This window comes from Apium graveolens, chromosome 11 (genome assembly GCF_009905375.1).
Source record: "Apium graveolens cultivar Ventura chromosome 11, ASM990537v1, whole genome shotgun sequence".
Taxonomy (NCBI): Eukaryota; Viridiplantae; Streptophyta; class Magnoliopsida; order Apiales; family Apiaceae; genus Apium; species Apium graveolens.
In genome coordinates, this window is record NC_133657.1 from 98,456,908 (window position 1) to 98,528,996 (window position 72,089).

The window sequence follows — 72,089 nt, forward strand, 5'->3', positions numbered from 1 at the left end:
CCCACATTCTATACTCCGCTTTAGGTATCTGCATTCATCTTGTTAAATAATTTATTGAATTTTTGTATATGCTAAACAAATCTATACAATATCTTATCACGGTTGCAAAAATATCCACACTCTGGCTATAATTATGATTATGAAAGTTAAAAATAGGCATGATTACTTTGTGAAAAAAAAACTGGAATGGATCAATATATATTATATATGCCTTCACCTCATACAGATCTCCATTAGACATTGTATCGAGTGATACAACCTCTTTCTTGTCCAAATTTAACACTTCAAGCATGACATCTGTGGTCTTGACGCCAACTTTATATGGTGTTGGAACTTTAACAGTACCTAATTGATGATATCCAGAATCTTATAAGTCAATTTATTTCTTTATCTACTAAATAAGAATGTGTAATAAAGTGTTACAAGAGTTACATGCATACCTACAACCTTGACGAGTCTGTACATATCACGTTTCTACCCACCCCCCACTATTTTTATTCTTACCACCGAGCCAACTACCTTTTCACGGAACATCTTATCCTCAATAAAATTCTCCATCAAGTTATGCCAGGTAAATCATATTAATATTATGTATATCAATTGCAGCATGATCATACAGATTAGTGTGTGGTACCAGAGTGCTATCAATAGTCGCGCTTTGGATATAGTTGGTATCCATAATTAAACAAGGTACTTGTCCCTTACCTATAACGGTACAAGATTCTTTCTGAAGATTCATGACTTGACAAAACTTTGCGAAATTTAGTGAAAGCTTTTCTTTCAAGTGCAACCAATATACTTTAAACAGATACCCCCAGCAACTCTTGTCATCAAAATCCACATAAGCCTAAAAAAGATCCACATGGGGAAATACATGTAAAAGCATGACTAATATCTAATTACAAGTCAACAAATATATATTTTCGATAAATGGACTCTGAAATTATACTAAACCCGAGTAGTGGAAGCTTAAAATTGAATGATAATGCAATAACACTCTAATCAATAATTTTTTCACGAGACAACACCAAAAGTATCTTGATTATGATCAATTGGCTTCTACGTATAATCAATTTTGTCTTTTTTATTGTCATTATTCTTTCATTTTCCCTTTTTTAACAAAGTAGTGAGGCAGAAATGTACACTTTGAGAAATCCAGAACAATTTTGGGAAAGAGTTAATTTCTAAGTTGTTCTTGATAAACATTACCATTTCATTGTCCCCTTCCTCTTTTTTCTCAATCAACATGATAGTACGCATGCAAGTCACACAAAATCCTTTATCTCCTCTGACAAACAAGTAATCAGCATCGCTTGTTCATCCCTTGCATTATGAATAGGTACATGTGTAACACATATAATGAGCAGGCTTGAGACAAACATCACATATGTGTCAACCTGAGTTTTAAAACACAGCTAAGTTAACATAAACAACTTGAATGATATATACAAAATATGTTAAGTGCAAACTTGAATGGTACACACACTTGTAGTGTATGCTTACATTAAATATAAAAACGTATTCTTCAAATTTAGAACCATAAATTGACTTGCTACAATTTGTTTATAATATATATAGTTATAAGCAGCTCACAAGTAAAAGGTCGTCCATCAAAAATAACATATAAGGAAGATTGCATAAAAAGGAGAACAAATAAGAGGTGGGGTAGTGTTTTACTATAACCCAAGACATTGCAAACAATTTCACAAGTTTTAAAATATTATAAAATTTCACCATATGTCATCAACCTTTCTTTGATATACAATGCAATATTATAAAATTTTAAATATATTCCAGTCCACACTAGTACACCATACGTTGAAACACACATATAAAATCACTAAGACAAACATGTAATATTCTAAACAAATACATGATACATTGCTACATGATATACATATATAATGATTTACAACAACATACCACAAGGCCACCAAGCCTTGGCTTGAATAAATGACTCGTCTCGCTTAATACAAGACAGATGAGAAGCCTTGGGACAACCCCTGCACCACAACGTCATAATCCTCATTAATCAATTTCCATTTCACTTTTCTGTAGCAAAATTTCCTAATATTTTATATATTTTTTTTATAAATAAATAATAATACAAAATTAAAAGATGATGATTATTAAAGAAAATTAAAAAAACCAGGATTAAAACATGTATAGAAATAGAAATGATAACCGTTGATCACATAGAACAAGACTTCCACCATCTAAACAAATGAAACAAACAGCCTCCTTATCTTCCTTGTTTGGCCATTCACTAAGCGGTGGTCTTCCTCTTTTCCGTGGATTGTCATCTCCTGTTGCCCAAAGTCCAATCATCACAGAATTGTTCACTCTAGAAGCTTCTGAATTTGGTTTCTTTATAATTATTGCTAGACTTTTTTCCTACATTTCAAGATGCATCAACTCCATAATATTTTAATTACTTAATACATAAAATTTAAAAAAGAGAATAAAATATTTGAAATGAGAAAAAAATATAGGTAGTTAAGTACCAACTAAAGTAATAAACATCCTTCAAATAAAAAGTTTCCTTCCACTAATTTCATGTGTGTGTTAAGGGTGGCTAGGTGGGGTCGACAATTTAATCCATTTAAGATCTACAAGTATTACTTATTTCATTCATTTTGAAATATAAAATTTAATTAGGAAAAAAATTATCTGAAATTATCGGTTTTATTCGTCTTAACAAAAATTAAATTAATATTATTTTGGAGTAGATGGAATATCAAGTAAGGAAAATCAAGTTTTCTCCTCGGATGGAAGGTTTTTAATATATTAAATGTAGATTTCAGAAAAGTTAATCTTTGATTACTAAATCTTATACATATATTTAGAATCTTTATTAAATTAATCTTAATTATTAAAGTATATCCGATGGTAAAAAAATTCTTTAACTAAAAGTCCATAGGGCCCTGTCATAATCTTAATTATAGAGATTATATAAAATCATTAGGTAAAATCATTAGCTAAAATCATTATGCTACAAAATCATTAGCTAAAATTTTAGTTAATTTTAAGATGAAGACATATTTGTTGAACCTCAAGAGATGTAGCAATATTCCAAATCATTTTTAACATATAGATATAAAATATTAACTTTATAATAAATTAAATAATAAGAATATATTATTTTTAAAATATAGTTAACCATTATAGCCAACTCCGCAGAAGTACAATCTGTGACGGCCCCTCAACCCTGGTGTCAGGAGTTGACGTCATCAACAATAAAAATAACAAACATAATATAATCCACTTCAATGATTGAACATAAACATGACCCCTTTACCAAGATCTTTGTCAGGTTTAAGTATGATTTAGCTTACAACTATTATAAAATCAACTTATGACGAACAATCCTGACGCAACTAACTTAATACAGCAACTCAACAAACCATCTTTGGTCCAACACAACTACCTTAGAGGAGCATGATACAAAAGGAGCTGGAACTCTGCCTTGACTACACAAAAAGGTCTCCTATACATCTACAATACATATGTACAAAACATTCTCCAAGGGTGAGCAATCAATTGCTCAACAGTACCATTATATGAATTACAAGTAAAAATAATTTACAATAAAACAGTTATAGGAACAGAATTCACAACTTGCCAGAAAATAATTAAAACATATACAAACTGGATATCAACACTAGCATGCTCTGTATAAAACAAATGTAGTCGTGTGTTGTGTAAGTACCAGAGTCCAATTTTAGCATGCTATTTTCATTTCCAAAACCATTATTTCATTACAGGAACCAAAAAACCATTTATCTCGTTACGGGGACCACAAAACTATAATCAGATTTGTAATGGATATATGAAGATAGCTGATCAGGCTAATAATATCAGACGGCTCCATCTGCCATCCCATAAACCTGTTCCGGAACTCAGAGACTAGCTAGGTCTCTTACCTGCTGGACTAATCGGTTATGTAATGCGCGCAACCGAATTAGCCTCTTACGCCACCTCAATAGGCCACTCTGGCCCCTATGTATCCAATATTTGATCTTTTTATCCAGTTTTTAAAATCACTTTTACCTATCTCTTGTTAAAAATAATCCTGTCACAGCACACTACTCAAAACCTCTTTCCATTTTTAATCACATTTTAGATAGATACTTTCAGAAGTTACTTCTCCCCAAAAACATATTTTAAACAACATTTTCAAATACATTGGATGCGTAACTTAAAATGTGTTTATTCCTGTTCGAAAAAATAAATAACATTTCATTCATATATACTGAACCATAAGAGTATGGTCAGGGGTACTTGCCTTTCAGTGCTTTACAATTATCACTGATTGACCTTGAACCAATTTGGACGCTCGGCTTAATCGTCTAACTATCAGACTATCCTGGATCCGACTTAACACTTAGGTTCTTCGCTTGGAACTTTGCGGAGTTTGTCAAATGATCACTAGGCTATCTTTGGTCCAACGTCAACTTTCGGGTCTTATGACCAGAACCTACAGAATCGAACTACCCTATGTTAGACAACCAGTTATGCTTGACACGTCATCGTTATTAATTCTACCCAAACGATATCTAAATCTGACTCGTAATTATACGTAAGAACTCAATATACAAAACAGGTATGACTCATGTACTTGAAATTCGGTCCAGTAACTAGTTTTATAGAGTACATATGTATAACTCTTGATACAGAGAGTAGGGTCTTAGAATTCCTTATTACAACATATATCACTAACTGAATTACATATCACTAGTTGTTTGAAATCTTGGTCCCAAATTTTAACTTAGATTAGCGGACCCGAATTCACACTTAATTAATCGTTAATAAGATAAATCGACCAATTTATATTAGTAAGTTTATCTGAGTCACGCTTAATCAAATAAAACTCAGGGTCACACTAATCCGGGTTAGTTATCATATCAAGATTTAAATTTGTAAAGCGATTCGTATATAAGAATACAAGTAAATAAATCGATTAGCAATTCCGGTAATTATAGGATATGTTTCAGAATTTATGAAATAGTAATTTTTCAAAATTTGGCCAGCACCTCCTTTATTTATCAGACTGCCAGTCGATATCATATCGACACAAATTTCCAACCACAACACAACCAACACAGTGCGAAATAACTAATCCAACGATACTTAATTACTATTTACCGAAATGACTACTAAACTTCAAAAATTATAAAAAAAATAAAATTTATAAACTTATTATCGGCTCAAATCATCATTGCCAATAATCCTTCGGCTCAACGAGATCATTGTCGGCGGTGGCATAATTTCGACGGTGCCCATACGGGTTTCCAGTCGGAATTTTGCCCAAATTTTTCAAACCCGAATAATTTAATCAAACGTATATTTCGTAATAATCATAAGAATCATTCGAGTTATACATTTGTCATAACCAATTACTCGGAAGATTTCAGAATAATCATTCGATTTAATTGAAATAAAAAACATACAATCCGACTACATGCAACAACAAGGCAACAATACGAACACAGCCACACGCGTATACACGTGCATGACAATGGCGGCAGAGTCGCCGGAGACGAAAACAACAGGAATCCGGCCAGGAAAAATAGCAAAGTCAGGCGGCCCAACACACATATACATATATATACGCGCGATACATGCATGTACAGTACACACGATCGAGTAACACACAACCACCATTACCTCGCAGGAAAACCGGCGGCAACAGGGCGACCAGAAGAAAGAAAAAACAGCAGCGCACTTACCGGCAACAGAGAACAGATTGGGGGAGGGGAAAATGAAAGAGAGAAGGAGGAGAGGGGGAGATTAGAGGGAGAGAATTGAAGAAATTAGGGCCTACAGAGAGAGACATGAATTTGGGGGAGAAAAGGGATAAACACAATTGTGTTTATCGGACTTTTTGTCACATTCAATTTATTACCCCCGAGCCTGAATTTTACTCTGCCATACACGATTAAATGATATATTTACGGATAAAACATTTCAAAATAATTCCCAAATAATTCTTAAAATTTCCTAAATATTTAAAACTAATAGCATACAATTTTTTTATAACTTTTAAATTATTTTTAAAATGCAACTCGAACCCGTATTTAACGATTAAATGAACCAACATGCAATGAATTAAATCCCAAAATTTTCCAAAATTTTAAAATTCTAGAAATAATCCAAACTTAGTAAAATATGAGTTTCGTAATTTTTGAGGCATTTCTGAATTTAATACTGAAATTACACTTTAATGAAATCAGGAAATCATTTTGGAATAAATAATTAATAAAATATTGATTTCTAAATTTTATAAATTCACAAAAATAATTATTGAAATTATGAAACCATAAAAATAATTTTAGAGACAATCCAAATATTTATGAAAATAAATCTTCCATATAATCACTTCTAAAAGTGAAAATAAGCAATACTGCTCAACAAATCACTTTACAAATAATTTTTGTACACCAATAACCACACATGATTAATAATAAAACAACACACGGCTGACATAATCGATACACATATTATTTGTTTAATAATTCTAAAATTTACACTTAAAATAATACGAAAATACGAGTCGTTATACAATCTCTTACGGGTTCAGTAAATTTTAGATAAATTATATTTTATATTATTTAGCCGACAATTTTAGCTCACAATTATTGAAATGCTCTTAGAAATTTTACTGGGCAGATATATGGAAAGTAAGAGAAATATGGAATAAAATATTCCACTTCTAAGAGCTGGTGGAATGCACCTCAAAATATTAGGATTAAAATTTACTGTTTAGAATTTTAATTAATTCATCTCAAAAATATAATTGGGCATTTTGTATACTAGCATGTACTTGCGATACCCACTATTATAATTCGAAAAGGAGAAATTTAATAGACCAATTTTTATTTTATACTTTGTTGTATTTGGTTAGTTTGAGTTACGGCTATTGGTCAATTTGTGTACATTCATACTCGACGGGTAATCACTTAAAATATTGTTGTTTAAGAGACTTAACTTGCGAAATTAAATCCATTTTTTGATATAATTTTTATACATCTATTAATTTTGTTCAAATCCGCTATTTTATCAATATAAAATTTTGAGTATATTTTATATTGTAATTATTATTTGATAATTTAATTGGTTGAAATCACTGATTAAAGGTCATGGTGCCAAATATTCGACTTATCGACTACACTCTATCTTCACAATCTCATACATTTATTTTAATATCTTTGTAATGTATAGTGTAACATAATATGGAATAGAAATAACTATAACTCAAAACAAGAAAAAAGACATATAATGGTATTAATATGAAGGAATTCAGTGAATAAAATACCTAATAAACACAAAAAATTAAATTATAATTTTAAAGTTGAAGTCTACGTAAGAGTTGTGGAAAGACTGTTAGTGTTTGTGCCCTAGAGACAACACCATTATGTTTATATTATGAAATATTTGGATTATTAATTAAGATTATATGGATTATTCTTTAGTAATTTATTATATTTTTATTTTTTGCGATAAGATGTTAGATTAATAAATGTCCTTGGAATATGATATGTAAATCTATATGTCTAAGTACGTGACTTAGAAATGAGATTATGAGAATAGTATTGTTATTCCTAAAGATCCCTAGTCAAGTATTATTGTTAAGGGACGATAATAAATACATTGAGACTAGAGTGTTTGTTGGCTGATGATCATATCTCATTGATCATAGGTATGGTGATACTAAAGTCAAAACAAAGGCACATGTATTAAATACATGCTGCTGGATTGACCCATTGTGAGATACTACATGTTTATAGTGTCATAAGTTAATCTCACAATGATAATGATGTATTGGTCCTTTGACTTGAAATCATTATATTTCTATACGAGAATTAATATACTTTGATACTATTGAAAGTTATCCTTGACCGGGTAAGAATCAAAGTGGACATTGGGTACATTATGAATCGTATGAGAAATATGAATAATCTAGATGAGATTTAGCCCTCCTTTATTAAAGGAGTTATATTAGTGGCCTCTTGATTGAGTAAGACTATAAAATGCATGGCCGTGCTCAAATACTGATTTATTTAATAGTTTACTCATTGATCAAGGAAAGAAGGATTGAACGTTAATAGAGGATGACACAATGCATGCCTCGAGTTTGATCTATAATATAAGGCTAAAGCGATTATATTATATTGTACATTATTCATGAAATGTTTAATTGATCACCGATTTAATTATTATTACTTGGGTAACAATGATGTATTACTAGATGCCGCTCATTGTTTATGATTTTAAATTAGATTTAAAATTGTTGCTAACGTAATAATATCCTAAAGGGTCGCACAAAGAATGATTGGAGGATTATTTAATTTAAATTCGGATTTAAATTAAATGTAAGTAATTCGAATTATTTGTTATTAATTAAGTGTGACTTAATTAATTAAATAAATAGGGTGTTAGGTCACACAACAATGTAGAAGGGGATTGAATACAGTGTAAAATACAATCAAATTGATTTCGAACACAAGTAACAGTAAAAAGATATATCCGATATAATAAACTCTGTTACAATGGAACTGTTCTCTCTCAGTGATGAACAAATATCACGAGAGCTGCTAGGTTACAATGTATGATCTTCTCGATAATGATAACACATATAGTGTAAACCTATGTCTGTGTTTATATAGTACACAGTTACAAGATAACTTCTAATTGATATGGAATATAATTTTGTCTCCTAAAATATATCAATCAGATATCTTATATAATTCTTTCAGTCCTCTAACTCTTTCCATGCATATCTTCTTTTGTATTAGTCTCGATCTTCTTTCCGGTAAATTAGGTTCCTTCCTTAACTGTAAGTCCTCCCGTACTTAAGTTCCGATATCCATCTTCTGATGTTTATCTTCTGATAATCTAAGTTCTGATATCCTTAAGTTCTGACTTCCAGTAAGTACTGATATTTCCTGTTTGTTAAGATCTGAAACCTAAACATGAAACATATCAGACATGACATCTCAAATATATCTAACAATCTCCCCCAACTTGTAAATTGTGCAAAAATATACAAGTTAATAAATTTGATGATGTCAAAAACATTTAAGTTCAAATGAAATGAGAGTTTAACAAGACTATTAACTACAACTTACAGTCCTTGTAGCTTTACCAACTTCACTGGATCAATCTGAATCCATAATGATTCTTAACAAAATCTCTTACCAGCTTATCTTCAGCTTTCCTCATAACTTCAACTAACTATGCTTTGACCTGCATCAATTCTTCATCTTTACTATCACCAATCTGATAAATGGCTGTTCTAAGAACTTGAATTGATGTTCTTTCAAGTCCATCACCAAGTCTGATAACTCTAGGATGCTTGGATCTCAACCCAAATTTTGTGAGTTGATTCATCATAAGATTGGATTTTGGTTCAACTGGAGTAGCTTTCTTCCATAACAACTTCTTCTTATCAGCAATTGTCATCTTTTCCAAATCAACTTGATCAGAATTTGTTGTTTCTTCTGTAGCTTGCTATTCTTCATTCTGAATAACTTGAGCAGTGTCAGAGGTTGTTTTAGATTCTTCAATTATCTTTCTTCTTTTCAAAATTTGAACAGTTTCATCTATCAAATCATCATCATACATTGTAGTTTGATAGACTGGAATGGAAGAACTTTTCTTTTTCTCAATCTTTAAAGGTTCACCAACCTTTTCTTTTCCTTTTAACTTATGATCAATCTCAGTTTGTGATCTAGTCTTGGACTTTGAAGTCTTAGAATTTGACTTTTCCCTGATCACATTGCCTTTTTCCTTAGTCCTTGGAGGTTTCTTTGCATCAGAAGCTGTAGACTTAAGATTTGTCTTCTCAGCTGCAAATCTAGCTTCTTCCTCCTTGAGAGTTTCCAAATCCATTCCTGGATTTTGTTTCAGAAATAATCTTCTAGCTATCTCCTCATCAAGTATCTGGATTTTAGGATTTTTGTAATAAATAGTAGTCTGCTTCCCTTTTAGCTTCAGAGTTTGTAAAAACTTCTGAGAGTCTTTAGATCCTGACTGAATCAGAATATCAGAACTTGACATCAGACTTTGCTTATCAGAACTTGACTTCAGACTTTTAGCATTCATAGCATCAGAACTTGACTTGTTCTGTGTAGAAGATTTTCCTTGAACTTTTCCTTGACCTCTGCTCTTATCAGAGTTTCCCTGGTCATCACCTTTATCATCCTTCTTCTTCAGTATTTGAGTAGGTGAGCATTTGGACTTAATTACCTTCTCCCCCTTTTTGGCATCATCAGGAAGTAAGAGAGAAAGAAGAAATTTAACTGAAGATTGGTCTTCCAATTGAGCTTTCGAAGAAACTTGGTTAGCCAGAACCTCATCAATTTGGGCCTGTTACTTCTCTTGAATCTTCTCAATGGCTTCAACTTTCTCAAGTGTAGGTCTGATATATCTGTTCTTGTCAAGCTTGATCTGTAGATCTAGCTTATCAGCATGGTCCTTTAGTGTATCAACCTTTTCATGAGTAGAAGAATGTAGACCGTGAAGATGTTTGGTAGATAGAGCAGTGATCTTGAGTTGTGTCTTTAAATCAGCATTTGTGAGCAACTCATCAGCTTTAGAAACATGCTCTGTCAAAATGTTAGAACTTGGAATGAAATCAGTGTCATTCCACTTCTTGGTCCACTCCACACCTCTGTGAGTATCTTCCTAAGGAATAGGTGCTTCCTGTTCAACAAATTTCTTCACCAATTCTTCCTTGCCTAGAATGAGAACTGGAGTCTCAACAGAAACACTGTCTTCAGAACTTGAGGAAGACTCATTATGCTCTGACAGCACAAGAGTGTGTGAAGCAACTGGAGATTCAGGAATAACATTATCTAAATTCTGAGCATCAGAATTTATCTCCAGAGCTGGTGTGGTTGATCTAGATGGTATCTCAGCATTTAAAATTGGAGAATGAGTTGGAGATTGCTAAGCTTCTGTAGATGGAGCTTCCAGATAAAGAACATTTGGTATATTCAAATTATGAATATCTATTTCAGAAGTTGTAGTTTGTTCTTCAGCATCATCTGTAGCTTTAATAGGAGAGACAGGAGGTGTTGACATAGTATCATGAGCTTGAGTAGGGAATGGCAGAGCTTCAATTACCACATGTTTTGATGAGATCAGAGATTCCTGATCCCCTTCCTCAGCTTCAGTGGACTCCTCAGATACAGGCTTGGCCTTGTACCTTTCTGCCCTCACTTTCTTTAGTCTCCTTTCCAGTGAAGGATTTGCTTTTGCAGCTTCAAAACTTACAGATTTCCTCTTCAAAGTATCAGAACTTTCAGCTGCAGTTTCTTTCTGAGAAGTAACATTCCCAGCTCCAACTGTCACAGGTTCTGATGCATGAACCCGTGCTTCAAATGTTTCTCAAATCATCACAATTTATTATTGACCATAATTTTAATCAAAATATTCATCAAAGGATAAAGTTCAAATAGATGGAGTAAAGATTAATAAATTATAATTAGAACATTCACAGTCACATAATATGAGAGAAACGGAGACTAAATCTTGCAATTAAGGAAAATTTCATTAATATATCAAACGAGTACATTTCATGAAATTTATAGATTACATGCAAAAATTACAAGATAGTCCTAGTCTAAGAAGCTTAACATCAATATCCTTAGTCCCAGTCTAAGAAAACCTATCGCCTAGTTCCTCCTGCTGCTGACAAAGAGCACTGCAAGACGGATTATCCGTTCTTGCTAAAGGAGAGCCTCTCTCCTTTCTTCTTCCAATCAATCAAGATGGAGTTGGTAGTCCATCGAAAAGAACAAGAGGTCTGTGTGAACCTCTTGTGGAACAGAGTTCCAGAGCTCTTCAGGAATGGCGGTGACATGCCACTCCTGTTGCCAGTCATCACGACTCAACTCTATATTAAAAGTTTCATAGTTCATGAACAAGTTAAAAAGAACCATTTTTTTATGAAGAAGAAAAATGATGAGAATTAAAAGAGAGAGAGAGTTTGTGAGAAAATGGAAGATGATTTGGCTGAGATGAATTGTCGATTTAAATAGCCAATAGAATTGTAACATCCCGATTTTTTTATAATTATTTTTAGTTGAATTATTTGATTTAATTATTTATTAATGTCAGTGTGCTGTAGTTAAAATAGTTTTTATAAGTTTATTTTTATTCTTATATTCAGAATATTGTTTTAAGGGTTTTAGTTTAAAAAAATAGTAAGGCTATTATAAAAAAAGAGTGAGGGTTTTAATAAAAAAAAGAGGAAGAAAGAGGTAGGGTTTGAAAAAAAACAACAGGGAGAACAAAAAGAGATTACTTACGTTTTATGAAAAAGGAGAAGAGAGAAAGAGATGGAGAGAAGAGGAGAGAGTAAAATAGATAGAAAAAGAGGAAAAGAGAAGACAAAACAAGGAGAAATAGATGAACAACAAAGTCAAATCGGAGATTATGGATTTGGAGTTTAAGAAATTAGGGTTCTTGTGATTGGGGTTCTTAATTTATTGATTTTCATTCTCGGTTACTAAGATCTCGAGGTACGGATATCTTCTTTGTTCTCTTGTTTTTCGTTTCGGTATTCTTCATTGTATACGATCTGATTTTTTGTTAAATTCATATCTGATTTATTATCTGTTATAATTTGTTGATTTTGATCATTTCAGAAAGGTCTTTTAATTATCTACAACTTTCGTTCCTTGCCGTTTGTGAAATTCGGTCTCTAAATATGAGTTTTTCTGCAATTTGTATGACCTGCCTGTTTGACTTCGGGATTTGAATATCCAACCTTTGAAAAATCATATTAAATTGAATATTTATTCAAATATTATGAGCAATACCATTATGGAAAGCTCTTTTCGATATCTGCAATTTACGTTTACATTCTGCCGCTAAATTCTGTGATTTTGATGTCTTAAACATCAAAATACAATTGTAATCAGGGGCTGATTCTGTACTGCAGTCCGCATTTCTTTGTTTTCTGAATTCGTTACTTGTTCGTTTTTGACGAGCCTTACCATTCTGCAAAGGTCTCGGAATTTACTACGACTTTCGTGTTTCATACTTTTTCAGTTGACTTCATTTTTATGCAGTAATTTGACATTCTTTGAAACTGATCAGATTTGAGCTTATCAATAATTAGTGGTTTGTAATGTTATTTTGTTTCGTGATGTTGGGTTATAGTGTTTTGAGGTTATTTGATAAATTTATATATGATTTTGGAGATGTAAGATATTTGAGTGTGTGATCTTTGAGTATTTATTTTGAGTTATTTATGTTATTTGTATGACTTGGGAGTTTGTAAGACATCCGTCGCGAGTGGATAATCTCGTGCTTGGCACCTCCTATGCGGTGTACTTAAATTGTATGGGCATGTCGCCGAAGTTATGGGACACGTATAGCCGTGGCTAGTATGTGTATGATTTGGCCTTTTGGATAGCACGTGCTTATTGTCGTGCAAGCCCCTGTAAGATATTGGGTAGTATTTGTTTTGTGATGTGCAAGCCCCTGTAAGTTTTGATGACTACATAGTTCTGGATTACCGAAAATGTAGGACATCCTGTAAGTGTAAGATTATCTCTCATGTTCGTATGTAAGCTATTTTATGTATTATTTTGTAAGTGTGAGAATATGTGTAAGAGTATGATAAGTTTTGGGTGGTAAGCATTTAGTTTTGTTTTGTGAGTTGAGTATTCATTTTTTTATATTGTCTCGTTCACTATTATTATTGTGCTTCATTCAGATATTCAGTTGTGTTCTTAGCCTCGTCATCTTTTAATCTTTGTTCAGTTATGCTTTATTTTATATCCGTATATGAAATAATAATAATAGAACACAACTGAATATCTGAATGAAGCACAATAATAATAGTGAATGAGACAATATAAAATAAAGCTGAACAAAGATTAAAAGATGACGAGGCTAAGAACACAACTGAATATCTGAATGAAGCACAATAATTTTATATCCGTATATGAGCCTTTCAGTGCAGCCCCTGATTATAATTGTATTTTGATGTTTAAGACATCAAAATCACAGAATTTAGCAGCAGAATGTAAACGCAAATTGCAGATATTGAAAAGAGCTTTCCATAATGGTATTGCTCATAATATTTAAATAAATATTCAATTTAATATGATTTTTCAAAGGTTGGATATTCAAATCCCGAAGTCAAACAGGCAGGTCATACAAATTGCACAAAAACTCATTTTTAGAGACCGAATTTTAGAAACGTCAAGGAACAAAAGTTGTAGATAATTAAAAGACCTTTCCGAAATGATCAAAATCAACAAATTCTAACAGATAATGAATTAGATATAAATTTAACAAGAAATTAGATCGTATACAATGAATAATACAGAAACGAAAAACAAGAGAACAAAGAAGATATCCGTACCTCGAGATCTTAGTAACCGAGAATGAAAATGAATAAATTTAGAACCCCAATCACAAGAACCCTAATTTATTAAACTCCAAATCCATAATCTCCGGTTTGACTTTGTTGTTCATCTATTTCTCCTTGTCTTGTCTTCTCTTTTCCTCTTTTTCTATCTATTTTACTCTCTCCTCTTCTCTCCATCTCTTTCTCTCTTCTCCTCTTTTCATAAAACGTAAGTAATCTCTTTTTGTTCTCCCTGTTGTTTTTTTTTCAAACTCTAACTCTTTCTTCCTCCTTTTTTTTATTAAAACCCTCACTCTTTTTTTATAATAGCCTTACTATTTTTTTCAAACTAAAACCCTTAAAATAATATTATGAATATAAGAATAAAAATAAACTTATAAAAATTATTTTAACTACAACACATTGACATTAATAAATAATTAAATCAAATAATTCAACTAAAAATAATTATAAAAAAAATCGGGATGTTACAGGAATACCAAGAGACGCGAGGACTGTTTAACGATTAAGAGTAAAAAATAATGATGCCTCGTCTCCCTAGACCGATGTGTAATAATAACAGTCAGTAAAAAGTTAAAGCAGAAGTTAATGGGCACGGAAAATAATTAACAATTACTGTGCACATGTAGTTTTTCAAGACAAACACGTTTACCACTAACCCATAATAATTATGACTGTTTTTATCTTACCCAAATATATTCTGATTTAAATATGACTGTTTCAGTTTTTACCACAAATAAGTCAAGTAAAGAATAATGCCACGTAAGCATCAAGCATTCCATCAGGATTTAATATCAGAACTTAAACTTATATCAGATTTTAACAGTCATCAGAATTTGGCTTCTGAACTCAAAAAGTGAATATCTTTTTCTTTGATTCTTCATACAAATACTGACTTGATTCTTCAGAGTTTAATCATCAGAACTTGTCCTTAGAATTTATGCAAATGACACTTAACTGTATGTCAAAAACAACTTAATCACCACAGTATTTTTCATCATTCATATGGAGTGAAAGTGTGTGCATTCAACAGAATTTCAGATAAAGATTAAAGTCCGATAAACTTTAGTACATCTTAGAAATAAGGCATAACTAAGAAAAATGCTTAAAATCTGTCATCAATCACAAAGTCTACTCAAGAACAAATTTATGCAAGAATCCACCTCAACTGTTTGTGCTCATTTTATGCATCTTTTGAAACTCCTTTTTACAGTGGCTTCTCAGTGTAAGTGAGTCACGACTGCTTATCAGAATTTATGCTGTAGTCAGAGTATTCCTCCAGTAATCAGATAATGTGAAAAGTCACCAAGAAAATTTATTTTCTTTTCTAATGCATATTACTTAATACCAGCAATGCACTTGGGTCTTCCCTTCCACATATTTACTCTATATTTTAAAGGAGTACCTGACTTTTGTTTTATTTTCTTTTCTTTTCTTTTGATAAGTGAGGCTTATCAACATTTAGTTCATCCTTAAGATTTATTGACATCAGAATTTGACATATAAGAAGCAAGAATCTAGTTTGTGACTTAGTAATAAGATACACAAAGTAAACTTGACTAAACTCAAAATTAAAATTTTCTTGTGTTAATGAATTTTCACATAAACAACTAATTCAAACATGGGATTTCTAGTATGTTAAAGACTACTAGGTCAACATCTAACACAGTTATCCTCATTGGATTGAATAGTCACATAACATTCAAAACACTATCAGAGTTTAAAGATCTATATCAGATAACAATCAGCATTTAATGAATTTCAATTAAAGAACAGATTTCATGAAGATAAGACAATCTGTAAACACTGATCATAAAGTCTGATGCATGAGAACAAAAACTAAGCAGATTTAGAGAAAGAACCTGAAACCATTCCAAGTTCATTTACCAGTCTTGTAAAGTAGCTTTACATAGTGGTTTTGTGAAGATATCTGCTAGTTGTTGATCTCTTGGAACAAAATGCAATTCCACTGTACCTTCCATCACATGTTCCCTTATGAAATGGTACCTAATGCTGATGTACATTATCATTGAGTGTTGAACTGGATTACCTGTCATAGAAATAGCACTTTGATTATCACAGTAAATAGGGATTTTAGAAAATTCTAACCCATAATCCAGTAACTGATTCTTCATCCAAAGAATTTGTGCACAATAGCTTCCTGCAGCAATATATTATGCTTCTACAGTTGATGTGGAAATTGACTTCTGTTTCTTGCTAAACCAAGAAACTAGTCCGCCTCCTAGAAATTGGCAGCTTCCACTAGTGCTTTTCCTGTCTATTTTGCATCCTGCAAAATCTGCAACTGAGTAACCTATTAGCTTAAAATCTGATTCTCTAGGATACCACAATCCTAGATCAGTTGTACCCTTAAGGTACTTGAATTTTTTTTCATAACTATTAAGTGAGGTTCTCTTGGATCAGCCTGAAATCTTTCAAAAAGACAGGTAGCATACATGATATCAGGTCTACTTGCAGTTAAATAGAGTAAAGAACCAATAATACCTCTATAGTTAGTAATATCTACTGGTGAGCCAGTATCTTTATCTAACTTGGTTGCAGTGGCCATGGGAGTGGATGCAGTTGAACAATCTTGCATTCCAAATTTCTTCTGGTAAATTTCTGGTGTACTTGGATTGACAGATAAAAGTACCTTCTTCATTTTGTTTGACTTGAAGGCCCAAAAAATAACTAAGTTCTCCCATCATACTCATTTGATATCTTGACTGCATTAGCTTTGCAAACCTCTCACAGAGTTTGGCATTTGTAGAACCAAATATGATATCATCAACATATATCTTTACCAAAAGTAAGTCCTTTCCATGGTTGAGGTAGAACGGTGTTTTATCAATTGTACCTCTGTGAAATCCACTTTCCAGAAGGAATTGAGCTAAAATCTCATACCATGCTCTAGGAGCTTGCTTAAGGCCATAAAGTGCTTTGTCAAGCCTGTAGACATGATTTGGAAATTTTGAATCTACAAAGCCTGGAGGTTGTTTAACATAGACCTCTTCTTCCAATTCTCCATTAAAGAAAGAACTTTTCACATCCATTTGAAAGACTTTAAACTTTTTGTGAGCAACATAAGCCAAAAAGATTCTTATGGCTTCTAATCTAGCAACTGGTGCAAATGTTTCATCATAATCAATACCCTCCTGTTGAGAGTAGCCTTTAGCAACCAGCCTTTCTTTGTTTCTTATAATTATGCCATCACTATCAGTTTTGTTTCTGAACACCCATTTTGTGCCAACAAATGATCTGTTCTTTGGTCTTGGCACTAGGGTCCGGACTTTATTTCTTTCAAATTCATTTAACTCTTCCTGCATTGCTTGCACCCGATCAGCATCTGGAAGAGCTTCTTCCACTTTCTTTGGTCCAGTCTGAGATAGAAAAGAATGATAGAGACATTCATTTGATGTTGCAGTTCTAGTTCTTACGCCTGCTTCAGGATCTCCAATAATTAAGTCAGGTGTATGTGATTTAGTCCACTTCCTTGCAGATTAAGTTAACTTCTAGAACTGGATCCTTCCCCATGATCCATGTTGTCTCCATCAGCATTTTCTGATGCTCCCCCTGTAGTTATGCTCTCTGAGACTTCAGAATTTGACTTGGATCCTTCAGGATTTGAAGTATCAGAGCTTCCAGAATTATCAGAAGTTGACTTATCAGAACTAGATGAATCAGAACTTGAAGAGCTAGTGGCAGGTTCTGATGCTTCTTGAGAGTCTTGAGATGTGCTAGGATTTCCAGCTTGCTCCCCCTGGACAGGTGCATTTTCCTTTGGAGTTGTTACCACATATTCAATGACATCAGTACTTACAGGATCAGAGTTTAGGTCATCAGAATTTAAAGAATCAGAATTTAAGTCTTCATTTTCAAATCTTAGCTGATCGTGATCATTAAAATCTTCAAGTCCAGTAATCTTCTTATCATCGAAAGATACATTGATAGATTTCATGACAACCCTTGTTCTTACATTGTAGACTCTGAAGGCTTTTGTGGAAAGTGGATATCCAACAAAAATTCCTTCATCAGCTTTTAGATCAAATTTTGACAGCTGCTCAGGATGAGTCTTAAGAACAAAACACTTACAACTAAATACATGAAAGTATTTTAGATTTGGCTTCTTTTTCTTCACCATCTCATATAGTGTTTTTCCTTGCTTGTTTATGAGTGTTGCATTCTGTGTAAAAGAAGCAGTCTGCACAGCTTCAGCCTAAAAGTAGGTTGGCAGCTTTGCTTCATCAAGCATAGTTCGTGCAGCTTCAGTGAGGGTCCTGTTCTTTCTTTCTATAACTCCATTTTGCTGTGAAGTTCTAGGTGCAGAAAATTCCTATTTGATTCCATGCTCTTTGCAGAACTCTTCCATGATTGAATTCTTGAATTCAGTGTCATTATCACTTCTTATAATTTTAACAAAATCTTTGACCAACTTATCCAGCTGTCTAACATGATCAGTTAGAGTAAATGCAGTTTCATTCTCCTTGTGCAAGAAGTACACCCAAGTGTACCTTGTGAACTCATCCACCATAACATAACATATTTCTTCTTTGCAATAGACATGACATTGACTGGACCAAATAGATCAACATGCAGTAGGTGATAAGGCTCAAGAATTGATGACTCAATTTTGCTCTTGAAAGAAGATTTTCTTTGTTTTGCCTTTTGACATGAATCATAAAGGCCATCAGGAGTAAATACAGATTTTGGAAGTCCTCTCACAAGATCATTCTTTACAAGCTCATTTATGTTGTTGAAGTTTAAATGAGAGAGTCTTTTGTGCCAATTCCAGCTTTCTTCAATTGATGCTCTACTCAACAGACGGATTGCAGAACCATCAGAACTTGTTGAAAGTCTGGCTTCAGAAATGTTACCATGCATGTAACCTTTCAGAACCACTTTGCCTTACAACTTCACTGTGTTCTTCAAAGAAATTCACATGATAACCTCTGTCACAGATTTGACTCACACTCAGCAGATTGTGTTTAAGTCATGGGACAAGAGCTACTGTTTCAATGATGACATTCCCAAGATTAATATTTCCATATCCCAGAGTTTTTCCCATGTTTACATCTCCATAAGAAACTCCTGGGCCAGCTTTCTCCACAAAGTTTGAGAGCAGGGCTTTATTTCCAGTCATATGTCCTGAACATCCACTATCCAGTACTAGGATTTTTTTCCTGTTGCCCTGCAATCACAAAGACCATTAATGGTTAGTTTTAAGGACCCAGACTTGCTTGGATCCTTTGGCCTTTTAAGTTTGTTAGCATTTGCAGCGGATTTAATATCAGAGTTTATGCTAACATGCTGTTTATCAGAACTTATATCAGCCTTTACATCAGACTTTACACTAGAAGGAATTAAAGCAACTTTCTTCAAAGAAGGTTTTATTTGATAATAATCATAGTATAAACTATGATATTCCTTAAAAGTATAAATGGAATGCCATAAACTTTCACAATGAAAACAAGGATTTTGTGGCTTAAACCTAACAGATTGACTCTTAACTCCTGACTTAGGAGGTAAAGAGTTTATATTCTTATTCTTCCTGCAAAAAGAAGCAAGATGGTTAGAGTTTCCATAATTATAACATTTCTTTCTAGGAGCATTAGTAACAAGCATATAATTATTGCTTTTATTCACACCTTCCTTTCCATTCCTATTTTTCCTAGCTGCCTTTACCTTGTTGACATTCCTTATTTCTTTCAGCTTATACTTAAGCTGCTTCTTTGTCATTAAGCCTATGTTGACTTCAGCTGGTTTATCTTGTTCTAATTTGTCAGAAGTTGACTTCTCCTTAACTTTTATCACAGACTCTTTCATCTTTTTAGAATTAGACTTTACAGTTTTAGCTACAAACTTAACATGATTTACCTTTGGCTTAACAGGTTGTTTAACAACAATTGGCTCAATTTGTTCAGTTCCTTTTTTACTTTTATCATCTTCATAACCTAAGCCCTCTTTCCAGTTTCCACTACTTAATAAATTCTGAGTTGTTCTTCCAGAGTTAGTTCAAGTCCTGATAATTTCTTTTTCTTTTTCTAACTCAGTTTTTAGAGATTTATTCAATTTTAGCAATTCATCTCTAACATAAAAAGTATCATCTCTTTCTTTCTGAGTTTGATGGAACATAACTAACTCTTTTTCTAAATAATCATTCTTTTTCTTAAAAGCAAGATTTTCAGAAGTTAATCTTTCACATGTTAAAGTTTGATCTCTATAGCTAATAAACATGGTTTTAAGATATAATCTCAACTCAGTAATATCAGCAGTATGAAAGGCATAAGTTGTTTGAGGTACCTTTAATTCAGCAGTTTCAGGGCTGCCATCAGCATTTGTCATTAAAGCATAATTCACCTCATCTTCAGAATCTAAAGAGTCTGTCCAGCTTTCCTTCTTTGTGACAAGTGCCTTGCCTTTGTCACTCTTTCCTTTCTTGTAGTCAGGAGATATGTGGCCTCTTTCACCATAATTGTAGCATTTGACATTTGAGTTGTCTCCTCTGTCAGACTTTGCACTTTTGTCTTCATTCTTTCTGAACCCTTTCTTATCAGTACTTCCACCTTTCTTGGAAAACTTCTTTCCCCTTCTAAATTTCCTGTAGGCTATCTTTGTGATACCCTTCACCATAAGAGCACACAATTTCATCATCTCATCATCAACATCTATTTCAGGTAAACTTTTAGTTTTTGAATCATCATCATCGGAACTTGATGATTCTGAATCAGACTTTATGATGAGAGCCTTTCCTTTGACTTTCTTTGAGACATCCACTTTGGGGGTTTCCTCCTCAGCCTTAAGAGCAACTGTCCTTGACTTTCCCCCATGTCTCTTGCTCTTTTGATCCATCTCAAGTTCATAAGTCTTGAGCATACCATAAATTTCATCAAGAGTAGTTTCATCAAGAGCATAGTTATCTCTTATAGTAGTAGACTTCAAATCCCAACTTTCAGGAAGAGCTTAGAGGAATTTTAGATTTGAATCTTCAAGATCATTTTCCTTGTCCACCAGTGACAGATCATTCAAGAGTTTGACAAACCTGTCATATAAGTCAGTTAATGACTCATCACATTTTGAGTAAAAGTACTCATACTCTTGAGTGAGTATAGTCCTCCTATTCTTCTTGATTGCATCAGTTCCCTGGCATCTTATCTCCAAAGCATCCCATATCTCCTTTGCAGTCTTGCAATGAATTACCCTATTTGACATTACATTATCAATGGCACTATGCAGCAAATGCTTTACCTTTGCATCCTTGGCAATGGATGAGATATCTTCAGCTGTATACTCACTTTTCTCCTTTGGTATGGTCTTTGCTGGCTGATCTGCAACTACAACAGAGAGCTTGGTTGGCTTATGCGGTCCTTCATTAATTCTGTCAAGGTATTCTGGATTTGTAGCTTCCAGAAACATAGGCATTTTCACTTTCCATATGGGATACTCAGAAGGTCTCAGTATGGGAACCCTAATAGTCTCATATCGATTGTGGATTTGAGTGTTTTTAGTTTCTTTAGTTTTGGTGGGCTTGGTTGGATTTTCTGCTTCTTCAGACATGATTGTTTGGATCTTTACTGTATGTGTGTTAACAGATAGGCTCTGATACCAATTGTTAGGTCACACAACACTGTAGAAGGGGGTTGAATACAGTGTATAATACAATCAAATCGATTTTGAACACAAGTAACAATACACATATATTCGATATAATAAACTCTGTTACAATGGAACTGTTCTCTCTCATTGATGAACAAATATCACGAGAGCTGCTAGGTTATGTATAATCTTCTCGATAATGATAGCACATATAGTGTAAACCTATGTCTGTGTTTATATAGTACACAGTTACAAGATAACTTCTAATTGATATGGAATATAATTTTGTCTCCTAAAATATATCAATCAGATATCTTATACAATTCTTTCACTCCTCTAACTCTTTCCATGTATATCTTCTTTTGTATTAGTCTCGATCTTCTTTCCTGTAAATCAGCTTCCGTCCATAACTGTAAGTCCTCCCGTACTTCAGTTGATACCCATCTTCTAATATTGATCTTCTGATAATCTAATTTCTGATATCCTTAAGTCCTGACTTCCAGTAAGTACTGATTCCAGTAAGTACTGATATTTCCTGTTTGTTAAGATCTGAAAACTAAACATGAAACATATTAAATTCAAATTTAATATTAAATCCGAAATTAAGTTATTGGATGATTAAGTGAGACTTAATAATACAATAATTAGAATTTTAAATTTAATAATAATAATAACTCTATAATTCAGTTTAGGGTTGGAGTCCCATTAGCTCTTGCCTATATAATATCTTTTTCTAATAGAATTAGGGTTACACATTTTATTTGATAAAACATAAACCCTAGCAGCTTGAAGAGAGATAGAGAGAGCAAGAAGTAGGCCTCAAGAACGTGCTAGTACACACCCATCCTCCGGGCGATCATTCGTGTGGATACCTTCAAAGCGTAGATCGTTCCAGCGACGGGCTACGTGGTGATCATTCAAGACCTCCATCTTTCATTAACATAAAGCTTCTTAAGGTAAACATACTGAACTACGAATTAAATATTATTTTTTGCATGGATCCTGCGAAGGGTTTCGATTTTTAAGATTTAAGTTTACGTTTTTCATTGCGTTTAAGTGCTAAAAAACCCTTCAATGACATCGGAGCTACTTGTGAAAAGTTTTTAATTCATTTATGTGTTTAACCATTTTCGATATATGAGCATGTACGTGATTTGCCATGATTTGATATTGATATAATATGCTTGTATATGTATGGTTTTGAATATATGATATTCATGTGAGTTGTCTAATCATAAGATGATTATGTAATATGTATATATACTGATATATATATGATTTATGTTTGTTCTAATTATGAGAATCGTATTAGATACGGATTCTGAATTGGCTGCTGCAGATTTGCTAAAATCTGGGTTTGGTGTCCGATTTACGCAAACGAGTACCGTATTCGATAGGTGAACGAGCGTCTGAACAAAACAGATAGCTAAAGCTATCATCGACTCGTGTGTAAGGCGTTTGACGTCGTTTACTGCCCGTAAACAATGATTCTTGTTTTTTCTGATTTAATTCTAATTTTTCTGATTTTTGTCATATTTCTTTTTATGATTAGATCATGGATAATATGATATGTTAAGATCAGATTATGTATTTTAACATGCTTTTATGTGTTGTATGAGCATGGTGGATGATTATGGCCTTTCGACCTTAGTATAATGGTTTTGGTTTTAAATACGACTTGCATGTCATCAATCATTGTAATCATAAATCTCGAATGTAACTGGAGTTATTCTTGTAAGTTCATTAGATTAGTTTTACTTTCAATCATGTAATGTAATTGAAGACTCAAGAAGGCTATCCAATGGAGGTGATTCAAAGAAGAATACAAGACATACAAGGATTCTAAATAAAGAAGAAGACGAGGCATACAAGAAGTCTAAAAAAAGAAGAAGACTTATGTAATAAGTAGTTATATTTATTTCCATCACCACATTAGATTGACATTGATCTTTAACATGAGGTTGATAAAGATCACATAGGATGGGGCCATAACCAAATACATTTACTTTATTGCACTTTACATATTGATGTATGAATGTATGTATAGAATAGTTAATGATGCATGCTTTCATTAGATTAATCATGCATGAATGTATGTATTAGATACATCACCCATGCCATGCCTAAACAAGATAAAATCTGTAATGACTCAAGATTTTAAAATTTATAAACGATTATGAGATTCTCGTGTTCATGAAACACAGAATGAAATACGAATCTTCTTTATTTCTGATATGGAGTGATTTTGTCAACAACGGGTTCATAGAACTTGTAAGGCTGTGGGTTTTAAGCGAGACCGATATGACTACTCCACTACCTGGAAATCAAACCATTGATGAGTATTGACTTGAAGTATTTTATTCAAGGAAAAATTGGGAATCTCTTTATGATGGGATCATGATCGTTATAATACTAACAAAACCCTAATGTTTATATTAAGTTATTTAGATGCCTTCCAATATGTCCAACGCGTTAAACCCTAGATCGATAAGGAGTGGGTTCGCCAGAGCGAAGTACTCCCATCTATCGTGGGATGGCGTGTTGAAGTTTATGATACTTTTTAGACCTTTGGGTTTAACTTAACTAAGTTACCACAATAGGATTGTGAACTTAGAGGCATAGAGTTTGGTGATATTTATTGGATAAATAAGAATAAATGTTGTTCCACTAAACTATCCAGGAGTTATGTAGTTGATATAATTGACAAATTTTGTCTACCTTATTGAATCATGTTTTAGGAGTAAAGCCAAAACTGAACTAAAACATTGTGAAAATTTGGATCTTGGCTCACTAGAAAGTATATAGAAGATACTCTTTCCGAATTAATAGTTAGGGCTATTAATTTGATAAAATAGCGGGAGATATATATATTTTGAATATATATGAATAATCACTTGAACATAATTTAATAATCATCTGTACACTAATTTATCTTATGCACTTTAAACATTGTAGATATCAAATGGCAATCAATTCAAACAACTTCTCTGTGCGATCAGTCCTTGGGAAGGACAAGCTGACAGGAACAAACTTCCTTGACTGGCAGAGGAACTTGAGAATTGTCCTCAAATAAGAGCACAAGCTCTATGTCATAGATATCCCTCGCCCTGCACCTCTCCTTGAAGGAGCATCCCGTGCTCAACATAATGTTTATCAGAAATATATCGATGATGACACGGATGTTCAATGTCTCATATTAGCGACCATGAGAGCCGAACTTCAGAAACAACATGAGAATATGGATTCTTATAATATGATTGAGCACCTTAAATGTATGTTTGAAGGACATGCTCGTCAGGAGAGGTTTAATACTTTCAAATCATTGCATGCACGTAAGCAGGGAGAACGTGATCCTGTTGGACCGCATATTCTAAGGATGATTGGGTATATTGAGTACCTTGCCAAGTTGGGTGCCCTGATTGCTTTGGAGCACCAGATTGACCTAATTTTGCAATCTTTAAACACTAGTTATTCTCAATTTGTGATGAATTAAAATATGAATGAGATAGATAAGAACCCCACCGAACTGTTGGCTATGTTGAAAACTGTTGAGACCAACGTTCAGAAGGCATTCCCTGCTCCCATGTTGATGGTGAATAAGGGGAAGGCCAAATGAAAGGGTAAATGGAAAGGAAAGAGGAAGATGGGATCTAAATCAAATGCCAACCCGAAACCTGATCCGACCAAGGCTTTGAAGCCTAAAGGCGGTGTTCCAAAGGTTTGTGATTGTCACTATTGCAAGAAACCAGGTCATTGGAAGAGGAACTGTCATGCTTATTTGGAGGATTTGAAGAAGAAGAAGGTTGTTGTTACTGCTTCTGATTCAGGTATTTATGTTATAAAAGTCAATTTGTCTACTTCTATATATTGGGTATTAGATACTGGATGTGGTTCTCACATTTGTATAAATGTGCAGGAACTGCAGGGAAGTAGGACATTGGCGAAGGGAGAAGTCGAACTACGAGTTGGCAATGAATCAAAGGTTGCTATTTTAGCTATAGGGACTTATCATTTATCGTTGCCCACTGGGCTTGTTTAAGAACTAGATAACTGTTTTTACGTGCCTGCGATTTGCAGAAACATTATTTCGGTTTCTTGTTTGGACAAGAAAGGTTTTTCGTTTTTGATTCAGAACAATAGTTGTTCCTTTTCATTCAATAATGTTACCTACGGGATTACACGTTTGTTTAATGGATTATATGTTCTTGATATAGATACTCCTGTCTATAATATAAATAATGATAATAAACGTATTAAGATGAAAGACTCAAATCAAACATACCTTTAGCATTGTCGTTTAGGTCACATAAATGAGAAACGCATTTCCAAATTACATAAAGATGGTTACTTGGATAAGTGTGATTTTGAATCATATGAAGAATGCAAATCTTGTCCCATTGGTAAAATGGCTAAAGCTCCTTTTACCAAACAAGGTGAAAGGGCCACCAAATGATTAGGACTTAAACATAGTGATGTATGTGGTCCAATGCGTACGATGGTAAGAGATGGCTTTTACTACTTCATTATATTCACTGACGATTACAGTAGAGATGGATATGTGTATCTTTTGAAGAACAAATCCGATTCTTTTGAAAAGTTCAAAGAATACAAGGCTGAAGTGGAAAAGCAAATAGAGGAAAGTATAAAAGTTTTACGATCAGATCATGGATGAGAATACTTAAGCCTCGTGTTTAAAAGTTTTTGAAGGAGTGTGGTATCGTATCACAACTTACTCCTCCTAGAACGCCTCAATGGAATGGAGTTTCTGAGAGGAGAAATCGTACCTTGTTGGACATGGTGCCATCGATGATGAGTCTAGCAGATCTTCCAATAAGTTTCTGGGGTAATGCTCTAGAAACGGCTGCATATACACTAAACCGAGTTCCAACTAAATCGGTTCAAAAGACTTCATATGAGATACAGACTGAGAAACGTCACAGCATGTCTTTTATGAAAGTATGGGGATGCGAAGAGTTTGTGAAATGCTTGGTGTCTGACAAGCTGGACCAAAATCGGATAAATGTTATTTTGTGGGATATCCTAAAGAAACTAAAGGGTATAGTTTCTATAATCCTACCGAGAACAAAGTGTTTGTTGCTAGAACCGCTGTATTTCTTGAAAGAGAGTTACTTTCCAAGAAAATTAGTAGGAGGACTATAGATCTCGATGAAGATCGAGTTGTACAAAATAATATTGAACCAGAGTTGGAAAGTGGGCAGGAAGTACATCAAGATGTTCGTGCTCGAGAAACACAGGTTGTTCGTAGATCTAGTAGGGCTCGTCATGAGCCGGAGAGATATTATGAATTTTTCTTGACTCAAGATGATGATGTAATACTCATAGATAATGAATAGCTTCTTACCTACCAAGAAGCTATAAACAGTCCAGACTCCGAGAGATGGCTAGAGGCCATGAAATCCGAAATGGAATCCATGTATCAAAATAAAGTATGGACTTTAGTTGATCCACCTGAAGGGGTAAAACCTATAGGGTGCAAGTGGGTTTTCAAGAAGAAAACTGACATGGATGGTAAAGTACAGACATATAAAGAGCGACTAGTGGCAAAAGGTTTCAAACAAATTCATGATATAGACTATGATGAGACCTTTTCACCAGTTGCTATGGTCAAGTCCATCAGGATTTTGTTAGCAATAGTTGCTTACTACGACTATGAGATTTGGCAAATGGATGTCAAAACCGCTTTCTTAAAAGAGAGCCTTGAAGAGGATGTATATATGATACAACCTGAGGGTTTTGTCTATCCCAAGTTTGCTAAGATGGTCTGTAAGTTACTTCGATCTATTTATGGATTGAAGGAAGCCTCAAGGAGATGGAATCGTCGTTTTGATGAAACAGTCAAAGAATTTAGCTTTATTCAAAATGAAGATGAACCATGTGTTTACAAGAATGTTAGTGGGAGCCATGTGACATTCCTAGTACTATATGTAGATGACATATTTCTAATAGGGAATGACATACCTTCTCTACAGGCTATTAAGACTTGGTTGGAAAATAGTTTCTCGATGAAGGACTTAGGTGATGATACTTATATATTAGGGATCAAGATCTATGGAGATAGATCAAGGAAATTAATCGGCCTAAGTCAGAGTACATACATTGACAAAGTATTGCATCATTTTGGGATGCAAGACGAAAAAAGAGGATATGTCCCAATGTCTCATGGGATATTGATCTCAAAAGACAACTTCTGTAAATCATTAGATGATAAGGGTCGTATGAGCAAAGTTCCATATACTTCGGCAATTGGATCTATAATATATGCGATGATATGTACTCGTCCTGATGTTTCGTATACCTTGAGCATGACGAGCAGATACTAGTCTAATCCTGGTGAGGGTCACTGGACAGCTGTCAAGAATATTCTTAAGTACTTGAAAAGGGCTAAAGATTCATTCTTGGTGTATGGAGGAGATGAGAAGCTGGTTGTAAAGGGTTACACTGATGCCAGCTTTTAGACAGACAGAGACGATTCAGTATCTCAGTCAGGTTTTGTGTTTTGCCTCAATGGAGGTGCTGTAAGCTGAAAGAGTTCAAAGAAAGAGACAGTAGTTGATTCTACAATGGAAGCTGAGTATATTGCTGTCAGTGAAGCAGCCAAAGAGGCTGTTTGGATACAGAAATTCAATACGGGACTTGGTATGGTTCCATCGATCACGGTTTCCAGTTGATCTTTACCGTGATAATAATTGAGCCATCGCGCAGGATAAAGAACCAAGGTCCCATTCTCGGGCAAAGCATATACTTAGGAGATGTCACCTCCTTCGAGAGATTAATAAAAGAGGAGATATACATATATGTAAAGTGCATACTGATGATAATATTGCAGAGCCACTGACTAAGGCTTTGTCGCAGCAAAAGCACGAAGGTCATACTAGTTCCATGGGTATTAGATACATGGGTGATTGGCTCTAGTGCAAGTGGGAGATTGTTATTGTTTGTGCCCTAGAGACAACACTATTATGCTTATATTATGAAACATTTGGATTATTAATTATGATTATATGGATTATTCTTTAGTAATTTATTATATCTTTATTTTCTGCGATAAGATGTTAGATTAATAAATGTCCTTGGAATATGATATGTAAATCTATATCTCTAAGTACGTGACTTAAAAATGAGATTATGAGAATAGTATTGATATTCCTAAAGATCCCTAGTCAAGTATTATTGTTAAGGGACGATAATAAATACATTGAGACTAGTGTGTTTGTTGACTGATGATCATATCTCATTGATCATATGTATGGTGATACTAAAGTCAAAACACATGCACATGTATTAAATACATGGTGCTGGATTGACCCGTTGTGAGATACTACATGTTTATAGTGTCATAAGTTACTCTCATAGTGATAATGATGTATTGGTCCTTTGACCTGAAATCATTATATTTTTATACGAGAATTAATATACTTTGATACTATTAAAAGTTATCCTTGACCGGGTAATAATAAAAGTAGATATTGGGTACATTATGAATCGTATGAGAAATATGAATGATCTATATGGGATTTAGCCCTCCTTTATTAAAGGAGTGATAGTATTGGCCTCTTGATTGAGTAAGAATATAAAATGTGTGATATCCCGTATTTTTAGAATTATTATTATTATTATTTGAATATGTTTATGTGATTTTCTGATTTAGAAGGAATAAAATTGGGGATATTTTATTCCTATTTGACGAGTTTGTATTATTAAATGGTAATGTGCTAATTGTTGAGTGTTATATCGATCCTTGTTAATATCTGAAAATATTTCCTTAAATGTATTATTTTCAAAAGTTTATTTGAAAACCGATCATTTTATTGATATCGGTAAATTGAGTTCGTTTAGTAATATTAGGGATTGGATGGATATTCTGTCTGCTATGTATTGTATGTAATATTAATTGTGTGGGACTCAGTTGTGATTGAGGATTATTTGTATTATTAATTACTGAGTCATATCGTTTTGTTTTTATCTTTAAAAGTGATTTTATTGAAAAATTTAATTTTATAAATATTTAAATTATCTTTAAAATTATTTTTATGACTTTATAATTACAATAATTATTTTTGGGATTTTATAAAATTTAGAAATTAATATTTCATCAATTATTTAGCCCTGTATGATTTTCTGATTGCATTTATTTGTAAAACCCGTATTTAATTCCAAAATTCTTCAAAAATTATGAAACTCATATTTATATAAGTTTGGAATATTCTGAGAATTTTAAATTATTTTGGAAATTTTTAGGATTAATTTTACCCGCGCGTTGAATCGTTTAATTGATAAAAGCGGGTATAAATTACGTTTCAAAAATTGTTTTAAAATTTCGAAATTTATGTTTTTATAAAATTCGGGATATTTGTAACATTTTAAGACTATTTTCGTAATTTTCTGAATTTGTTTCAAGTGCAGCTCGGTTCTTTAATTGTAAAATGCGGGTATAATGCGCAAGTCAAAAATTCTTTAAAAATTATGAAAATTTTATTTTATTAGTTTTTAATTATTCCGAGAATTTTAAAACTTATTTGTTAATTTTCGGGTTAATTGTACCCGTAAGTCTTCTCGTTAAATTCTAAATTTCGGGACAAAATTAGGCTTGTATGTTGATAAGTACTGCAAGTAGTACATTGGATAAAAGAAAAAAAACAAAACAAAAACAAAACAAAAAGAAAAAAAAAAGAAAAAAAAAGAAACCTGTCAGCCCCCACCCCTGCCACGTGCCGCCCCTCCCCCTTCCTTATCTCGCGTTAACAAAACAACCCCCCAATTTCCTTTTACCCAAACAGTTTCTCCCCCTTCTGTCTCTCTGTCTGTCTCCCGGTTTATATACTTTTAATTTTCAAAAATTCATATCTCTCAAACCGTACATCCAAATTTTAATTATTATATATATAAACGATCAGCGCTTCGATACCTATGCATAGGTATATATATTGCAAGGTTTTGAGAAGAAAATTTGCGGGGCATATTTCCGTTATATTTCCGTTTTAATTTATTTTCGGGGCATAGAAAAAGAGTTTGGAGGCGGTGATTACTCCACATGGCATCTCAGCGTGTATACGTTTATGGCTATTAATTTCGGATTTTTCTGGAGATATTTTCCGGACATTATATATTCTCTTCGGGGTGATCAGAATTTATTTTCGGTAACGATTCCGAAATTCCGTCTTTGTACTTTTGTATATTATAGCATGTTAGTGTTTATATATTTATTTCATAATTTTTAGAAATTGTTGGAGAAGTCACTTTTGGTCCGAGTTTTGGTTCAGGTAGCCGTGTTATTCATTTTTGGAGTGTTTATACGCGTAAATATAAATTATTGTATTGATTGTTGTTGGTTGTGTCGATATGATATCGACTGGAAGTCCGAGAAATAGGGGAGGTGCTGTCCGATTTCCAAGAAAATATTATTTTTAGTTCTGAAGATTATTATTTTTATCGTTATTCGAAAATCAATCCAAATTATTTGGCTAATGAATTTTAATTGATTATTTAATTCGAGTTAATTATTTCTTATGATTTAAAAATTCCGAAAAAATTGTTCGAGCTTTAAAATATTATTTTAAATTATTTTCCAGGCTCGATAATTCTTATAAAATTATTTTCGGGTGTTCGAGCCCTATTATTTAGTTATAAAATGATTCGGAGACCCGTTTTAATTCCGAAAAATGTTCAAAAATTCATAATAAATAAACCGTTCGTCCGTTTAATACGAAACGAACGCTTATAGACTCAGAAAAATATTCCGCTTTCAATAAAAATACTTTCGAGACCCAAATTCTTTTGTTTCGAAAGGTCGCTTGTTTTACGAATCATTCTGAGTCGATTATTGATCAATAAACCATATTTTTGACCCGATTTCGTTTCTAAAAGTGCCAAGTCAAATGTTTTGACGAACCGAGGCGTATGTGATATGAAATATGTGATACATGGATTATGTGCTTACGTGATATGTGAATTATGTGCATATGTGGGTCAAGAGTCTTGTATTTGACTGCTTTCTTTATGTGCGGGCTATCGTATTGGTAAACGATAGGATTTTGACGCGCAGTTCGTCGAGTTATTATCGTTTAGGCGATTAAAGTTGTATCTTTTAATTATAGATGCGGATCATTCGAGTTGATCAGGATAAGACGTTGGATAAAGAATAAGATAGAATGGTATTGGGTAACTGGCTTCTAGCAATCGCAGGAGCAACATATCAGTAAAGTGTTGAAAATAAAGACGGTGATGTCTTGAGACAGAATGTCAGAATAGATGCGATATTATGAGTGTGATTAACTGCTAAAAATCTCAAAGGCAAGTATTTCTATCATCACTTATTGTTCAAGTGATATTTATTTTGAATCGTATCATGCAAGTATTGCTTTCCCTATTCTCAGTTTAGAATCGATAAATGTTTTACATATCGCTGAATTAAATAATTCTATTTATGCAAGTATTCTTCCGCTATTCTATGTTCAGAGTAGCTAAGTTATTTTACTTATCCAATTATCGGATTTATAAATGTTGTGGACTTTGAGAAATATGACGTTGTTTTGGTTTTCTGCCCAAGTGAATGGGCGAATAAAATTTATAAGGGTGTCGAGTATTATGACCCCTTTCAATAAAAATGTTTTAAGATTGGATGGTTGTGTAAGAGGCCGTGGCGGCGGTCCAGCATGAGCTATGTGTTATACAGGATATAACACCTTGCTAGGCCGATATGTGCCTTGGGTACCCCTTTGTTTAGTTAGATATGCTTCGGCATACCGGTGTTGCTCCGCGGCTGATCACCGGCGGAAACACACCGTCGTTCGAGGATTCCAATCTAAATTATTATATTTCTTTTGACATCTTACAAGGAATGATTTATTAAGTATTTTGTTTTTGGATAAAAGATGAAATGTGGTTTTGATTCAGTTTCTTATTTTGAGAATACTTAGTTTGTTGTTAAATATCAAAGGTGGTATTAGTACAGATGATTGGTGTTGACTTCAGTATGGGATGTTGTGAGCATCAAAGTTCGTAGTGATATCTAATTTGATATGATAACAAAATAAGTATTAATTTCAAGAGTTCGGTTTTGAGTAAAGTTTACGATTCAATCCAGAATCATTATTTCATGTTAGAATTGTTTACGATATTTCTGTAAACACTGTTTTACGAGTTTTATTCTCGTCAAGATTCAAAGTATTGCTGAAGCATTTTGCTCTAAAATATCAAAAAGAGTTTTGAATACAGTGAGAAATAATTATCCGATTCTTTAACAAATTTTATGATTCAGCAACTATGATTTTAAAAATGTTCTGCTCTAATGCAGATGTCAATTTTATATCAAAACGACCATATATATGCTATAATGATCTTGCTGAGAATTTCTTCCGCTCATACTTGCTTGTTTTTAAATTTAACCTCCAGTGAGAATTAGCTTGCGCTAGTTTGCTACGTAATTCGAGGAAGCAAAGAAGAAGCTTTTGGAAGGTGGTTCGTCCAGGGTTGCGGACTAGTGTAAGTTTTATTGTGTAAAGTTATTTATATTATATTATATTATATTATAGTTGTATATTTTATTTGGGCCTAGTATACTTCATTTCGAAGTTATACTAGTGGGTATAGTTTTGAGTTGGAATTTATTGAAAGGAGTTTCAAAAGAAAGTGAAAAATTTATTTTTGGAATTTGGATATCTTGTTTCTAGAACTGTAACCTTAAAAGATCTTGGATTAGTTTGGGGTCATAAATGATAAATATCTTCCGCTGATATTTATTTATTGATTTAACAGGTTATTTTGGATTGAGGTTTCATCGTGACGACCAAATCCCTTGACCCCGGATTTGGGGGCGTTACAAAATGCATGTCTGTGCTCAAATACTGATTTGTTTAATAGTTTACTCATTGATCAAGGAAAGAAATATTGAACGTTAACAGAGGATGACACAATGCATGCCTCGAGTTTGATCTATAATATAAGGCTAAAGGGATTATATTACATTGTACATTATTCACGAAAGGTTTAATTGATCACCAATTTAATTATTATTACTTGGGTAACAATGATGTATTACTAGATGCTGCTTATTGTTTATGATTTTAAATTAGATTTAAAATTGTTGCCAATGTAATAATAACCTAAAGGGTCGCATAAAGAATGATTGGAGGATTATTTAATTTAATTTTAGATTTAAATTAAATGTAAGTAATTCGAATTATTTGTTATTAATTAAGTGTGACTTAATTAATTAAATAAATAAGAAATTAGAATTTAATATTAAATCCAAAATTAAGTTATTGGATGATTAAGTGAGACTTAATAATACAATAATTAGAATTTCAAATTTAATAATAATAATAACTCTAAAATTCAGCTTAGGGTTGAAGGCACATTAGTTCTTGCCTATATAATATCTTTTTCTAATAGAATTAGGATTACACATTTTATTTGATAAAACATAAACCCTAGCAGCTTGAAGAGAGATAGAGGGAGCAAGAAGGAGGTCTCAAGAACGTGCTAGTACACACTCATCCTCCAGGCGATCATTTGTGTGGATACCTTCAAGGCGTAGATCGTTCGAGCGACGGGCTACGTGGTGATCATTCAAGACCTCCATCATTCATTAATGTAAAGCTTCTTAAGGTAAACATACTGAACTATAAATTAAATATTGTTTTTCGCATGGATCCTGCAGAGGGTTTCGATTTTTAAGAATTAAATTTACGTTTTTTGTTGCGTTTATGTGCTATAAAACCTTCAAAGACTTCCAGAAACATGTACATGCCTCAATGACCGTAACTTAACAACGATTGGTAATCACCTACAATTGTATAAGGCTTTAAACTAGATCTAAGACGTGCATAATTAATAATTTTTAAGAAATGGGAAAAATAGATCAAAAAAGATGAGAATAATCTTACTGAAATATGAGTTTTTGGGTTCTTGGGCAGGGATGGACCGACAAAAATAACACCACAACAGATCGGAGGTTCGACCCTTCCTTCCAACACCACTGATAACTCCTAAGTTATATCCCATTTTTGGAGTCTTTTAGAGGCTTCCAATTAGAATTTTAAGGGTTGGGACCTTGGATTCTGATCGTTGGAAGGTTCTAAATTTGTGTCATCTGGACGTCTATAATAAGGACACATGTCCATGAGCCTTTTATCGCTGGACTGTGCCGAAAAGGGGTTGGCGTGTGCCTGGAGTGTGATGGCGTGTCTGGACCTAGGAAATGGAGCATCTGAGTCATGATTGAGGAACATACCTCATACTCACGAATGAATGATTGAAGCGGATATCCTGATGTGATAAGGCATTCTAGGGTTCATCAGATTCGTGGAGTATGCCACGTGTCGGGGTCCGCCTGCCACCTGAGCCATGGAGTCCTTAGTCGACATAGAATCATTTTTCTTCGGCTTCTAGAGCCATATTTGGGCCGAATTATATTATGTCCTACCTTTACTCATTTGGGTTTAATCAAAATATACTATTGATCCGGGGTAAAATAAAAATTAAATTATAAAGGTAAGGGAATTATTATCCAGAATTTTGATCATGTGTTGTCAAAATAATTTCAACCATTGATATGATATTTTTAAAAAATAGACAGTGAATTGTTATCCAGAATTTTGATCATGTACGGCCAAAAGAATCTCAACCATTGTTATGATATTTTTAAATGGACTGTCTGTTGGGATTCGTGACACAAACGCAGCGGAAAAATCAAAAATAAATATGAAAAACGAAACCCCAAACGAAGGATCCATGCGAAACAAGACATTTATTTCGGAGATTAGATGTTTACCTTAATAAAGCTTTCCTTCTAATTGTGATGAATGTACAGATCTTGATGAACCAACACAGTAGCCCTCCTTTGGAAGATCTGCTCTCCAATGTATCCACACGAACGCCCGATCGTCCAACGATCACCGGAGCCGGTACTAGCCGATTTGGTTGCCTCTTTTCTCTCTCTCTCTAGCCTCTCTAAGATGTAGAGCTGCTAGGGTTTTCTCAAAAACGTGATGTGTCAACTAAACCCTAAAAATATACATTTTAATGAATATATAAGGAGAGAGGATTTGGGCCTAACCCTAATCTTAATGGGCTTCTAAAAGGACTCATTCTGATTTTGGGTTTATTTTATTATTAAATTCGAATTCTAATATATATACAATTAATCAAGTCTCACTTAATTAATTTAATAATTAAATTCGAATTAATAATAATAAAATATTTATATTCATAATTTAAATAACACTCTGTTTTAAACGTTCTTTCTGTGTGAGCCTTTAGGTTATTATTACGTTGGCAATAATTTTATTTTTTAATAATAAAATTATAAAAAATAAGTGGCATCTAGTAATACATCATTGCTCCCCAAATAATAATAATAATTGATGATTCAATCAAATCTTTCATGAATAATGTACAATGTAATATAATCTTTTTAGCCTTATATTATAGATCAAACTCGAGGCATGCATTGTGTCATCCTCTATTAATGTTTAATCCTTCTTTCCTTGATCAATGAGTAAACTATTAAATAAATCATTATTTGAGCACGACCATGCATTTTATAGTCTTACTCAATCAAGAGGCCAATAATATCACTCCTTTAATATAGGAGGGCTAAATCTCATCTAGATCATTCATATTTCTCTTATGATTCATGTAACGCCCCCAAATCCGGGGTCAGGGGATTTGGTCGTCACTATGAAACCTCAATCCAATTTAACATGTTTAATCAATATACAAATGCCAGCGGAAAATATTTATCGTTTATAACCTCAAACTAATCCAAGATCTTTTAAGGTTACAGTTCTAGAAACAAGAATTTCAAATTCCATAAATAATTTTCACTTTCTTGTAAAACTCTTTTCAACAAATTCCAATTCAATACTAACCCGCTAGTATAACTTTGATAAGAAGTATATTAGGCCCAACTATAAAATATCACAATTATAATATAATATAATATAAACAACTTTTGATAACAGAACTTACACTAGCCCGCAAACCCTGTACCAACCACTTTCCAAGAGCTTCTTCTTTGCTTTCTCGAATTATGCGGCTAAACAACACAAACTAATCCTCACTAGACGTTAAATTTAAAAACAGACAAGTATGAGTGAAAGAAATGCTAAGCAAGTTCATTATATCATATATATGGTCGTTTTGATATAAAACCGACATCTGCAATAGCGCAAAACATTTTAAAATCATAATTGCTGATACAGAAAATTTATTAAAGAATCGGATAATTGTTTCTAACTGTATTCAAAACACTTTTTGATATTTTCGAGCGAAATGCTTCAGCAATACTTTGAATCTTGACGAGAATAAAACTCGTAAAACAGTGTTTATAGAAATATCATAAACAACATTAACATGTAACAATGATTATGGATTGAATCATAAACCTTATTCAAAACCTTTTCGATATTAATACTAATTTTATTGTCATATCAAATTAGATATCAATACGAACTTTGATGCTCACAATATCCCATACTGAAGTCTACATCAATCATCTATACTAATACCACCTTTGATATTTAACAACAAAGTAAGTATCAGCATAAATCAGAAGCTGAATCAAAACTGCATTTCACCATTAATCCAAAACAGAAACAGTTGATAAATCATTTATTCTATGATTATAAAAACAATATAATAATTTAGATTGGGATCATTCACCGACGGATGTACTATCACATGCTGATCAGCCTGTGTGATAGTACAAGGTCATGATTCATAGAAACATGTCCCCAAAACACGAGTACTCAAACAAAAAGGCAATATATCTGTTTGTGGCACAAATATTGTCATAATATTTCATATGACACTTAGAAATAGCCCTCCGCTGAGTCGTCCGCCCCGGTCACTTACGCATTGATCCAATCTTAAAACCTTTTATTAAAAAGGGGTCATAATAATCGACACCCGAAATAATTTTATTCCCCCATTCACTTGGGCAGGAATACTCGCAACCAAATCACTTTTCTCAAAATCCAAAATATTTATAAATCCAGTAACTTGATAAGTACAAACATTTAACTATTCTGAACATAGAATAGCAGAGAATACTTGCATAATAAGCATTTAATTCAGAGATATGTAAAACATTTATCGATTCTAAACTGAGAATAAGGAAAACAATACTTGCATAATAGGATTCAAAATAAATATCACTTGAATAATAAGTGATTATAGAGATACTTGCCTTTGGGTTTTTAGAAGTTAGTCACATTCGTAAAGACGCATCTATTCTGACATTCTATCTCAAAATATCCCCGCCTTTATTCTACCAATCCTTTGGCCTGCTGCTTATGCAGTGCTACAACCAAATATTCCATACTATTCAACTCTATCATTTATCCACTTCATCTGGACCTGATCGTCTTGAAAGACTCGTATCTATAATTAGAAAATAACATTTTAATCGTCTACACGATAATTACTCGACGAACTGTGCGTCAAAATCCTATCGTCTACCCATCCGATAGCCCACACATAATTACAACAGTCAACACAAGAATCTTGACCCACGTACGCACGTAATTCACATAGCACGTAAACACATAACTCTCGTATCATATAATTCATATCATATATGACTCAGTTCGTCAAAACATTCGACTCGGTACGTTTAAAACTAAAATCGGGTCAAAAATATGATTTATCGCCCAAAATCGATTCAGAATGACTCGTAAATCAAACAACCTTTCAATACAAAGGATATTAGGTCTCAAAAGTATTTTTATTGAAAGCAGAATATTTTTCTGAGTCTATACGAATTCGTTTCGTATTAAACGGACGAACAGTTTATCTATTACGAAAAAAATAAGAATAAAATGGGGAATAAATCAATTAATGATAATATTAATTGATTTTTAAATACCAAGATATTTTAAAAGTTTAAAAATAATTTTTAAGAATTATTTGAATTAATTATAAATAATTTTCATTTTATTTAACTATTTATAAATAAAATCAATTGATTAAATGATTTAATCAATTAATTAAATTCATAAATAAATAACTAAAATAAATTATAAATAAATAAATCAGATTGGATAATAAAAGAAAAGAATTTTTGGAATTAAAATAATTCAGTCAATTATTTTAAATATAACTAACCAAAATAATTTTGAATTATAAATCAATTTTGTAAATTAAAATTGAATTTTGAATTATTTTTAAAAAATAATTCGCATTAACTGATTCTCTGATTTAGGTATCAGGATTTTGAATTGAAACCGGGTATAATTCGGGTCAAACGCGGGCCAGGGAACCGGATAAATGGGTCATCAAGACCATGAAGAACACGCCCGAAAATCTGCAAATTCCAGTTAATTAATCGGTCCGACAAGGCTCAGTTTATAATCAATTCATCCAGTTTTCAATCCAGTTTCAGTACAAAATCATTCAACAATCTCTCGGTAACCCAATTATAACAACTAGAATTACAAACAACCCTTAAATCGCGTACACCGACTCTAACCCGAATTAAACTAGCGAAAACAACTCCAATCAGAAATTCCGACAAACTGCAATAAAAAAATTCAATTGAAACTTATAGAATCTATTTAACCACCTCATGTAGAGCTTATAAGCCATAAAAATCATGAATATTACCGACGGCCAAAAAAATCCAATGAATATAAAATTTAATCCTAAAATTTAATTAAAAAAACAAATCCACGCACATAAATTTATACATACTCTTTACAAAATTAACAACTCAACCAAAATTTAAAGACTTCGAAATAGCATTCAAAATTTAAAAATTAACCCAATCGGGTGTTGAGAACAAGAGAGCTTGATCGGGAAACGGATGGCTTCAGGGGAGGAATAAGATAGAATATTAAAAGAAAATATATATATAGGTGGCGGTGGAGGCTCACATCAAGGGAGGGGTGGTTCTTTTTTTTTGGTTACAGTAGGTGGGGGAGGGGTATACGGGAAGAAGATAGAGATGAAAGAGTAGTTGGGGGTAGGGGTGTACACGGTTTGGCCAACCCGACCAATCCAAACCGAACCGACCCTATTTCGGCCGAACCAAACCGATTTTTTCAACCCGATATATAGTTGGGTTGAAAAAATGTCAACCCGATTTAATTGGTTTGGATATGGTTTTCGATAATTTTAAACCAATCCAACCCAACCCGATTAAAATATATATGTACATGCTAAAAAGTTAATCCAAAATTATGTTTAGGCCATTTACATAGATCCATATATCTCTAACTCTAAATGTAACTTATAACCTCCGTGTTCATAGTTCATTTCGTAACAATAGATGTTTGATTAGTGTTATATTTTTTGCATTTATAATTCATTCCAATATTTAAAGCGTAAGCAATATTATTAGTACTTTTGATGTCGAAAATTAGATGCTTAAGACTATTTAATATGGAGGATTGTAATATTGTTTTGAACTATTTTCAAGTGTTTTAAACTTTGAAACCTTATGTTTTATTATAATTTTTTATATTAATTTTGTATATTTAATAAACCGATCAAACCGATCCAAACCGAACCAAACTGAACAATACAAATTGGTTTGGGTTACAAATTTAAACGGTTTGGGTTGGTTTGAAATTTTGAAAACCCGAACTAATTGGGTTGGGTTGCTAAATTCTCATAACCTGCCCAACCCGATCCGTGTACACCCCTAGTTGGGGGGTGGGGGGTTGTACGTGGGTAGGTAGTACTAGGATTTTAGTTTCTTTTTCTTTTTCTTTTTCGTTTCCTTTTTTTTTCTTTTGTTTTTCTCTCTTTTTTTTAAAACCAGCGATCAAGACGTATCAAATAATCTGCCACACCCCTGATTTAATTTCTACGTAGCAAAAAGGATTGGTATGAATCCCCGGCAGCCCGGTTTCATTCCGCATTGATAATTTAATGATATAATTTGTGAATAAAAATAAATCAAAATAATTTCAAATTAATTTTAAAATTTCCAGAATAATCAAAAACTAAGAAAATAAAATTTTCGTAATTTTTAAAGCATTTTTGAATTGTGTATCAGACCTGCATTTTACGATTTAACGAACAAACATGCAGGTAAATATAATCTGAAAAATTTTCGAGACAATTTTAAAATTCTCAAATTATTCAAAACTTAAGAAAATATAAATTTCATGATTTTTGAAACATTCTGAAATTTAATACTGAATTTACACTTATATATCAGATCCGAAAATCGATTACTTAGCCGCTAAGTAACTATAAAAATGATACAATTTAATACCAGATTTGGATAATTATCAAAACCAAGCTTCTTATAAAACACCCTATGAGAAAACAATGTAAAAAATATCTCGTCTATCGAGAATATGGGTTTTATTGATCTACCGAAATGATTATTGTATCGAAAATTGTACGCCGGGACGCGTACGGGTCAAACCGTAAACCGGATTGAAAAAGTTGAAACACGGAAAATGTCCGGAATTACCAGATTAGGTTAGGAAGGAGTTTTCGAAAGAGTTTTGGTTGTGAAATTGTAAAAACGGTTGAGGTTGGACGATTCCCGGTTTTATAAAATAGTTTTATAATTACTCAGAAAATAATTATTAAATCTATAAATCCTTATAAAATCATATAACAAACCAAAAATTATCAAATAAATACCATAATTATCAATACTTTATTCTGGATAAATAAAAATCCAAAATACTTACACTTTATCACATATAAACACCCAAATATAAATATCAATCATCAGATAATTCACCATAACTCCCATAATAATCACATAATAATTATTTATTGATAAAAATAATTGCACGATATTTCCCGGATATTACAAAACCATTTCAATTTACCGATATCAATAAGATCGGCTTTCAAGTAACTTTTGAAAATAATACATTTAAGTAAATATTTTCAGAAATTAACATGAATCGATATACCACCTAAAAATTAACACAATACCATTTAATAACACCAACTTGACAAATAGGAATAAAATATCCACCATTTTATTCCTTCTAAATCATAAAAGCACATATATATATATATATGTATTCAAATAAAAATTCTAAAAATATGGGATATTACAATCTACCCCCTTATAAGGATTCCGTCCTCGGAATCAGGAGAAGAAAGCACCAAGGGTCTTCTTACCAACTTTCCAATCTTGCATATGTAACTTTTCTCAAAATTTCCAATAACACTACAATTCCTTATACCACACAGTTATCAAGGGGGCTTCACTCCGCAACACTGTTCCTTCCACATATCATTTGACCAATTTCTCAATAGAATCACTTTTACTGATTAAGACATAGAAGAATAGAGAGAAAGATAAAGAGAAAGAAAAATAAAGAGAGAAAGAGATAAATAGAGAGAAGTAAAGAAACAGACTAACTTCGTTATACGCCACTGATATTTTAATCGCATTGCATTGCACTATTGTTATTGGTAATCCCATCATATAGCCTTACTTTGACTCGACCAGGAATACTAAGCTCAACTTGATTGGCATACCTTCGAATATTTCAGATAATAAAATCAGAGAATTTCAAATAAGAGAATTTCATGTCATAGCAAGACCAAAATCTGAATTTGTGAAAAAGTATTGTTGAAATAAAAGAATAACTGAGAGATCAATATGATCAAATGAACTTGGTATTGCGTGTCCAAATTAAGACACTACTAAAGGTTGTTAACCTTCATGTATTCACAATACATACAAGTGATTGCGTCCCATCCAACTCCTATCACACAGACAGGTATACCTTGTGTACCCTATAGTTAGGGTTGTTCATATCAGTCAGAATAAAAGAATATAAAAGGAATTCAAACTCAAATGAATAAAACTGAAAAGATTTCAAAGCTGATATTTCTGGAGGAAATGAAATCCAGAAAACAAGATTCTGGCATAAAATGACTAAATGAGTGTTAGGGAATATATCCTTTAACAGATACCTCTTTTGAGAGAGGTCAAAAGAAATTATAAAAAGAGAAGGTATTGCCAAGGTCTTAATATTTATCTTCTACTTGAACTCTTCTGTTGACTCGTCATTCGATTCTAGACACTTCTTCTTGTTCCAAGGATATCGATAATCTCCATCGTCGTCGAATCGTAGTCTCGGAAGATTCCACAATAGATGTTTGCAACTGCCAGGAGTTTTGTCCAGCTCAACACAACCATCTCAAACGAATGCGCCTAACTTAGCTTACTCGTTGGTACTATATCCAATAGCCCAACAGGAACTCGATATGAGCTCAAGTGTCCTTACATAACTATACACACTCCTACATACTCTCGTTTCTATTTTACTATAACCTCAGCTCTGATACCAACCTGTAATGCCCCCAAATCCAGGGTCAGGAGATTTGGTCGTCTCTATGAAACCTCAATCCAATTTAACCTGTTCAATCAATATACAAATGCCAGCGGAAAATATTTATCATTTATGACCTCAAACTAATCCAAGATCTTTTAAGGTTACAGTTCTAGAAACAAGAAATCCAAATTCCATAAATAATTTTCACTTTCTTGTAAAACTCTTTTCAACAAATTCTAATTCAATACTAACCCGCTAGTATAACTTTGAAAAGAAGTATACTAGGCCCAACTATAAAATAACACAATTAAATATAATATAATATAATATAAACAACTTCTCATAACAGAACTTACACTAGCCCGCAGACCCTGGACCAACCACTTTCTAAAAGCTTCTTCTTTACTTTCTCGAATTACGTGGCTAAACAGCGCAAACTAATCCTCACTGGAGGTTAAATTTGAAAACAGGCAAGTATGAGCGAAAGAAATGCCCATCAAGTTCATTATAGCATATATATGGTTGTTTTGATATAAAACCGACATCTGCAATAGCGTAGAACATTTTAAAATCGTAATTGTTGATACGGAAAATTTATTAAAGAATCGGATAATTGTTTCTAACTGTATTCAAAACTCTTTTTAATATTTTCGAGTGAAATACTTCAGCAATACTTTGAATCTTGACGAGAATAAAACTCGTAAAACAGTGTTTATGGAAATATCGTAAACAACATTAACATGAAATAATGATTATGGATTGAATTATAAACCTTATTCAAAACCTTTTCAATATTAATACTAATTTTGTCATATCAAATTAGATATCAATACGAACTTTGATTCTCACAATATCCCATACTGAAGTCAGCATCAATCATCTATACTAATACCACCTTTGATATTTAACAACAAAGTAAGTATCAACATAAATCAGAATCTGAATCAAAACTGCATTTCACCATTAATCTAAAATAGAAACAGTTGATAAATCATTTATTCTATAATTATCAAAACAATTTAATAATTCAGATTGGGATCATTCACCGACGGATGTACTATCACATGCTGATCAACCCGTGTGATAGCACAAGGTCATGATTCATAGAAACATGTCCCCAAAACATGAGTACTCAAACAAAAAGGCAATATATCTGCCTGTGGCACAAATAGTGTCATAATATTTCATATGACTCTTAGAAATAGCCCTCCGCTGGACCGTCCGCCCCGATCACTTACGCATTGATCCAATCTTAAAACCTTTTATTGAAAAGGGGTCATAATAATCAACACCCGAAATAATTTTATTCCCCCATTCACTTGGGCAGGAATACTCGCAACCAAATCACTTTTCTCAAAATCCAAAATATTTATAATCCAGTAACTTGATAAGTAAACACATTTAACTATTCTCAACATAGAATAGCAGAGAATACTTGCATAATAAGCATTTAATTCAGAGATATGTAAAACATTTATCGATTCTAAACTGAGAATTGGGAAAGGAATACTTGCATAATGGGATTCAAAATAAATATTACTTGAAGAATAAGTGATGATAGGGATACTTGCCTTTGGGTTTTTAGAAGTTAGTCACACTTGTAAAGACGCATCTATTCTGACATTTTGTCTCAAAATATCCCCGCCTTTATTCTACCAATCCTTTGGCCTGCTGCTTATGCAGTGCTGCAACCTAATATTCCATACTATTCAACTCTATCCTTTATCCACTTCATCTGGTCCTGATCGTCTTGAAAGACTCGTATCTATAAATAAAAAATAACATTTTAATCGTCTACACAATAATTACTCGACGAACTGCGCTTCAAAATCCTATCGTCTACCCATCCGATGGCCCACACATAATTACAATAGTCATCACAAGAATCTTGACCCACGTACGCACGTAATTCACATAGCACGTAAACGCATAACTCTCGTATCATATAATTCATATCATATATGACTCGGTTCGTCAAAACATTCGACTCAGTACGTTTAAAACTAAAATCGGGTCAAAAATATGATTTATCGCCCAAAATCGATTCAGAATGACTCGCAAATCAAACAACCTTTCAATACAAAGGATATTAAGTCTCAAAAGTATTTTTATTGAAAGCGGAATATTTTTCTGAGTCTATACGCGTTTGTTTCGTATTAAACGGATAAACGGTTTATTTATTATGAAAAAATTAAGAATAAAATGGGGAATAAATCAATTAATGATAATATTAATTGATTTTTAAATATCAAGATATTTTAAAAGTTCAAAAATAATTTTTAAGAATTAATTGAATTAATTATAAATAATTTAAATTTTATTTAACTATTTACAAACAAAATTAATTGATTAAATGATTTAATCAATTAATTAAATTCATAAATAATTAACTAAAATAAATTATAAATAATTAAATCAGATTGGATAATAAAAGAAAAAAAAATTTGGAATTAAAATAATTCAGTCAATTATTTTAAAAATAACTAACCAAAATAATTTTGAATTATAAATCAATTTTGTAAATTAAAATTGAATTTTGAATTATTTTTAAAAAATAATTCGCATAAACAGATTCTCTGATTTAGGTCACAGGATTTTGAATTGAAACCGGGTACAATTCGGGTCAAACGCGGGTCAGGGAGCCGGTCAAATGGGTCATCAAGAGCACGAAGAACACACACGAAAATCTGCAAATTCCAGTTAATTAATCGGTCCGACAAGGCTCAGTTTATAATCAATTCATCCAGTTTTCAATCCAGTTTCAGTACAAAATCATTCAACAATCTCTCGGTAACCCAATTATAACAACTAGAATTACAAACAACCCATGAATCGCGTACACCGACTATAACCCGAATTAAATTAGCGAAAACAACTCCAATCAGAAATTCTGACAAACTGCAATAAAAAAATTCAATTGAAACTTATAGAATCTATTTAACCACCTCATGTAGAGCTTATAAGCCGTAAAAATCATGAATATTACCGACGGCCAAAAAAATCCAATGAATATAAAATTTAATCCTAAAATTTAATTAAAAAAACAAATCCACGCACATAAATTTATACATACTCTTTACAAAATTAACAACTCAACCAAAATTTAAAGACTTCGAAATAGCATTCAAAATTTAAAAATTAACCCAATCGGGTGTTGAGAACAAGAGAGCTTGATCGGGAAACGGATGGCTTCAGGGGAGGAATAAGATAGAATATTAAAAGAAAATATATATATAGGTGGCGGTGGAGGCTCACATCAAGGGAGGGGTGGTTCTTTTTTTTTTGGTTACTGTAGGTGGGGGAGGGGTATACGGGAAGAAGATAGAGATGAAAGAGTAGTTGGGGGGGGGGTGGGGGCTTGTACGTGGGTAGGTAGTACTAGGATTTTAGTTTGTTCTTCTTTTTCTTTTTTTTTCTTTAGTTTTTCTCTTTTTTTTGTAAAACCAGCGATCAAGACGTATCAAATAATCTGCCACCCGAGATTCTTATAAAACACCCTATGAGAAAACAATGTAAAAAATATCCCGTCTATCGAGAATACGGGTTTTATTAATCTACCGAAATGATTATCGTATCGAAAATTGTACGCCGGGACGCGTACGGGTCAAACCGTAAACCGGATTGAAAAAGTTGAAAAACGGAAAATGTCCAGAATTACCAGATTCGGTTAGGAAGGAGTTTTCGGAAGAGTTTCGGGTTGTAAAATTGTAAAAACGGTTGAGGTTGGATGATTCCCGGTTTTATAAAATAGTTTTATAATTACTCAGAAAATAATTATTAAATCTCAAAATCCTTATAAAATCATATAACAAACAAAAAATTATCAGAAAAATACCATAATTATCTATACTTTATTCTAGACATATAAAAATCCAAAATACTTACACTTTATCACATATAAACACCCAAATATAAATATCAATCATCAGATTATTTACCATAATTCCCATAATAATCACATAATAATTATTTATTAAAAAAATAATTACACGATATTTCCCGGATATTACAAAACCATTTCAATTTAACGATATCAATAAGATCGGCTTTCAAGTAACTTTAGAAAATAATACATTTTAGTAAATATTTTCAGAAATTAACAAGAATCGATATAACACCTAACAATTAACACAATACCATTTAATAACACCAACTTGACAAATAGGAATAAAATATCCACCATTTTATTCCTTCGAAATCATAAAAGCGCATATATATATATATATATTCAAATAAAAATTCTAAAAATGTGGGATATAACAATTCATAATATACCCATTGTCTACTTTTACTATTATTCGGTCAAGGATAACTTTTAATAGTATCAAAGTATATTTATTCTCGTATAGAAATATAATGATTTCAGGTCAAAGGACCAATACATCATTATCACTGTGAGATTAACTTATGACACGTTAAACATGTAGTATCTCACAACGGGTCAATCCAGCACCATGTATTTAATACATGTGCCTGCGCTTTGACTTTAGTATCACCATACCTATGATCAATGAGATGTGATTATCAGTCAATAAACACACTAGTCTCAATGTATTTATTATCGTTCCTTAACAATAATACTTGACTAGGGACCTTTAGGAATATCAATATTATTCTCATAATCTCATTTCTAAGTCACGTACTTAGAGATATAGATTTACATATTATATTGCAAGGACATTTATTATTCTAACATTTTATCGCGAAAAATAAAGATATAATAAATTACTAAATAATAATCCATAGAATCATAATTAATAATCCAAATGTTTCATAATATAAACATAATAGTGTTGTCTCTAGGGCACAAACACTAACAATCTCCCACTTGCACTAGAGCCAATCACCCATGTATGTAATACCCATGGAGTTAGTATGACCTTCATGTTTTTGCTGCGACAAAGCCTTAGTCAGTGGGTCTGCAACATTATTATCATTATGCACTTTACATATGTATATATATATATATATCTTCTTTCATTAATCTCTCGAAGAAGGTGATATCTCCTAAGTATATGCTTTTCCCGGGAATGGGACCTTGGTTCTTTAGCATGCGCGATAGCTCCATTATTATAACAGTAAAGATAAACTAAATCTGTGATCGAAGGAACCACACCAAGTCCCGTTATGAATTTCTGTATCCAAACAACCTCTTTGGCTGCTTCATTGGCAGCAATATACTCAACTTCCATTGTAGAATCAGCTACTGTCTCTTGCTTTGAACTCTTCCTGCTTACAGCACCTCCATTAAGGCAAAAATCAAAACCTGACTGAGATGATGAATCATTTCTGTCTGTCTGGAAGTTGGCGTCAGTGTAACCCTTTACAACCAGCTTCGCATCTCCTCTATACACCAAGAATGAATCTTTAGTCCTCTTCAAGTACTTAAGAATATTCTTGACAGTTGTCCAGCGACCCTCACCTGGATTAGACTGGTATCTGCTCGTCATGCTCAAGGCATACGAAACATCAGGATGAGTACATATCATCGCATATATTATAGATCCAATTGTCGAAGCATATGGAACTTTGCTCATACGGCCCTTATCATCTAATGATTTAGGGGCAGTTTGTTAGATATATTTGATAATGTCATGTCTAATATGATTTATATTTAGTTTTCGGATCTTACTTAAACAGGACAAATCAGTACTTAACTGAAATCAGCACTTATACTAAAGTTAGAACTTAAGTCATCAGTACTTAAGGTTCAGGAGATATTTATCAGAAGATAATATCAGGACTTTAAGGAAACGTTCAGATAAGGAAGGCGGCTGATTGAAAGGAAAAGAAGATCAAGACAAACGTAAGAAGAGATATGCATGAAGAAGGAACTCTATGAAGAATAGAATACTTGGAAGAAAAGATATTTGATTGATATATTTTAGTAAGCAGAATTATATTCCATATCAATTAGCGATTATCTTGTAACTGTGTAGTACATAAACACGGACATAGGGTTTACACTAAAAGTGTTATCATTATCGAGAAGATTATTTATTGTAACCCTAGCATCTCTCGTGATATTTGTTCATCACTGAGAGAGGACAGTTCCATACTGTAACAGAGTTTATTGTTTTGAATAAAGTTTGTTTTCTGTTACTTGAGTTATTAGAGTTCGATTTGATTGTGCTATACACTGTATTCACCCCCCTCTACAGTGTGTGTGACCTGACAAGTGGTATCAGAGCCTATCTGTTAACACACAAACAGTTTAATATCCAAAAACAATCATGTCTGAAGTAGAAACTCCAACTAAGCCAACCAAAACTGAAGAACCTCCAAAGACACAAATCCATAGCCGATATGAGGCTATTAGAGTTCACATATTGAGACCATCTGAATATCCCATATAGAAGGTGAGGATGACTATGTTTCTGGAAGCTACAGATCCAGAATATCTTGATAGAATCAAGGAAGGGTCTCACAAACCAACCAAGCTCGCTGTTGCAGTTGCAGGAGAAACAGCAAATTCAGTACCAAAGGAGAAGAGTGACTACACTGCTGAAGATATCGCATCAATTGCTAAGGATGCTAAGGTACGACACTTACTGCATAGTGCCATTGATAATGTAATGTCAAATAGGGTAATAAACTATAAGACTGCAAAGGAGATATGGGATGCCTTGGAAACAAGATGTCAGGGAACTGATTCAATTAAGAAGTACAGGAAGACAATACTCACTCGAGAGTATGAACACTTTGACTCAAAGGCTAATGAGTCATTGACTGATTTATATGATAGATTTGTCAAACTCTTGAATGATTTGTCACTGGTTGATAAGGAGTATGATCTTGAAGATTCAAACCTTAAATTCCTTTTGGCTCTTCCTGAAAGCTGGGATTTGAAGGCAATAACAATAAGAGACAACTATAATCTTGATGAAACTACTCTTGATGAAATTTATGGGATGCTCAAGACTCATGAACTTGAGATGGAACAAAGAAGCAAGAGGAAAGGAGGAAAGTCAAGGACAATTGCTCTTAAGGCTGAAGAAGAATCCCCCAAGGCAGCTACCTCAAGGAAAGGCAAGGGTAAAGCTCTCTTCACAAAGTCTGATACTGAGTCATCAAGTTCTGATAGTGATGATGACTCAGAATCTGAAAGCTTGCCTGAGACAGATGCTGATGAAGAGATGATGAAGCTGTGTGCCCTTATGGTAAAAGGAATCGCAAAGATTGTATACAGGAAGTTCAGGAAGGGAAAGAAGTTTTCCAGGAAAGGTGCAAGTTCTGATAAGAAGAATTTCAGAAAATCTGAGGGAAAAGGAGGAAAGTCTGATAGAGGAGATTATACAAATATCAAATGCTACAACTGTGGTGAGAAAGGCCACATATCTTCTGATTGCAAGAAAGTGAAGAGTGACAAAGGCAAGGCTCTTATCACAAAGAACAAAAGCTGGACAGACACCTCAGATTCTGAAAGTGAGGAGAATTATGCCTTGATGGCAAATGCTGATATGGCAAGTGCTGAAAGCAGTTCTAAAGCTGCTGAGTTAAAGGTACCTCAAACTACTTATGCCTTTCATACTGATGATATTAATAAGTTGAGAAGATATCTTAAAACAATGTTCATTAGCTATAGATATCAAACTTTAACATGTGAAAGATTAACTTCTGAAAATCTTGCTTGCAAAAAGAGGAATGCTTATTTAGAAAAAGAGTTAGTCATGTTCCATCAAACTCAGAAAGATAGAGATGATGCTTTCTATGTTAGGGATGGAGTGCTTAAAATGAATGAATCTCTAAAAGCTGAGTTAGAAAAGGAAAGAGAGATTATCAGGACTTGGACTAACTCTGGCAGAACAACTCAAAATTTGTTAAGTAGTGAAAACTGGAAAGAGGGCTTAGGTTATGGAGATGATAAGAATGATAAAGGAACTGTAGAAATTAAGCCTACAGTTGTTAATCAAAAATCTAAGTTAAAGCCTGTTAAGTTTGTAGCTATAAAGTCTGATAATGAGAAATCAGAAGTTAAAAAGGAACTAACTTCTGACAAACTAAAACAGGAAAAGACAACTGAAGTAAACGTAGGCTTAATGATAAAGAAGCAGCTTAAGCATAAGCTGAAAGATGTTAAGAATGCAAACAAGGTAAAATCACCTAGGAAAAATAGGAATGGAAAGGAAGGTGTGAATAAAAGCAATGATTATGAGCCTATTCCTGATGCTCCTAGAAAAACGTGTCATAACTGTGGAAGTTCTAACCATCTGGCTTCTTTTTGCAGAAAGAATAAGAACATAAACTCCTTACCTTCAAAGTCAGGAGTTAAGATTCAGTCTGTTAAATATAAGCCACAAAATCCTTGTTTTCATTGTGGTAGTTTATGGCATTCCATTTATACTTGTAAGGAACATCATAGTCTGTACTATGATTATTATCAAATAAAACCTTCTTTAAAGAAAGTTAGCATTGTTCCTTCTAGTGTAAGTTCTGATTCAAAGTCTGATAGTGTAAATTCTGATAAGAAAAATGTTAACATAAACTCCGATGCTAAATCCGCTGCAAATGTTAACAAACTTAATAAGGCCAAAGGATCCAAGCAAGTCTGGGTCCTTAAAACTAATCATTAGCGGTCTTTGTGATTGCAGGGCAACAGGAAAAATATCCTAGTTCTGGACAGTAGATGTTCAGGACATATGACTGGAAATAAAGCCCTGCTATCAGACTTTGTGGAGAAGGCTGGCCCAAGTGTTTCTTATGGAGATGGAAACATTGAAAAAACGTTGGGATATGGCAATATCAATCTTGGGAATGTCATCATTAAAGAAGTAGCTCTGGTCTCAGGACTTAAACACAATCTGCTGAGTGTTAGTCAAATCTGTGACAAATGTTATCATATGGATTTCTTTGAAGAACACTGTGAAGTTATTAGTAAATCTACAGGAAAAGCTGTTCTGAAAGGATACAGGCATGGTAACATCTATGAAGCCAAGCTTTCAACAAGTACTGATGGTTCTGCAATCTGTCTGATGAGTAGAGCATCAATTGAAGAAAGCTGGAATTGGCACAAGAAACTCTCTCATTTAAATTTCAACAATATAAATGAACTAGTCAAGAAAGATCTTGTGAAAGGACTGCCAAATCAGTATTTGCTCCTGATGGCCTTTGTGATTCTTGTCAGAAGGCTAAACAAAGGAAATCCTCATTCAAGAGCAAGACTAAATCATCAATTCTTGAGCCTTATCACCTACTACATGTTGATCTATTTGGTCCAGTAAATGTCATGTCTATTACAAAGAAGAAATATGCTATGGTCATAGTGGATGAGTTCACCAGATACACATGGGTATATTTCTTGCACATAAAAAGTGAAACTGCATCTCTCTTGATTGATCATGTCAAGCAACTGGATAAATTGGTCAAAGATTCAGTGAAGATAATAAGAAGTGATAATGGTACTGAGTTCAAGAATTTGATAATGGAAGAGTTCTACAAAGACCATGGAATTAAGCAGGAATTTTCTGCTCCTGGAACTCCACAGCAAAATGGAGTTATTGAAAGAAAGAATAGAACTCTCATTGAAGCTGCACGTACAATGCTTAATGAAGAAAAGCTTCCAACCTATTTTTGGGCTAAAGCTGTGCAGACTGCTTATTTTACTCAGAATGCAACACTCATTAACAAGCAAGGAAAGACACCATATGAGATGGTGAAGAAAAAGAAGCCAAATCTGAAGTATTTTCATGTATTTGGATGCAAATGTTTTGTTCTTAAGACTCACCCTGAACAGCTATCCAAATTTGATCTAAAAGCTGATGAAGGAATCTTTGTTGGATATCCACTTTCCACAAAAGCCTTCAGAGTCTATAACTTGAGAACAAGAGTGGTCATGGAATTTATCAATGTCTCTTTTGATGATAAGAAGATTACTGGACTTGAAGATTTTAATGATTATGATCAGCTGAGATTTGAAAATGAAGACTTAAATTCTGATACTGAAAATCCTGACAGTCTAAATCCTGTTACTGCAAACTGTGATGGATTAAACTATGATGTTATTGAAACTGTGGTGACTACGCCAAAGGAAGATGCACCTATGCAGGGGGAGCATACTCAAGATACAACCACATCTCAAGAAGCATCAGAACAAACATCCGGCTCTTCAAGTTCTGATTCGTCAAGTTCTGATAAGCCAAGTTCTGATAATTCTGAAAACTTAAATTTTGAAGAATCCAACTCAGAGAGCATAGTTTCAGGGGGAGCATCAGAAAATGTTGATGAAGATAGCATGGATCATGGGGGAGCATCCAGTTCTAGAGAAAACCTTCCATCTGCAAGGAAGTGGACTAAATCATATACACCTGACTTAATAATTGGAAATCCTGATGCAGGTGTCAGAACTAGAACAACTACTTCAAGTGAATGTCTTTACAATTCTTTTCTTTCTCAGACTGAACCAAAGAATATGGAAGAAGCTCTTCAAGATGCTGATTGGGTGCAAAAAATGCAGGAAGAGTTAAATGAATTTGAAAGAAACAAAGTTTGAACCCTAGTGCCAAGACCAAAGAACAGATCTGTTGTTGGTACAAAGTGGGTATTCAGAAATAAAACTGATAGTGATGGCATAATTATAAGGAATAAGGCAATGTTGGTTGCAAAAGGATATTCTCAACAGGAGGGAATTGATTATGATGAAACATTTGCACCAATTGCTAGATTGGAAGCCATAAGGATATTTTTGGCTTATGCTGCTCACAAAAAGTTTACTGTCTTTCAAATGGATGTGAAAAGTGCTTTTTTCAATGGAGAATTGGAGGAGGAAGTATATGTTGAACAGCATCCAGGCTTTGTAGATCCCAAATATCCTAATCATGTCTACAGGCTTGATAAAGCACTTTATGGCCTTAAGCAAGCTCCAAGAGCATGGTATGAGACTTTAGCTCAGTTTCTTCTGGAAAGTGGATTTAACAGAGGAACTATAGACAACACACTGTTCTACCTCAACCATGGAAAGGACTTACTTCTGGTTCAGATATATGTTGATGATATCATCTTTGGTTCTACAAATGGCAGACTTTGCAAGAAGTTTTCCAAACTGATGCAGTCAAGATATCAAATGAGTATGATGGGGGAACTTAGCTATATTCTGGGCCTTCAAGTCAAGCAGAATGAAGAAGGCACTTTTAATTTTCAAATCAAGTACACCAGAAATTTGCTGAAGAAATTTGGAATGCAAGATTGTTCAAGTGCATCCACTCCCATGGCCACTATAACAAAACTGGATAAGGATACTGGCAAATCAGTAGATATTACTGATTATAGAGGTATGATTGGCTCTCTACTCTATCTAACTGCTAGTAGACCTGATATCATGTATGCTACCTGTCTTTGTGCAAGATTTCAAGCAGATCCAAGAGAACCTCACTTAACAGCTGTGAAAAGAATTTTCAAGTATCTTAAGGGAACAGCTGATCTGGGACTGTGGTATCCCAGAGAATCAGATTTTAAACTAATAGGTTACTCATATGCAGATTTTGCAGGTTGCAAAATTGACAGGAAAAGCACAAGTGGAAGCTGCCAATTTCTTGGAGGCAGATTGGTTTCTTGGTTTAGCAAGAAATAAAAGTCAATTTCCACATCAACTGCAGAAGCATAATACATTGCTGCAGGAAGCTGTTGTGCACAGATTCTTTGGATGAAGAATCATTTACTGGATTATGGGTTAACATATTTTAAAATCCCTATTTACTGTGATAATCAAAGTGCTATTGCTATGACAGGTAATCCAGTTCAACACTCAATGACAAAGTACATCAGCATTAGGTACCACTTCATAAGGGAACATGTGGATGAAGGTACAGTGGAATTGCACTTTGTTCCAACAGATCAACAACTAGCAGATATCTTCACAAAATCACCGTGTGAAGCTACTTTTACAAGATTGGTAAATGAACTTAGAATGGTTTCAGGTTCTTTCTCTAAATCTGCTTAGCTTTTGTTCTGATGCATCAGACTTTATGATCAGTATTTACAGAAATTACTCTCTTTTTGTATTTTGTGCTTAATTGAAAATTGCTTAAGTACTGATTGTTGTTTGATGTGAATTTCTAAACTCTGATAGTGAACTGACTGTTTCTGTGACTATTCAATCCTATGAGGATAACTGTGCTAGATGCTGACCTAGTAGTCTTTAACATACTAGAGATCCCATGTTAGAAGTAATTATTTATGTGGAAATCTATTGACACAAGCAAATTCTGATATTGAGCTTGGTCACGTTTACTTTGTCTATCTTATTACTAAGTCAAAAACTAGAATAATGCTTCTCATCTGTTAAGTTCTGATGTTAGTAAATCTGATAGATGTACTAAGTGCTGATAAACCTCACTCATCAAAAGAAAAGGTAAAAGAAAAGGGAATAAAAATCAGGCACTCCTTTGAGATTTAGAGTAAAAATGTGGAAGGGACGACCCAAGTGCATTGCTGGTATTAAGTAGTATGCATCAGAAAAGAAAATAATTATTTTTCTTGGTGACATTTCACACTCTATGATTACTGGAGAAATACTCTGATAATAGCATAAATTCTGATAAGCAGTCGTGACTCACTTACACTGAGAAGCCACTGTAAAATGGAATTTCAAAAGATGCATAAAATAAGCACAAAACAGTTGAGGTGGACTCGTGCATGAACTCATTCAAAAGTAAACTTCAGTATAATGACAGATTTTTAGTAAAGTTCTTAGTTATGCCTTATTTCTAAGATGTACTGAAGTGAATCAGACTTTACTCTTTGTCTGATATTTTGCTTAATGTACACACTTACACTCCATATGAATGATGAAAATTACTATGGCGTTCAATGTTGTTTTAGATGAACAGATTATGTGTCAGATTGCATAAATTCTGAGGACAAGTTCTGATGGAAGTTCTGATAAATAAGTTCTGAAGAACCGAAATCAGAATTTGTGTGAAGAATCACAGAGATAGGCATTCATTTTTCGAGTTAAGAAATTATGTTCTGATGACTGTTAAGTTCTGATATAAGTCTAAGTGCTGATATTAAATTCTGATCCTCTATTTGACTTATTTGTGGTTAAAATCTAAAACAGTCTTATTTTAAATCAGAATATGTACGGGTGAGATATTAACAGTCAATACAATTAGGGTTAGTGGAACACGTACATGCACAATAATATTTACTTGTTTCTTGTGCGCATTAAACCCTGTTTTACACTTCCAATGACTGTTTTTCTTCTTCCCAGTCTAGGGAGACGAGGTAGAATTATTTCTACCTGTCAGTATTAAATTTTCTTGCGTCTCCTGGCATTCTATTGCCTATATAAACCAACACCTCAAATCAGCCTACACATCATTTCTTTTCTCACATACTCACTCTCTTTTCCTTCATACCAACACAATCATGGTCAACTATAATATGTTTTTAAACTATGAGACCTTCAACATGGAGTTGAGCTGTGAGGACTGGCAGCAGGAATGGCACGTAACTGTCATTCCTGATGAGATTTGGGACTCGGTTCCCCAGGAGGTTCTCACACACCTCCTGTTCTTTTACATGGACTACCATCGCCATCTGGAGCGATTGGAAGAAGAAAGGCTGGAAGCTCTCCACCAACAAGAGCGAATCATTCGACTCGCTATTCTTTTTGTAGAAAGTCGGAAGAAGAAATAATTTGTTTTCTTCTTCCTGTTTTTCTTCATCGTCAGCTTTGTCCGGCTTCTTAGCCAAGGACAAAAGCTGTTGATGTTGGAGTTTGTAGCTTAGGACAGTCTTGTAATGTTCTGATGTAAATTTCAATTTCATGAATGTATTCTCTTAATATATTAATGGAATTTTATATTTTTGCAAGATTTTGTCTTTGAGATGTTTTAAATTCTGCTGCATTTTTAAATCCTTATATATCCATATTCTGATGACCATTTTAATTATTGATATAAATTAAGTTCTGATTTTAAAATATCAGTACTTGTTTACTTGATTTATTTTTTTTGGTCATTCTCACACTTGGATATTTTTAACAGAATATTGGTTTTGCAGTGAAAATGATTAAATAAGTGGGAAGCAGTTTAAATTTTGAATTAAAATTGACTTACCTCAATTAATGGGATTACTTGGTAAGTGGAACGGTTTTTTCTTGAAAAACTGCATGTGATAAGTAATGATTACTGTTTTCCCGTGCCTATTAACTATTCATTATTGTTGCATGTCTGACAGGTGTCCAACGGTTATTTTTTTTAACCATGTATAAGTAAGAGAGAGAGAAGATTATACAATCTTTCATTTACTTTTACACTTTATCTCTCTTTCTTTACTTTTACTCTCTCTCATCTCCTGGCGTTGGTTTTCATATAGACATTTTATCAAATACCTTACAGGCAACCTTAATTCTCAATTTTTTTTCTCATGGCACCTAAGGATTTGATTATAGATGGAGCCAAGTTCGTTCCCAACAACTATGCTGCAATCCTAAATCATGATGAAGCTCCATCTGAGTTGCACTTTGTGCAAGATCTTCTGGCACACAGTTAAATTGGGTATGCATTGACCCAACCTCAAGTCATTTCCAGCCAACAAGTTCTGACGTTTTGGCGGACTGGGCATTTTGATAATGGTGGTGCTACTGGTACTCCCAGCATTTTTTTTGAAATCAATGATGTTAAACATGTGATAACTCCGGGAACAGTTCGTAAAGCTCTACATTTACCAGAAGGCTGCATTTTCTCAACACCGGAGGAGCCAGTTCTACAGCAACTCATGGCCAATTTGGGGTATGAGAAGAGTTTGGCTAAGTTTGGACAGTTGAAACGAGCACATATCAGAAAGGAATGGAGCTTTTTCTTCGACTGCATCACTAAAGCCTTCAGGACTAAGTGTTCCAACTTTGATGCCATTCCAATAATGAGTCAGCACATCGGGTATACTATTATTAACCAAACTCATTTTGATTTTGCAAGTGCTGTGCTAGGCTTTATTGGGGATAGGATGACAGAGGATAGAAATGTAGTTTACTTTGTTAGATTCTATCAGCGTATATATACCTTTTGCTGTGCTGATGACCCGCAACTATCCAGTTCTTTATTTCCACCTTTTAAACTTGCAAAATGGGATTTTAATGACTTGGTAAATGCTGACCTTAAGAAAACGGTGGTTAGACCTTTACAGATTCCTCAGTCTATAAAACAGATCCTGGTAAATGCTGATCCTCAAACCTATAGATCTGTTTATCCTGATGTACAACCTACCACCACATCCCAAACACCACAACAACCATCAGAACATACCACTCATACATCTATACTTCAATCCTCTATCAGAACACATCTCAAACCTTCACAGATAGCTCAACCTTCATCATCAGCACATACTGTGAAGCCTTCATCTTCCAAGCCCAAGAGGACAAAGACTGTCCCTCAGACACCACAGAAGAGAAGGAGGATTATTCTGAGAGATGAGTCTGATAGTGAGGAATAGGAATCTGCATCAGAACCTGTTATTAAAGAAGCTAAGAAGGTCCCTTCTCAGAAGGATTCTGGAATTGAGGGATCTAAGCTTCTCAAAAGGCTTAGAAGAATGACTTATGCTGAACCTCCCAAGGAATCCCCACCTTCAAAGAGATATAAGAAACAGATAGCTAAAAGGCCAACTTCAGATGATGAGGAAGCAGCAGCTAAGGAAGGAGATCAGGAATCTCTGATCTCAAAAGAAACAGAATTTGCTGGAGCTACTGCATCTCCCTCTCCATTGTCCCCAACTCAGGAAGCTTCTACAGACAAGGCAAACACACCATCTGTGTCTCCTGTACATGAAAATGTATCTCCTGTAGACCCAGGCACAAGTGCTGATATTGATATTCACAACCTGGCTGTGCCTGAGGTTCTCTACTTAGAAGCTCCAACATCAATTAATCCATCAATAACACCTTTTACTGATGCTACTCAAACTCCAGAATTGTCTACAACACCTTCTCTGCATCTAGATGTTGATGATCAGAATATAGGTGAGCATCAGGATATGGCTGTTGATCAGAATTTGGAAATAGATCAGCACTTAGAGGATGATGCTGAAGCCTCAATTGCTTCTCATACTGTTGTTTTATCATAAGATGCTGATTCTGTCAGTTCTGATGCTTCAAATGCTGTTACTACTGGTGATGCTGCTATTAATGCAGATGCTGATGAAGCTGGTCCTTCAGGACATGCACCTCAATAAAGTGTTCATAAATCTGAACTAGTTAAGAAGTTTGTTACAAGAGTAGCACCAGTACCTTGGAGTGAAACTCCTAGAGGACAGGAGTGATATAAAAAATGGAACTCAGTTACCTTTGTTCCATCTGAAAAGATTCTTGCTGAGCACTTGGCAAAAGCCGATGAAATGTTAATTAATGATGATTTCAAGACACAGCTTTGAGTCACTGCATTTAGTACTAGACATCTTCAAGGTCTCCATTCAACAACTCATGCAGAGTTACATAAAATTCAGGAAGAATTGCTCAAGCAAGAAACGACTCAGAAAATTGATAAGAAAAAATTCTTCCAACCTACCTTTGACAGTGTTGCTTACATTGAGAAGACCCAAGAGAAGCAACCATCTCAGATTGATGATATTTTGAAAAATCAAGCTTCTCAGCAATCTCAACTCGATGAAATCCAAGCCTCAGTGGAATTGCTTGTCTCTCTTCTCTTACCTGCTGATGCCAAAAAGGGGGAGAAAGTAATTATGTCCAAATGCAAAACTGTTAAGACACTGAAGGGGAAGGATGATGAAAAAGATGACCATGGAAACTCTGGAATGGGTGGAGGTCATGGTCAAGGTAGAAGTTTCTCATCAAGAAGGGCTGAAATTACAAGTCACAGGACAAGTTCTGATGCTGGAAAAAGAATTACTTCTGCTACTGGTAAAAGGATAAGTTCTGATAAACTTTTGGATCTTGATGAAGAAATATCAAGACAGCTATTTCTGAAAGAAAATCCAGGAATGGACTTTGAGAGTCTGATGGAAGAAGAAGCTAGACTTAATTCAGAAAAAGTCACATCTAAATCTGAAGTTTCTGTTGGTAAAAATAAACTTCCAAAGGCCAAAGGCATTGTGATAAAAGAAAGAACAAATTCTGAAGCAACCAAGGCTAAATCACAATTGCAGATAGATCCAAGGTCCAAGGGCAAAGAGAAAGTTGGTGAACCTATCAAGGTTTATGTGCCTCCTGTGGATGAAGAAATTACTGTTGAAGATGCTGATCTTGCTCTGACTTCAAGAAAAATTTCTAAGACAACCTCTGACATGGCTCAAGTTGTTCAGAGTCAAGATATAGTTAGTTCTGATATCTCAAAGAAGCAAGTAACCTCTGACATAGCTCAAGTTAACTTGATATCAGAAGATAAATCAAAGGAAACCTCTGACATTGCTCATGTTAAACCTTCAAAGTTACTCCTACCAGGATTCACCAAAGCCAAACAGACTCAACCTTTGAAGACTGCTGTAAGTGGTTTTGAAGCAAGAATGGTTACTGGAAAGGAAGCAAGAGATAAATCTGGATTAAGTAGTGCTGATGAAACAAGAATACAGAACACAACCAATGATCCAACTTCCTTAAGTGAACCAGGTATTAGAGCAACTCCTGAAAGATTGAATCAACTAGAATCTGTACAGATGGTTTACCATACCTACTTGAAAGAACACATCTTGTTATACTCAATGACAGATGGTAGGGTTTATCATATAAGGGAAAATGCCATTCCACTGAAGTATTTTGAAGAATTGGAACATGTATTATTCTTACTTCAAGTGAATGACAAAATAACAGAAAGTGCTGCAAACTATTTGAAGAGTCAAATTCAGAAACATAAAATGCTTTATTCTGTTAAGTCTGACAGCATATATCTTCCAAAGTACAGAGATCACAAGGGCGATATTGTTGAGATGAAGCCTAACTCTGCTAAGATTATAACTACCTTTCTGGGTTACAAGGCTGTGGAATTTAATCTTGAGTCTGACAAGGCATATTTGATTAGACTGGATCAGGACATAAGGAAAGCTAAAATTAATGATCTCAGGGCTGCAATCTTTCAAACTGGTGAAGATTCTGCAGAACTTAAAGATGCTAAAAGGAGGATGATTGATGAACTCAGATATGCTGAGAGATGTTTGTTAAAGAACTATCTCAGAACAACTCCAGACATCAGAGAGATCAGAAAGTGAAGCCAAGTCAAGATCTACAACTGCTCAAATTCTGATATGAATACAGACTGAAGTTGTTATCAGAAGTTAAAGTTGGTAAAGCTTTAAGGACTGTAAGTTGTAGTTATCTAGTCAAATTTTCATGCATTTGTACTTAATGTTTTTGACATCATCAAATATCTGTTAACTTGTATATTACGCTAATTTACAAGTTGGGGGAGATTGTTAGATATATTTGATAATGTCATGTTTAATATGATTAATGTTTAGTTTTCAGATCTTACTTAAACAGGACAAATCAATACTTAACTGAAATCAGCACTTATACTGAAGTCAGAACTTAAGTCATCAGTACTTAAGGTTCAGGAGATATTTATCAGAAGATAATATCAGGACTTAAAGGAAACGTTCAGATAAGGAAGGCAGCTGATTGAAAGGAAAAGAAGATCAAGACAATCGTAAGAAGAGATATGCATGAAGAAGGAATTCTATGAAGAATAGAATACTTGGAAGAAAAGATATCTGATTGATATATTTTAGGAAGCAAAATTATATTCCATATCAATTAGCGATTATCTTATAACTGTGTAGTATATTAACACGGACATTGGGTTTACACTAAAAGTGTTATCATTATCGAGAAGATTATTTATTGTAAACTTAGCAGCTCTCGTGATATTTGTTCATCACTGAGAGAGGACAGTTCCATACTGTAACAGAGTTTATTGTTTTGAATAAAGTTTGTTTTCTGTTACTTAAGTTATTAGAGTTCGATTTGATTGTGCTATACACTGTATTCACCCCCCTCTACAGTGTGTGTGACCTAACATAGTTGTCATTTAAGATCAAAATCCCATAAGACATTGGGACATATCCTCTTTTTTCCTCTTGCATCCCAAAATGATGCAATACTTTATCAATGTATGTACTCTGACTTAGGCCGATTAATTTCCTTGATATATATCTATAGATCTTGATCCCTAATATATAGGTGGCATCGCCTAAGTCCTTCATCGAGAAACTATTTCCCAACCAAGTCTTAACAGCTTGTAAAGAAGGTATGTCATTCCCTATTAGTAATGCCACATGGCTCCCACTAACCTTCTTGTAAACACATGGTTCATCTTCATTTTGAATAAAGCAAAATTCTTTGACTATTTAATCAAAATGACTATTCCATCTCCTTGAGGCTTGCTTCAATCCATAAATAGATCGAAGCAGCTTACAGACCATCTTAGCAAACTTGGGATCGATAAAACCCTCAGGTTGTATCATGTATACATCTTCTTCAAGGCTCCTATTTAAGAAAGTGGTTTTGACATCCATTTGCCAAATCTCATAGTCATAGTAAGCAGTTATTGCTAGCAAAATCTTGATGGACTTGACCATAGCAACTGGTGAAAAGGTCTCATCATAGTATATATCATGAATTTGTTTGAAACCTTTTGCCACTAGTCGCTCTTTATAGGTCTGTACTTTACCATCCATTTCAGTTTTCTTCTTGAAAACCCACTTGCACCCTATAGGTTTTACCCCTTCAGGTGGATCAACTAATGTCCACACTTTATTTTGATACATGGATTCCATTTCGGATTTCATGGCCTCTAACCATCTCTCAGAGTCTGGAATGTTTATAGCTTCTTGGTAGGTAAGAGGCTCATAATCATCTATGAGTATTACATCATCATCTTGACTCAAGAGAAATCCATAATATCTCTCCGGCTCATGACGAGTCCTACTAGATCTATGAACAACCTGTGTTTCTCGAGCAGGAATATCTTGATGTACTTTCTGCCCACTTTCCAACTCTGGTTCAATGTTATTTTGTACAACTCGATTTTCATCGATATCTATAGTCCTCCTACTAATTTTCTTGGAAAGTAACTCTCTTTCAAGAAATATAGCGTTTTTTGCAACAAACACATTATTCTCGGTAGGATTATAGAAACTATACCCTTTAGTTTCTTTAGGATATCCCACAAAATAACATTTATCCGATTTTGGTTCCGACTTGTCAAACACCAAGCATTTCACACACGCTTCGCATCCCCATACTTTCATAAAAGGCATGCTGTGACGTTTCTCAGTCCGTATCTCATATGGAGTCTTTTGAACCAATTTAGTTGGAACTCAATTTAGTGTATATGCAGCCGTTTCTAGAGCATTACCCCAGAAACTTATTGGAAGATCTGCTAGACTCATCATCGATCACACCATGTCCAACAAGGTACAATTTCTCCTCCCAGAAACTCCATTCCATTGAGGCGTTCCAGGAGGAGTAAGTTGTGATACGATACCATACTCTTTCAAGAAACTTTTAAACACGAGGCTTAAGTATTCTCCTCCACGATCTGATCGTAAAACTTTTGTATTTTCCTCTATTTGTTTTTCCACTTCAGCCTTGTATTCTTTGAACTTTTCAAAAGAATCGGATTTGTTCTTCAAAAGATACACATATCTATATCTACTGAAATCGTCGGTAAATATAATGAAGTAGTAAAAGCCATCTCTTGCCATCATATGCATTGGACCACATACATCACTATGTTTAAGTCCTAATCATTTGGTGGCCCTTTCACCTTGTTCGGTAAAAGGAGCTTTAGCCATTTTGCCAATGAGACAAGATTTGCATTCTTCAAATAATTCAAAATCAAACTTATCCAAGTAACCATCTTTATGTAATTTGGAAATGCGTTTCTCATTTATGTGACCTAAACGACAATTCCAAAGGTATGTTTGATTTGAGATTTCATCTTAATACTTTTATTATCATTATTTATGTTATAGACATGAATATCTAAATCAAGAACATATAAACCATTAAACAAATGTGCAACCCCACAGGTAACATTATTGAATGAAAAGGAACAAATATTGTCCTGAATCAAAAACAAAAAAACTTTCTTGTCCAAACAAGAAACCTAAATAATGTTTCTGCAAATCGCAGGCATGTAAAAACAGTTACCTAGTTCTAAAACAAGCCCAGTGGGCAATGATAAATGATATGTCCTTACAGCTAAAGTAACAACCTTTGCTCCATTACCAACTCGTAGGTCAACTTCTCCCTTCGCCAATGTCCTACTTCCCTGTAGTTCGTGAACATTTATACAAATGTGAGAACCACATCCAGTATCTAATACCCAAGATGTAGAAGTAGACAAATTGACTTCTATAACATAAATACCTGAATCAGAAGCAGCAACAACAACCTTCTTCTTCTTCAGATGCTCCAAATAAGCATGACAGTTCCTTTTCCAAAGACCTGGTTTCTTGCAATATTGACAATCACTAACCTTTGGAACACCACCTTTAGGCTTCAAAGCCTTGGTCGGATCAGGTTTCAGATTGACATTAGATTTAGATCTCATCTTCCTCTTGCCTTTCCATTTACCCTTTCCTTTGGCCTTCCCCTTATTCACCATCAACATGAGAGCAGGGGATGCCTTCTGAATGTTGCTCTCAGCAGTTTTCAACATAGCCAACAATTCGGTGGGGTGCTTATCTATCTCATTCATTTTATAATTCATCATAAATTAAGAATAGCTGATGTTTAGAGATTGAAAAAATAGGTCAATCTGGTGCTCCACAGCAATCGGGGCACCTAACTTGGCAAGGTACTCAATATACCCTATTATTCTTAGGATATGCGGTCCAACCGGATCATATTCTCCCTGCTTACATGCATGCAATGATTTGAAAGTATCAAACCTCTTCTGACGAGCCTATCCTTCAAACATACGTTTAAGGTGCTCAATCATATCATAAGAATCCATATTCTCATGTTATTTCTGAAGTTCAGCACTCATGGTCGCTAACATGAGATACTGAACATTCGTGCCATCATCGATATGTTTTTGATAAACATTATGTTGAGCACGGGATGCTCCTTCAGGGAAAGGTGCAGGGCGAGGGATATCTATGACATAGAGCTTGCGCTCTTGTTTGGGGACAATCCTCAAGTTCCTCTGCCAGTCAAGGAATTTTGATCCTGTCAGCTTGTCCTTCTCAAGGACTGATCGCACAGAGAAGTTGTTTGAATTGGTTGTCATTTGATATCTACAATGTTTAAAATGCATAAGATAAATTAGTCTATAGATGATTATTAAATTATGTTCAAGTGATTATTCATATATATTCAAAATATATATCTCCCACTATTTTATCAAATTAATAGCCCTAACTATTAATTCGGAAAGAATATCTTCTATATACTTTCTAGTGAGCCAAGATCCAAATTTCACAACGTTTTAGTTCAACTTTGGCTTTACTCCTAAAACATGATTCAATAAGGTAGACAATATTTGTCAATTATATCAACTATATAACTCTTAGATAGTTTAGTGGAACAACATTTATTCTTATTTATCCAATAAATTACACCAAACTCTATGCATCTAAGATCACAATCCTATTGTGGTAACTTAGTTAAGTCAAACCCAAAGGTCTAAAAAGTATCATATACTTCAACACGCCGTCCTACGATAGATGGGAGTACTTCGCTCTGGTGAACCCACTCCTTATCGATCTAGGGGTTAACGCGTTGGACATATTAGAAGGCATCTAAACAACTTAATATAAACATTAGGGTTTTGTTAGTAATATAACGATCATAATCCCATCATAAAGAGATTCCTAATTTTTCCTTGAATAAAATACTTCAAATCAATACTCGTCAATGGTTTGATTTCCAGGTACTGGAGGAGTCACATCGGTCTCGCTTAAAACCCACAACCTTACAAGTTCAATGAACCCGTTGTTGAAATAATTGCCCCATATCGGAAATAAAGAAGATTCGTATTTCATTCCGTGTTTCATAAACACGAGAACCTCATAATCATTTGTAAATTTTAAAATCTTGAGTAGTTACTGATTTTATCTTGTTTAGCAGGCATGACGTGGTGACGTATCTAATACATACATTCATGCATGATTAATCTAATTAAAGCATGCATCATTAGCTATTCTATACATACATTCATACATCAATATGTAAAGTGCGGTATGTAAATGTGCTTGGTTATGGCCTTTATTCTATGTGATCCTTTCAAGCTAATGAAAGGATCAAGGCCAATCTATGGTGAATAATATAAATACAATTACAATTACAAGTCTTCATTCTTCTTGTCTCGATTGCTACTTCTCCTCTTGGATCATGCCTTCTTGAAGTACATTACATTAAAACAACCTATACTACTGTACTTACATAAGAAAACTCGAGTTACATTCGAGATAAACAAATTACAAAGAATAAACGACATGCAAGTCGTATTTAGAAACCAAAACCTTAAATAAAAAAAACCATTTACTAAAGGGTCTTAAGGCCATAACCATACACCGTGATATCACATGACACATAAAAAAACACTTATAATCTTAACAGGTATCACATATCATAGTTCAGACTATATAATCAAACACAACATATTATCCAAAATCAGAAAATTAAAATTAGCTTTCTAAAAACTAAAAATCGCTGTTTCGAGGCCTGTAACGATATCCAATGGCTTGCAGACGCGAACCTGACTTTGTCAGTCTTGCTCAGTGACCTGATTCCAGTCGGAAAAAACATATCGTTTGCAAAAATCGGACACTGGACACATATTTTACCAAATCTGTTCAGCTTTTTTAGAAATCGGATCGTATACAATCTCCATAATAAAAATAAAGTATATCATATATACTCACAGAGCGATACATACAATCATCACATGATTATAATATATATAATGAAAATCATATATATATATATATATTCAAAATCATATATACATGCATATACACGCACCAAAAATTATGTACATGCTCACTTATATCAAAATTGTAAACATACAACCGAACAAACTGATTAAAAAGCGAGATTAGTACAAAAATTGTACTTTAGTTAATCCTGAATTAAAATGTTTCGCAAGTAGCTTTGATGTCATTATTGGGATTCGTGACACAAACACAGTGGAAAAATAAAAAATAAATATGAAAAATAAAACCCCAAACGCAAGATCCATGCGAAACAAGACATTTATTTCGGAGATTAGATGTTTACCTTAATAAAGCTTTCCTTCTGATTGTGATAAATTTACAGATATTGATGGACCAACACAGCAACACTCCTTTCAAAGATCTGCTCTCCTAGGTATCCATACGAACGCCCGATCGTCCAACGATCACCGGAGTCGGTACTAGCCGATTTGTTTGCCTATTTTCTCTCTCTCTCTCTCTCTCTAGCCTCTCTAAGATATAGAGCTGGTAGGGTTTTCTCAAAAACGTGATGTGTGAAATAAACCCTAAAAATATGCATCTTAATGTATATATAAGGAGAGATGATTTGGGCCTAACCATAATCTTAATAGGCTTCTAAAAGGATCCATTCTGATTTTGGGTCTATATTATTATTAAATTCGAATTCTAATATATATTCAATTAATCAAGTCTCATTTTATTAATTTAATAATTAAATTCAAATTAATAATAATAAAATATTTAAATTCATAATTTAAATAACACTCTGTTTTAAACGTTCTTTGTGTGTGACCCTTTAGGTTATTATTACATTGGCAATAATTCTATTTTCTAATAATAAAATTATAATCAATGAGTGGCATATAGTAATACATCATTGCTCCCCACGTAATAATAATAATTGATGATTCAATCAAACCTTTCGTGAATAATGTACAATGTTATATAATCCCTTTAGCCTTATATTATAGATCAAACTCGAGGCATGCATTGTGTCATCCTCTATTAACGTTTAATCATTCTTTCCTTGATCAATGAGTAAACTATTAAACAAATCACTATTTGAGCACGACCATGCATTTTATAGTCTTACTCAATCAAGAGGCCAATAATATCACTCCTTTAATATAGGAGGGCTAAATCCCGTCTGGATTATTCATATTTCTCATACGATTCATAATATACCCAATGTCTACTTTTATTATTACCCGGTCAAGGATAACTTTCAATAGTATCAAACTATATTAATTCTCGTATAGAAATATAATGATTTCAAGTCCAAAGACCAATACATCATTATCACTGTGTGATTAACTTATGACACTTTAAACATGTAGTATCTCACAACGGGTCAATTCAACACCATGTATTTAATACATGTGCCTGTATTTTGACTTTAGTATCACCATACCTATGATCAATGAGATGTGCTCATCAGTCAACAAACACACTAGTCTCAATATATTTATTATCGTCCCTTAACAATAATACTTGACTAGAGACCTTTAGGAATATCAGTACTATTCTCATAATCTCATTTCTAAGTCACGTACTTAGAGATATAGATTTAAATATCATATTCCAAGGATATTTATTAATCTAATATTTTATCGCAGAAAATAAAGATATAATAAATTACTAAAGAATAATCCATATAATCATAATTAATAATCCAAATATTTCATAATATAAACATAATACTGTTGTCTCTAGGGTACAAACACTAACACTATCAATATTATATCTTGTTAGAATAACAATTGGATTTTTATTACATGTAATTCACCTACCAAGATTTGTAACAAAGAATAATTTTATTTAAATAAAACAAAAAAAAAGAAATAAAACCTCTAAAGTCAATTGAATATTTTTAATACTATAAAAACTTGAAAATGATTACATTGTGATATTACTATTTAAACACCATAATGCATGTTATACGACTAATCATATATAAAATAATTATATTTTTCTACTCCTTTTCAAATACCAAAATATGATACAACCATAGAACTGTAAGTTGAATATGATTAGATGTTTTCAATCATATATTGCTAAATTATATATATCTTCAAAAAATACTTTATTTTAGTATTCATATATTTCTCAATATCTGCATATTTTTTGAAAAATTATTACAATAAATTATCAAAAATTAAAATCGTATTACAAAAGTTACAATATATATATATATGTACAAAATTTAAATTAAAAAACATATATGTATATATATATTACAAAAAATGTATAATTGAGTTGAGATATTTTAAAATAACTTTTTAGTTATGTAAATTTATTTTTTCTTAGAATAATCTAAAATATTGAATTATTGAGCACCAACTCTTAATGTGTGGCTTGTCTTGTGGTTTTTTAAATTGATATATAATTATAAAATATGTACTTACAAATTTCTACATTTTTTGTATGCTGTAAATTTCTACTTTGTTTTGCATTTTAAGTTTTTCTTAATTTCAATTATGCACACATTAGTTATTTCTATGTATTTTAAATTTTGTGTTGATTTTTGATCGAATGAAAATTAAATAAATTACCATGAAAATAAAATAAGCTCAAAATTAGAGGACGTCATGATAAACAAGTGGTTATCTACTATATTAAATCTTTCCCTAAAGGGTTTTATTGAAGATGAGATGATTTTAGGGGCTCAAGATCTACTTGATTCTTTTTGTGATTTCGATTCTCCCATGGCTAAAAAGATTCATTAAATAATAACACTAGTGGTGAATTTGTTTTTAAAAGGTAAATGCCTTGTATTTTTATTGGATTTTATTACGAGAGCACCTTAAATGCGCGTACTCAAGCCTGGTGATGAAGTCAGACCAATTACAGTATATACCATACAGAGACGTTTAGTTTCCAAAATGGCCATTAAAGATGCTTATTCAGGGGTTTTCAGTTGGGTTTAGGAATTTCATGAGGTGTCGAGGCTATTTTATATGTATTTAGTTGGTTTGTCGAGGTACATCGGTCAAATACTATTATATTTATTCTTTTGGTGGACTTCAAAAATTTCTTTAATATGATTGATAAACGAAAAATGCTTGAAGAAACCAGAAGCAGCCATGTAATCAAGCTGTGGTGGATTATCTGTCGAGGTACCAGACCTGAAACTGCCATCATGTATAGAGATGTTTCAGAAATTTGCTAATATATATTCTAAATTTTGGTCTTTAAAAATCTATTTAGGATACTCACTTTCATTAATTTGTCAGTACACTCCTTGAATTATTTTTTGGCCATGTATATTTAATTGTTTGTATGCTTTGTTTAGGTTATATTGTTAACTGATATTGCTAAGAGCTCAATGAAAATACTTGAAATCAATTCTTGGTTTAAAGGTATGCCTTTGTTCAGAATTAAGAAATATTTTATTATTTATCATTTTAGAACTATATTATACAGTTTGCGTGTAGCGAAACCAACTAATGTTTCTCTAACTACAATAAAGATTTAACTAGTCAAGAAAATTAATAGTAAAATTTTGACGTGATATTTTAGAATTTCTGAAATGGTAGTTTTGCTAATTAATTTAAAAAGAGTGTTTTAGTCGCGAAGTGCCAAGAATGCATGGAAGTACCTTATTAAAACCGATTGTTATATTTTTCCTTAGTTACAATTTTAAACATCATGCTTTTTGTTAATTGTTTGCACGAGGGCAGATGGAATATTAAGTATATAAGTGTTTCGTTGCCCAGTTCAAATATTCTGCCATATGGTTGGGTTTTTTCACAAATTTTTTAAGGTTATAAATGGTTTATCTTAGAGTTTTGAGGGTTTTTATCAAATTGTTGTGTCTATTCTAGCATCTAGCAGACCTTTGAACCATTGAAGACATCAAATAAGAACCCATTATTGGCATGACCATTTTGATTTAAAATGTAGTTTTGACATTTTGTTGTTCGGTAATTATTGTTGGGATTTTTGTATATTTTGTTTGGGTCTATTGGATAATGTGCTTGGTAAGTTAATTCATATTTGTTTATTGTATATTGTTTATTTTTGTTTTGGTATTGATTTTTGTGGATATTATATTTTGGTTTTTGGGACCTTTATAGAACAGGGAATCTATAAATTAAGAAATAAAATAGAAATCACTTTAGTAAACAAAAGAACTGATGTAAAAGTATAGAATATGCTTCTATACACATAAGAACTGATGTAAAAACTATAAATAAACATCACTTTTTAAAAAAATTAATGTGCAATATGAGATACCATATTAGAATCTTACTTGAACTGGTGTCTAATACGGTATTAGACATTGGTTGTGAACTAATGTAAAACACCCATACCTTTAACGTCATATGCAAATATATCGGTTGGTTTTTAAAAGACATCGGTGTTAGGGCTAAACTCGCACTAATATTTCACGCAAGTATAGGTGTTTGCAAGTAACATAGAATTCTTTCTAGTTCGTTCCCACAGAGGCTGATTTAGGTTAAATTTATAATTTGTGCACTTATGCAGCAATGGTGTGGCTTTTATTCAATGTTAAGACGAATAATAATTTGGGTTTCGATTATACTACGATTAACTATTGAGAATTATATTAAAGAACATTAACTAAGAGATTAAAGAGAGTTGAATAATATATAACACAAACATGGGATTCTAACTTCATTAAATACTTCATTCAATAGCCTTATTGATCTTAACCTTAGCATGTAATGGTGATTACACTAATCAGATAACACGAGACTGATAAACGCCAACTTTCGTTGTACGAATAACATACTATCAGACATCCATAAAAGAGATAGAAGCTGAATATACACCAATTATATTGAAACCCTATATGTCAATAGAATTTGACAACATAACGGTTTAATGCACAAGTTATCTATCATGATTACATAGGGCAAGTAATATGGTTAAAATTACCAATGAATCATGCATAACAATAACACATGAACCTATGTTAGCATGGC